General features: G+C 54.3%; 1 protein-coding gene across 1 annotated transcript; it reads left to right on the top strand.

Annotated features, from left to right (window-relative positions):
• Positions 1 to 13,715: 13,715 nt before the first annotated feature.
• Positions 13,716 to 50,251, top strand: LOC117005446. The gene is made up of 5 exons (XM_033077063.1): positions 13,716 to 13,725; positions 14,105 to 14,373; positions 40,742 to 40,916; positions 43,988 to 44,087; positions 49,505 to 50,251. Exons 1-5 carry the CDS (start codon positions 13,716 to 13,718, stop codon positions 49,782 to 49,784), a joined length of 834 nt encoding a protein of 277 aa, XP_032932954.1. The 3' UTR covers positions 49,785 to 50,251.
• The last annotated feature ends 15,939 nt before the right edge of the window (positions 50,252 to 66,190 follow it).

Below are 66,190 nucleotides of genomic sequence, written 5' to 3'. Positions count from 1 at the left end.
CTTTTAATTCCAGCTCTAACTGTGCTTCTCCCCCAGGAGTGTCAGGAATTCCCTGCCCTGTGTCCCTCCCACCTCGGGGAGATTTTGGGGACACCACCCTGCAGGAGCTCCACAAATCCAGCTGGGGGTCGGGCTCTTGTCCCAGGGAATAAATGATGGGACAAGGGGGAAAAAAAAAAACCCTCCAGTGGCACCAGTGAAGGCTGGGGTTGGATACTGGGAAAAACTTCACGGGAAGGGTTGTGACCCCATCCCTGGATGTGACACTTGGGGACAGGGACGGTGGTGGCACTGCCAGGGCTGAGGGAAGCCGGGCTGGAGGATTTTAGGGGGATTTTCCAATTCCTGGAATGGCTCTGTCCCCAAAATCCCCGTGTGGGGAGGGAGAGGAGTGAAGGCACACGAGGGATGTGTTTTCCATGGCCAGGGATGGAGGAGGAGCAGAACAAGGACACGGGGGTGGCCAGGGCAGCACGGGGTGTCACCTGGCCAGGGCAGCACGGGGTGTCACCTGGCCAGAGCAGACCCTGGGGCTGGAGGATGTGATTTTTGGGGTGCAGGGAGGGAATCCCCCCCGTCCTGCCGGGCCAGGGTCACTCCTGCCCTGGGGAGAGGTCACACCTGGAAATCGCTCCCCAGCCCCCTCATTCTCATGGAAAACGCTCCGGGGGCAGGGGATGGCTGCGGTGGGAGCAGAAAAAACAGAAACCCCTCTCTGTGCAGCACAAGCGCCTCTCTGTCCCCTCTTTCTTCCCTCCCCTTTAATAATCGTCCCCTTTTGTCCCCACTCCTTTCCCTCCGTGCCATTGTCCCCTCTCAGCCCATCCCTGGAACTACCACCTGTTTTTTCCACGTCCTTTTCCAGGGCACCTGATCTGTTTATTTTCATTGCCGGTTTGTTTTCTTTATTTTTTTTATTTTTTTTTTAATTTTTTTTAGGGTCTGTTAAGCCGATTCCTCCTTCCCGTGGCCCGGTTAATGAGTAACCACAGCGAGCTCCGGGGCAGCTGCCTCGCACAAACCGAGCCGGGCTCTTTTGGAGCTCTGCATAAGGGAACGTTTGTTCTGCAGCCTCTCAATGGATCCTTGTGCGGAGGCGAGCAGTGTGGGGAGAGCAGGGCAGCGACACTAAATCACCAAATCCCAGCCCAGCCCCGGCTGCCTTGGCCCCAGAGATGGGGCTGAGTCACCTTGGCGGCCTCACACCCTGGATTTACCTCCCCAGCCCAGCTCACCACCGAGTTTTTAACTTTAAGGCTCGTTTAAGTGGCCTGAGGATCAAACACTGAGCCCATGCAGATGCTGGTGTGGCAGGAATTGGGATTTTCTTGTCCCACTTTGGCTCATCATTTTCCCTGTGCCCTCCCTCTGCTTTGTGTTCACGCTGATTTTGGGGGTTTATCTGACATTTGCTGTAGGTTTGGGGCTGTTTCCCCCCCTGGTTGGAGCTCACAAGTGTCCCCTGTGACCTCAGCCATGGCATTCACACCTCTGTGCCCTGCGGTGTCACCGAGCAAACAGTGGCTGTGCCTCTGCCCTGCCCTTGTCCTCCCCAGGACACCCTGGGAGCAGAGAATTCCCGGTCCCAGGGTGCTGCCTCCCTCCGAACTGCAGCAGTGTCCAGCCCAAGCTCTGAGCAAACCCCGATGGAGAGGAGCCACCTCTGCTCCTGGCTGGGGCTGGGGGCTCCCCCAGAGTGCCCTGGGCAGCCCCTCCCAGTGCTGGGCACTCCTGCAGGGAAGGAATTCTCCAAAACACCCTCCTGGCACAGCTCGAGGCTGTTTCCTGTCCCTCTGTCCCTCTGTGGTCAGGATTTCAGGGGTTCACACGCCAGGACTGGCAGAGGATCCTTCCCTGGGCCAATCCCAAACTGGGACTGCTCTGTGTTCCTGGGACAATCCCAATTTGATCCTTCCCCTGTCCCTGGGACAATCCCAGTTCAGATCCTTCCCTGGGACAATCCCAAACTGGGACTGCTCTGTGTTCCTGGGACAATCATAATTTCATCCTTCCCTTGTTCCTGGGACAATCCCAGTTCAGATCCTTCCTTGGGACAATCCCAGTTTGGATCATTCCTTGGGACAATCCCAATTTGATCCTTCCCCTGTTCCTGGCACAATCCCAGTTTGATCCTTGCCTGGGACAATTCCAAGATGGAACTGCTCTGTGTTCCTGGGACAATCATAATTTGATCCTTCCCTTGTTCCTGGGACAATCCCAATTCAGATCATTCCCTGGGACAATCCCAGTTTGATCCTTCCCCCGTTCCTGGCACAATCCCAGCTGTGACTGCTCCATGTCCCTTTGTCCCAGGAGCACACGGGGTGTGGAGGGGACAGGGCTGTCCCCAAGGTGTCCCCAAGCTGTCCCCAGGGTGTCCCCAGCCCTGCTCCCTGCTCCAGCTCCCTCTGAGGAGGATTCCCAGGGTTCCCTCCAGGAGCCAGGCTGGGATCAGCACCAGGCAAGAGCTGAAAACACTGAACCACATTTTCCTCCTCTTCCACAAACCTCAGCTCTGGGACTTGGTTGTACTTTTATTTTTTTTTTTTAATGTGGGGGTTGGCAGTTTTGGGGAGGTTTGGGGCTGTTTGTGTTTTATTGTTTTGTTTTTTAAATGTGGGGATTGGCAGCAGTTTTGGGGAGGTCTGGGGCTGTTTGTGTTTTATTAATTTAATTTATTTAAATGTGGGGGTTGGTAGTTTTGGGGAGGTTTGGGGCTGTTTGTGTTTTATTATTTTATTTTTTAATGTGGGAGTTGGCAGTTTTGGGGAGGTCTGGGGCTGTTTGTGTGTTATTATTTTATTTTTTAATGTGGGAGTTGGCAGTTTTGGGGAGGTCTGGGGCTGTTTGTGTGTTATTATTTTATTTTTTAAGTTTGGGGGTTGACAGCAGTTTGGGGAGGTCTGGGGCTGTTTGTGTTTTATTATTTTATTTTTTAATGTGGGAGTTGGCAGTTTTGGGGAGGTCTGGGGCTGTTTGTGTTTTACCTGCCTCAGCTCCCTGGAGCTGCAGCTCTTTATTGGCTCCTGCAGCGCTTGGCACTCTCAGCACTGCAAAGAAAAAGCTTTTTGTTCCCATATTTCCATATATTTATATGGATTTAACTGGGCTGGGGAGGGCATTTGAAGGTCAGGGGACTTGCAGAGGTCACTGTGCTGGGAACTGGGAGCAGCATCCTGTGGGAACTCATTCCCTGGCTCTTCATTTTCCCAATCCTGCCCATCACCAAACATTTTATTTTCTTGTTTTTCTGGGAAAAAAACCAGCAGCAAAATCCAGGGTGTGGATTTATAGATGTGCCATTCCCAGGCTGGGGTGGGAGAATCAACAGGAGCTGGGGCTGTGACCCCAAACTGCTCCAGCACAGAATAAAGAGAATTCCTGGCTCCCATTCCCAGGGCAGGGCTCCTGCTGCTTCCCAGAGCTTTCCCTGATTTCCTGGAGGAATCCACATCCCACTCCTTCCTCCTTGGCCATGAGGATTTCTGTATTTTGGGAATGTTCTTCTGGAGAAGAGCCACTCCATCCTCCTGGTGGTTTCCTTGGGAGCCCCAAAACCAAACCTGGAGTGAGGAGCAAAACCTTCCTTCCTTCCCAAGAAAACAGGAAAACCCTTTTTCCAGGAAAATCCTTCCATCCAATCCCCCTTCCCTTTCCATCCAAACTCTCTTCCCTTTCCATCCAAACTCCTTTCCCTTTCCATCCAATCCCTCTTCCCTTTCCATCCAAACTCTCTTCCCTTTCCATCCAAACTCCTTTCCCTTTCCATCCAAACTCCTTTCCCTTTCCTTGGCCATTGCACTGGGGATTTCCTCCCTTAAAGCTGCCCCCCAAGCTCAGCTCCAGCACATCCAGAGGCCACATTCCCGTGTTGGATTTGATATTTGCAGGGTGGCATCGATGATCTCGGGGGTCTTTTCCAGCCTGGGATTCTCTGCTCCGATCCCTGTGGGATGAAGGGCGATTCCAGCTGTTCCCAGGGGATTTTTCACACTCGGGGAACATCTGGCTGCCCTCCTGCTCCCTGCTCCATGGGCAATCCTGCTCCTTCCTCTCCCTCCCCAACATTCCAGGGCTTTTCCCCTGCCTCAGGAATGCGGGGCAGGAGCGCAGCGCTCTCCAAGAGCCGGGAAGGGGCAGGGCTGGGGATGCTGGGGCAGGGCTGGGAATGCTGGGGAAGGGCTGGGAATGAATGCTGGGGCAGGGCTGGGAATGAATGCTGGGGCAGGGAATGAATGCTGGGGCAGGGCCGGGAATGCTGGGGCAGGGCCGGGAATGCTGGGGCAGGGCTGGGAATGCTGGGGTAGGGCTGGGAATGCTGAGGCAGGGCTGGGAATGCTGGGGTAGGACTGGGAATGCTGGGGCAGGGCTGGGAATGCTGGGGCACGGTTGGGAATGCTGGGGCAGGGCTGGGAATGTGGGGCAGGGCTGGGAATGAATGCTGGGGCAGGGCTGGGAATGCTGGGGCACGGTTGGGAATGCTGGGGTAGGGCTGGGAATGCTGGGGCAGGGCTGGGAATGAATGCTGGGGCAGGGCTGGGAATGCTGGGGCAGGGCTGGGAATGAATGCTGGGGCAGGGCTGGGAATGAATGCTGGGGCAGGGCTGGGAATGCTAGGGCAGGGCTGGGAATGCTGGGGAAGGGCTGGGAATGCTGGGGCAGGGCTGGGAATGCTGGGGCAGGGTTGGGAATGCTGGGGCAGGGCTGGGAATGCTGGGGCAGGGTTGGGAATGAATGCTGGGGCAGGGCTGGGAATGCTGGGGCAGGGTTGGGAATGAATGCTGGGGCAGGGCTGGGAATGCTGGGGCAGGGCTGGGAATGAATGCTGGGGCAGGGCTGGGAATGCTGCCCCACCTCCCATTCCAGCATCCCCCAACCCCTTCCACCATCAGGGCACAGCCAGGGCTGGGAACATCCCAGGAATCTGCAGCTTCCCATGGGAATTCCTCCTCCCCAGGGGCTGTCCTGGTCCCTCACACCCACCCGAGGGTGACACAAAAGCTGTGCCAGAGTCTTGGAGAGCTCCAGGTTTGGGTTTTTTTTGGGAGATGATGTCTGACAGCTCTGTGGGCTCACGACTCTGAAGGAAACACCGCTGAGAAAGGGAGTAAAAGTTCAGAATTCAATGACAAAAATGGGAATTTGCCTTTGGGAATCGCAGCCATCCAATCCCACAGGAGCCCTCAGCACCCCCAGCTCGGTGCTGTTGGATCTGTGACATCTCCAGGGTGCTCCAAGGCAGCCTCGAACACCCCCAGGGATCCAGGGGCAGGATAATTCCATCCCTGGGAGCCTTTTCCCAACTCTTTCCTCGCTGTGAGCCCTGTTCCGCCTCTTGCCAAACAGGTTTGAATTTCCAGACCGTGCCTATGAAAACGCAGCTCAACCCCCTCCTGCACAGCACTAAAATATGGCTTTTCCCAATTTTAATATCCCCCAAACCGTGACCTTTTCCCTCCTTCAGCAGGCAGCCAACACAAGCACAACAATGTGATTTGTGCAGCGTTTCAGCTGCGGTTTCTTCAAGAAATTCATCTGCTCTCGAAGCAATTACGGGCAGGGAAGCATTTCCACTCCGGCTTCGGGCCCTGAAAAGCTGCCAGGAGGGATTTTTTCCCTTCCCCTTCTCTCTCCCTCTTGCTCCCTCAGCTCCTCTTGTCCTGGAAAATTCTGTGTTTTCTCTTCAGCAGCGATTCTGGGGGTGTGGGATGGTGATTCCCAGCCCAGTGCAGGTGGGAAGGGGCTGGATCCGTGTCCCTGTCCCTGCTGGGGGGGGACATTTCCCACCTGGGGGGACACGGGGCACGGTGCCACCCCCTGCTCGTGCCCGCTGTGCCCTGCAGGACCTTCCCCAAAGCACGTGGGGTTCAGAGAACGAGCCTTGAATGAGCCCCGAAGTCAACAGCGCGGTGAATTGCTCCTTCATCCCTCGGATGGGTTAATGATTAAGTTAAATTAATAATTGGGAGAATAATTAAACGGAACAATAACCACAGGGAACGATTGAAGCGCTCGCTGTTCGTGCCGGGGTTTTGGGGTTACTCATTCACTTCGGGGCGCCGGGCTGGCTGCGCCAGGGATGCGGCTCCTGGAAATCCAAAAATCCCGTGGAAATCCAAAAATCCCGTGGAAATCCGCGGAATCCCGTGGAAATCCCGACTTTTCCAGTTAAACCATCGGCTCTGCCCTGCCCTGGAGGGCGGCGGGTCCCGGTGAGGAGCGGAACCGCCCCGAGCCTCGGGTGCTCCCGGAGCGCCCTCCCCTCCCGGGGACGGACGGACAGAGGGACAGAGGGACAGAGGGACAGAGGGAGGGACAGAAGGACGCAGAGAGGCGGCTCCAGGCACGGGGGAGGAGGAACTACAAATCCCGTGAAGCCGCGGAGCCCGCCCGCCCCGCGGGGCTATAAAAGGGGGAATGGCCCGGCAGGCACAGCCCGAGCATCCCCGGATCCCGCTCCGCATCCCGGGCTCGGGGACAGGCTCGGGGACAGGCACGGGGACAAGGGCTCGGGGACAGGGCATGGGGACAGGGAACGGGGACAGGGCTCGGGAACAGGCATGGGGACAGGCACGGGGACAGGGAACGGGGACAGGCACAGGGACAGGGAACAGGGACAGGGCACGGGGCTGTTCCCGCATCCCGGACTCGGGGACAGGGAACGGGGACAGGCACGGGAACAGGGCACGGAGCTCTTCCCGCATCCCGGGATCCCGGACAGGGCACGGGGCCGCTCCCGGGGCTCTGCAGGAGGATGAGGAGGATGAGGAGGATGCACCGGGGGAGCCGCAGTCCCGGGACGTTCTGGAGCTGGAGGTGCGTGCCCCGCTGGGCTCGGGGGGTGCGGGGGGCTCAGCTCGGGGTGTCCCCTGCGGCTCCGCTCGGTGCCGGCAGCGCTGGCGCTTTTTCCTTGTGCCATCCCCTCCGTGTCCCCGGTTCCGTGTCCCCTCTGTTCCATCCCCTCTGTTCCATCCCCTCTGCTCCATCCCCTCTGTTCCATCCCCTCTGTTCCATCCCCTCCGTGTTCCCCCTGCCCGGATGCTCCGGCGGAATTTCCCCGTTCTCTCCGCGGAAAAGCGCGTGGGTGCTGTTTTCCCTCGTTGTTTGCGGTTTTTTTTTATATTTTGGTGCGGTTTTTGGTTTATTCTTACGGACCCACAGGCGGTTTTTCCCTCCCCGGGGCAGGTGCGTGTGCGACCCCTGCGAGCCCCGGCCCATCCCCGGCTGCGGCTCCGCGGGATTTATTTGGGATGCACAAGAGCACTTTTGTGTGAATCCCGGAAAAAAAAAAAAAAAAAAAATATATATATATATGAATGACTCCGTTCTTTTGCTGCCTACAACAAAAAGACCACACCAGTCTGGACCTGCACAGCCAGAAATTCGCGCTGTAGGACCCGGCGTGGCCGGGGAAATCCAGCCCGGGATCCCTCCGCAGAGCCGGGGATGATCATTTGGGGAAAAAAAAAAAAGATGTTTGAGGTTACTTTGATAGGAACAAGAGGAGCTTTTATTGCCCGGACATTGTTGGGGTTGCTGCTGGCTCGGAATTTCCTCCGAAGGCTTTGGAGGCTGCGGGAGTTGCTCAGCTCTCGCTAATTGAGACATCTTTTTATAATCACGGGCGGGAAGTGGGGGCAGAGCCTGGGTGACTCAGGCTTGGGAAGAGGCTGAGTTTGGATTTGGGAAAAAGCTGAGTTTGGATTTAGGAGGAGGCTGAGTTTGGCTTTGGGAAAAGGCTGAGTTTGGATTTAGGAGGAGGCTGAGCTCGGCTTTAGGAGGAGGCTGAGCTTTGCTTTAGGAGGAGGCTGAGCTCGGCTTTGGGAACAGGCTGAGCTCTGCTTTAGGAACAGGCTGAGCTCGGCTTTGGGAAGAGGCTGAGTTTGGATTTAGGAGGAGGTTGAGCTCGGCTTTGGGAACAGGCTGAGCTCAGCTTTAGGAAGAGGCTGAGTTTGGCTTTGGGAAGAGGCTGAGTTTGGCTTTAGGAGGAGGCTGAGCTCGGCTTTAGGAGGAGGCTGAGCTTTGCTTTAGGAGGAGGCTGAGCTCGGCTTTGGGAACAGGCTGAGCTCGGCTTTGGGAACAGGCTGAGCTCGGCTTTGGGAAGAGGCTGAGTTTGGCTTTAGGATGAGGCTGAGCTCTGCTTTAGGAGGAGGCTGAACTCGGCTTTAGGAAGAAGCTAAGCTCAGCTTTAGGAGGAGGCTGATCTCGGCTTTAGGAAAAGCTGAGCCCGGCTTTGGGAACAGGCTGAGCTCTGCTTTACGAACAGGCTGATCTCGGCTTTAGGAAGAGCTGAGCCCGGCTTTAGGAAGAGCTGAGCCCGGCTTTCCCCGGCTGTGCAGGGAGATTCCAGCCGGATCCCGAGTGGAGCTCTCAGGGACGGGCCCTCCCTGCTGGCAGCCGGGTGATGATTCCAGGATGACAAATTTCTCATTTCCCCGTAGCCCGGGGGTGGGATCCTCCTGGTTCACCCCAATCCTCCCCCGGTGTGGGATTTGGGTCCCTGATGTGGTGACAATCACTCCGTGCTCTCATTTCCCAAGGTTCTGCTGCAAAATCACTGGATCTGCTCCACAAACTTTTTATTTAAAGTTTCCCAGGTGCTTTCCATGTTCAAGCATCCCAAAACAAAAATTTGGGAGATCTGGCACCCCTGGAACATCAATCCTTTGGGAAGGGGATCCCAGCTGAGCTTTGTGGGGACAAAAACCCCAAATCCCAATTCTTGTGGGGTCAGGAGGAGGAAAACTCCCCCCGTGAGTGGTGGCACCTTTGTGGTGTTTCCTGAGGCAGGAGGGGTTTTGGGGAAGGCTGAGATGTTTCTTGAGGAAGGAAGAATTTTGGGAATGCTGAGGTTTCCCTCCAGGCAGGAGGGATTTGGGGTTTTGGGGGATCAGCCCCTGCAGGGCTCTGCTCTGGTTCAGGAGCTTCTCCCACCCAAGGGATTTGGGAGCAGGAAGAGAATTCAGGGCTGTGGGGTGCAGCAGGATCCTCCTGCCTGCTGAGACAGGGAAAAATTCCCCCAAAATCCTAAAAAAATCCATAAAAATCCTTAAAAAATCCTAAAAAATCCTAAAAAAAAAAAAATCCTAAAACATTCCTTAAAAAATCTTAAAAAAATCAAATAAAAAATTCTAAAAAAATCCTTAAAAAATCCTAAAAAATCCCCAGTCCCAGTCCCATCCCTCTCTCTGGGATGGTGGCAGGACCCATTTTGGAGGCTACTCCTCTTGGCTGGAGGATCCCCCCAGATCCCTCTGGAATGGCTGGGACCTGCTGGGGAAAGGTGGGAAATGAGGAAAAATCAGGAATCTCCTGGGGAAAATGAGGGAAAATCAGGAATATCCTGGAGGAAATGAGGAATATCCTGGGGAAGGTGGATTCAGCCCGCTGTCACTGCAATATTTGAGGAACTCAAACAGGATTTTGGGGTTCAGGTCTCTCTGAGCTCAGGTCCCCCCTCCCCTCAGGGTTCCAGCTGCAGGCAGGCCCTGGGCAAAGTTGGCTCCTGAATTTTTTTAGGATTTTGTCACATCTGGAAGCCCCTGGCTCTGAGCTGGCTCTTCCCAGGCTGAACCTTTCCCTTCCCCTCCTACCTTGTTTAAAATGGATTTATTCCAGCAGCATCCCCTCTCCTGAGCTCTGGGCAGGTTTTGGACTCGAGCTCCTCCAGCTGGGAGCTCTGCTGGATAAGGGATGATCAGAGAATTTAAATTTTTTGGAGATCCAAAATTTTAGGGCACACCTTGCTCCTCCCTGGGACAGCAGGGAGATCGTGCCAGGAGCACAAACCCTGAGGGGTTTGGGGTTGTTTGTGTTATATATTCTATATTGTATATAATATATAATATATAATATATAATATATAATATATAATATATAATATATAATATATATTATATATTATATATTATATATTATATATTATATATTATATATTATATATTATATATTATATATTATATTATATATGTATTGTACATTATATTCTATATATTTCTATATATTATCTATGATATATAATATATTGTATATTATATATTTATCTATTATATATAATATATAATATATTTATTATATATTATATTTTATATATTTTATCTAATATCTAATCTATTATCTATTATCTATTATCTATTATTGGCTTTTCACAACTATTAAGATAAATGTTCTATGTATAATATTAAAATAGCTTTTCTATATCAATATAAGTTATTTTCTTCTAATAACAAAAGTTAAACATAATTTTTTTTAAATAGTATGCTAAAGCTACCTGCTTAATTAAAATAACAACCCATAAATGTGTGATGGGGCCCTACAACTAACACAATTTTCAACACTCACCAACTGCAAAAAGCCAAAACCACCACCCAAATTAAATAATAATAATAAAAGAAAATTTAAAACCACGAAACACGCATGCTCTAAAAAAGCCACCCCAAAAACTAACCGTGCCCAAAAAATTTATTATACATAAAAAATTATAAATATGCAACAAATTGATATATTGTAAAGTGTAATTAAAGAAACGTTCCCAAAGCAGCCAATTTTAACCCTTTACTTCATGTTTATCTCCCATTATCTTTTCATTAAACCTTTTAAATTTTACCCAAACATTACAACATGTTTTCCACATTTGAACCTTGAACAGAAAAGCCAAACAACAAAAGAGAGGGCGAGGAGAGCCCAGGGCTGTGCCTGACAAAGGGTGGCCTTGTTCAGCCGGGCTGATTGCAGCAGGAAAAAACGGATTTAAAGCAGGGCTGAGCTGGGGCAAACCCGCCTCTGGTGCCTCCAGCTCCCAAATTATCGTGTGAGCAAAGCCTGGGTTTGGTGCTGGGCTCTGTCCTGCTCCCAGCCTGGTTTTAGCTCCCTCATTTTTGGGTTTCCCCGTTTTTCTGAGGGCTCTGGGGGTGTTTTCCCCTCTCCTGGATGTGATTTCCCCAGAGCTGATGAGCCTGGGAAAGGAATATTTTTATATTTTTACATTTTTTTCTGCTCAATCAGCTGCTCCTTCTGCCAAGCCACAGATGTTTTTTGAGGGCTAAAAGCTAAGCCTTTAAATAAACGTGTGTGATCCCTGTGCAGCTTTTCCCGAGGAAAAAAATAAATCTGGGCTGGGTTTTGTGTCAGGAGTGACCATCCCCTGCTCCTGCAGCTGAGCCCTGCGGGGTTTGGTTCCTGCAGCGCCTCAGGGCTGCACAGAATCCTCCTGAGGGCTCTGCCGGGTAAAGCTCGGCCTAAGGCGGCTGGAGCCTTGCTGGGCTCAGCCTAAGAGGGGTTTGGAGCCGTGCAGGAGCTCCAGTGTGCCCTGGGGGGGGTCAGGTGGGGAGAGCTGCTCAGGGACCTGGCTGTCACCTTGTCCCCAAGCTGCTCTGGGACCTGACTGTCACCTTGTCCCCAAGCTGCTCTGGGACCTGGCTGTCACCTTGTCCCCAGTTTGAGAAACTGCTCTGGGACCTGGCTGTCACCTTGTCCCCAAGTGAAGCTCCTCTGGGACCTGGCTGTCACCTTGTCCCCAAGTGAGGCTGCTCTGGGACCTGGCTGTCACCTTGTCCCTATGTAAATCTGCTCTGGGACCTGGCTGTCATCTTGTCCCCAACTGGAGGAGCTGCTCTGGGACCTGGCTGTCACCTTGTCCCCAAGCGAAGCTGCTCTGGGACCTGGCTGTCACCTTGTCCCCATGTGAAGCTCCTCTAGGACCTGGCTGTCACCTTGTCCCCAGGCTGGGGTGGCACTGCTGTCACTGGAGCTGTTTCAGCTCCCCCTGAAATGCCAAAGCCTGAGGGTTTTTGATGTTGTGCTGAAGTTTGTGACACAAAAGGTGTTTTTGGGTGTTTCAGGGAGTGCCTGTGGCTGTCCCTGCCCGTCCTTGTCCCCTGGCCAGGGCTGGCACTGCCCCAGGGTGGCCCTGCAGGGACAGGAGCTGCTGCCAGCGCTGGCACCTGGGCTGCCAGTGACACCCAGAGGGAGCAGTGCCTGTCCCCGGGCTGGGAGCTCGGCAATTCCACACCCTGCAGAGCAGGGCCTGCCCTGCTGGGGCTGGGATGGGCTCCAGGAGCTTTCCTCACAGCTTCCTTCCTTCCTTAGGCTTGAATCCCAAACAAAATTAAAAAAAATATTATTTCCTAGTCTTTAAAAGTAGTGAATATGTGTGGCAGAAAGGCGATTTAAATCATGACATTGTGACATGTCAGCCTTGCAGCTTCAGTGTGTGAAACCTGCTGGAATTGATTTGGCTTCCAACAGCAAAACAAAATTGCTCAAAGATTTTTTCCCCATAATTTTATCTTTAAATAGAAAGATGAAATTTATAATTATTGGATAATCTAAAAAAATTTAGAAGTGTTTTATTTTTTAAAAAGACTGCCAGCTGGAGCGGGAAGGAGGGGACCAGGGCTCCATTTGGGGCTGGGGATGCTGTGCTGGGGTGGAGGGTCCTGCTTGGTGGCCTTGGAGGGGGGGACTGGGCCACCAGTGACACTGGGAGGGGATAGGAGCTGAACCCATGGTCTGGAGGGGTTTGGGGTGTGTGGTGGAGCTGAGCTGCTGCTCTCTGTGCAGTGCCACCCCTGCAATGCCACCCCTGCAATGTCACCCATCAATGCCATCCCTGCAATTCCACCCCTGCAATTCCACCCCTGCAGTGCCACCCCTGCAATTCCATCCCTGCAATGCCACCCCTGCAATGCCACCCCTGCAGTGCCACCCCTGCAATGCCATCCCTGCAATTCCATCCCTGCAATGCCATCCCTGCAATTCCATCCCTGCAATGCCATCCCTGCAATTCCACCCCATCAATGCCATCCCTGCAATGCCATCCCTGCAATGCCATCCCATCAATTCCATCCCTGCAATGTCACCCCTGCAATTCCATCCCTGCAATGCCATCCCATCAATTCCATCCCTGCAATGCCATCCCTGCAATGTCACCCCTGCAGTGCCATCCCTTGGGGACAGCAGGTCCTGGCAGGATCCTGGCACCTGTGGGGCTCCAACCCCTCTGTCCCTGCAGGGAAGGGGTGGCAGGACAAGGAGCGGGACATTCCTGCTGCTGTGCCCTCCAGGAGCTGCCCCCAGCCCCATCCCAGCCCCGGGGGGGAGGGAGAAGCTTCCCAGCCTGCACGGGGAATAATGCTCCCCTTTTTACGGCTTCTCCAATTGTTCCCGAAAATCCTTTTTCAAAGGAGGAAAGTTCCTTCCTTCCTTTCAGCCCGCGGTATCTTGAAGAATTCGGCCCATTGTGAGGCCAGGACAGAGACCCTTCTATGAGGGCTCTCCTGGAGCCCCCCTGCCCGCGCCCCTCCCGCCCCATCCCAACAAGCCCCCATTCTCCTCTCGAGAGGGTCCCTCTGTCTAACGCCAAGTAACTCTTAAGGGTACCATTTATCCCGGGCCACTCAGCTCACAAAGAGTGCTGGAGTGTCAAATAAACTCCCCGCAGCCTGCAAAGAGCAGAGGAAGAAAAACACAAAACCCCCTTTCTTTCCACCCCTGCGGGGAAACAAATACGGACTTTGTGCCGGAGCCCTTAACGAGCCCGAGCGGGGCTGCTGCGAGCCCGGCCAGCGGGGTGGCCACGGGAGGGGCTCCGGGGGCACCTGGCACAGGGCAAAGACTCAAACCCCCCCCCAAAAATAAAAAAAAATTGCAGTGTCCCTTGTCCTTGCTGCTGGTTTGGTTTGGGAGCTGCTCCTCGCTGGGATGTTGTGACCCCGATGGAGTTCGGTTTGGGAATTGTCGGCTCTGAGTGCTGAGCAGGGGGATGTGAGGAGTAAATCCTGCTCCTTTTTCCCTGTGTGGATTCCAGCAGGAATTCCCTGTGCCTGCAGCCAGGGACACGTCCTGAGGGTGGCCAGCAGCTGTCCCAGCAGCAGGGATGGCACTGCCTGTCCTGGCTGATGGATTTGGGATCTCTGCACCCTGGGAGGACGAGGATGGACACCAGGACCGAGGCAAATCCTGCCCCTCATCCCCACCTCTGCTTCTCCACAGGTTTTGGCATTCCTGGAGGGAATTCCATCCATGCCAGCAGCTGGAATCTCCTTGTCCCCTGCGCCAGGATTTGTCCCTGGATGTTCCCTCTGCCCTGGGACCGAGCCCTGAGCCTCGCTGGGATTTGGATTCTCCCTCCTGCCTGCAGCTGGGAATGGCACCTGCTCCTCCCAGACCTCCTGGGTGTGTGGATTTGTGGATTTACTGCTTTTGGCATCGTCCTGCTGGGACTGGCTGTGTCCCAGGGAATCTGCCGAGGGACAGCTGTGGGACAGCAGCACCCACAGCCTGAGGCCGCAATTCCTGCTTTTTCTGAGCATCCTGGCTCTGCAGGAGGGAGGATTCCATGCACTCCTGGAGGACAAATCCTGCTGCTCTGAGGTGAGTCAAAAACATTGATTTTTCCTTTTTAAAATTTTTTTTAAGCACCTTCTTGGAAAATGATATTTTTCTTGTCTTGAGGAAAAAAAAAAAGCCCAATCCAGTGAGGGAATGAGGGAGCAGAGAGGTTTGTTCTGACAGCTGGACTGGCTGCTTTTATCAATACATGAATTTTTTTAGTGCCATTCCGGCTTGAAATCCCCAACAGGAATTTTCTTCGTGGAGTTTTATCACTGAGTAATGGATAAAAGGTTAAAGGCTGCAGCTTCCCAGGAGGTTTTCCTTTCTTTGCCTCAGGAGGACCCTGGGGACACTGTGTGCCCTGTCCTGAGGGGCTCCTGGAGGTTCCCTGTGGGAGGGAGGCTGCTGGGAACCTCCTTGGGATGGAAAATCCATTTTGCTGCCAGAAAATGATGCCAGACTTTGGATTTGGAGGGGACTCGGTGTTGTCACCTGGGTGTGACATGGGACAAGTGAGGAGTGCTGGGGGATTGGGGGGGATGGGATGGGATGGGATAATGGGATGGGATAATGGGATGGGAGGGGATTTCTGGGGTGGGGAATGAGCTGCTGTGGAGCACAGATCCAGGAGGCTCTGGTGTTTGTTCCCAGAGGGGGAAAATGCCAACCTGGAGCTGTGAGTGGCTGAAACAGCTCCGGATTTGAGTCTTGAAGTGCTGCAGCAGCTGCTTGAAGAGATTTGGGGTGGTTCATTTTCCTCCCAGCCCGTTCCTGAGCCGGGTCTTGCAGCTCAGACTCTCCCCAGTCCCTTGGGGTTGGGGCTTTCCTTCAATGATTCCATGGATTGTGGTTTTTCCTTGATGATCCCATGGACTGTGGCTTTCTCTTGATCCCATGGATTGGTTTTTTTTCCCTTGATCCCATAAACTGTAGTTTTCCCTTTATGATCCCATGGATTGTTGTTTTTTCCCTTGATCCCATGGATTGTTGGTTTCCCTTAATGATCCCATGATTCATGGGTTGTGGCTTTCCCTTTATCCCATGGATTATACTTTTCCCTCTATGATCCTGTGGATTGTGCTTTCCCTCGATGATCCCATGGACTGTGGTTTTTCCTTGATGATTCCATGCATTGTTGTTTTCTCTCTATGATCCCTTAATCCCATGGACTGTGGTTTTCCCTTGATCCCGTGGATTCATGGATTGTTGTTTTCCCTTGATCCCATGGACTGTGGCTTTCCCTTGATCCCATGGATTGGTGTTTTTTCCCTTGATCTCATGAACTATAGTTTTCCCTTTATGATCCCATGGATTGCTGTTTTTTCCCTTGATCCCATGGATTGTTGGTTTCCCTTAATGATCCCATGGATTCATGGGTTGTGACTTTTCCTTAATCCCATGGATTATAGTTTTCCCTCTATGATCCCATGGATTGTGCTTTTACTCAATGATCCCATGGATTGGTTTCCCCTTGATCCCATAGATTGTGTTTTTTCCTCAATGATTCCATGGATTGTTGTTTTCCCTCAATGACCCCATGGATTGATTTTCCCTCAATGATCCCACGTATTGATTTTCCCTCGATGATCCCATGGATTATTGTTTCTCTCAATGCCCCCATGGATTGATCTTCCCTCAATGATCCCATGGGTTGATTTTCTCTCAATGATCCCATGGGTTGTTGTTTTCCCTTGATGATCCCATGGATAGATTTTCCCTCAATGACCCCATGGATTGATTTTCCCTCAATGATCCCATGGATTGATTTTCCCTCAGTGATCCCATGGATTGATTTTCCCTCAATGACCCCATGGATTGATTTTCCCTCAATGATCCCATGGATTGATTTTCCCTCGATGATCCCATGGATGTACCAAGCCCTTGACCCCATCCCTTTCCAGCAGGATCTCCCTGTGCTATCCCTGCTCTGGAGCACGGGGAGGGGCAGATCAGGGGTGAGATTTGTGCCCATGCTCTCGTTGTAATTCTGCATTTTCCAGCCAAGCTCTTTGGGCTGAGCTGGGACAGAGATTTTTTCTTTGCACTGGTGTGGAACAGCCCAGCCCTGCCTGGCTCCTCTGTGATGTGGGGCTGGGCTGATATTGGGGCCTGCTTGGGGATTTTTGCATTTTCCCCTTTGTTCCTGAGGGATTTCTGGGTCTGTGGTGCAGATGTTGGTGCTGGTGGGGGCCGAGTCCTGTCCTGGTGCTGCATTTCTTCCTAGAATGGTTTGGATTTGGAATCTTGAAGTTTATCTTGTCCTAATCCTGCTGTGATCAGGCACACTTCTGGTAGAACGGGTTCCTGTCCAAACTGGCCTTGCAGTCCTGCAGGAAGGGTGGATCCAGCTGAGAGATCCTCACCTGGAGCTGCAGGCCAGATTGGATCAGGATCTCCAGCAATCCCTTTCCAAACCCTGGCTGTGAAATCTTCCTTGTCACTTTGTCACCAATGATTCCCCAGTGCTGATCAGGGCATCCCAGGGCAGGATCTGTCCCTGAGAGATGCTCCAGGGCAGGATCTGTCCCCAGGGATGCTCCAGAGCAGGATCTGTCCCCAGGGGATGCTCCAGAGCAGGATCTGTCCCCAGGGGATGCTCCCTGACCCTGCTCAGCCCCTGCAGTTGATTCCCATGGAATCAGGGAATCATTCAGGCTGGAAAAGCCCTCCAAGGTCACGAGTGCAGCTGTCCCCACAGCGCTGCCAAGGCCACCAGCCATGTCCCCAAGGCCACCAGCCGTGTCCCCAGGGCCACCTTCCCTTTGGAAGGGCGGGATCCCTTGGATCTGTTGCCACCGGGGTCGGGAGCACATCCCAGGCAGGAGCTGCCAGATCCCAGGGGGAGTTTTGGGGGCACATCCCGGGTGGGAAATGTGGGATTGCAGTGAGATTCCTTTGGGATTTGCAGAGGGATTGTAGTGAGATTGCAGCGGGATTGCAGAGAAATTGCAGAGGGATTGCAGAGGGATTGTAGTGAGATTGCAGTTAGATTGCAGCAGGATCGCAGCAGGATTGCAGCGGTATTCCAGGGTAATTCAAGAGGAATTCCAGAGAGATTGGAGAGGGATTGCAGTGGGATTGATGCGAGATTGCAGAGCATTTCCAAAGGAATTCCAGAGGGATTACAGCGATATTCCTGAATAATTCCAGAATAATTCCAGAGGGGTTGCAGTGGGGTTGCAGAGATATTCCAGAGTATTTCCAGGGGGTTTCCAGAGGATTTCCAGCGGGTTTGCAGCGATATTCCAGAGGATTTCCAGCGGGTTTCCAGAGGATTTCCAGCGGGTTTGCAGCGGGATCGCGCTGACCCCTGGCGGCAGAGCCGCAGAGCCTGCAGTGCCCGGCGGGGCCCGCAGGGGGCGCGGGATTGGGATGGGAGATGGGAATGGGGTGTGGGATATGGGGTGTGGGATATGGTATATTGGGTATGGGGTGTGGGATATGGGAAATGGAACCTCAAAGCTCATCCAGTGCCACTCCTGCCGTGAGCAGCGACACCTTCCCCTATCCCAGGGTGCTCCAAGCCCCGTCCAACCCAGCCCTGGACGCTTCCAGGGAAGGGGCAGCCAAGAATTCCTTCCCAAGATCCCACCCAGCCCTGCCCTCTGGCAATGGGAGCCATTCCCTGTGTCCTGTCCCTCCATCCCTTGTCCAAATCCCCTCAGTAGCTCCTCAGGAGCTTCTTCAGGCTCTGGAAGGGGTTTTAAATTTAGCACTCCCGGCTTTCCCAGCCTGGCTCCAGAGCAGAGGTGTTCCAACCTCTGGGCTGGAAAAATGTTTAAAAAACCCCATGGAGCGATGAGTATCTCTGAGAGCAGCGCAGGGGACGAGGAGGGATTTTGGGGAAACCCGCCCGGGGGTTTGGCTGTGCCGGGATCGCTCCGGAGGCGGCGGCGGCTCCAGAGAAGCCGCGGGGGCTGCGGGAGCCGCGTCCTGCGGCCACTGGATGGCAGCGGAGCTCCGCGACATTCCCGTGCTGAGAGTTTGTACTGAGCGTTCCTGTGCTGAGCATTTCTGTACTGAGCATTCCTGAACTGAGCATTCCCGTGCTGAGAGTTTGTACTGAGCATTCCTGTACTGAGCGTTTCTGTACTGAGCATTTCTGTACTGAGCATTCCCATCCTGAGCATTCCCGTCCAGCATTCCCGTGCTGAGCATTCCTGTACTGAGCATTCCTGTGCTGAGCATTTCTGTGCTGAGCATTTCTGTGCTGAGAGTTTGTACTGAGCATTCCTGTGCTGAGCATTCCTGAACTGAGCATTCCCGTGCTGAGAGTTTCTGTACTGAGCATTTCTGTACTGAGCATTTCTGTACTGAGCATTCCTGAACTGAGCATTCCCGTCCAGCATTCCCGTGCTGAGAGTTTGTACTGAGCGTTTCTGTACTGAGCATTCCCGAACTAAGCATTCCCGTGCTAAGCATTCCCGAACTGAGCATTTCTGTACTGAGCATTTCTCTACTGAGCATTCCTGGACTGAGCATTCCCGTCCTGCATTCCTGCACTGAGCATTTCTGTGCTGAGCATTCCCATCCAGCATTCCCGTGCTGAGCATTTCTGTACTGAGCATTTCTGTGCTGAGCATTTCTGTGCTGAGCATTCCCAAACCGGGCATTCCCATCCTGCATTCCTGTCCCGAGCATTCCCATCTGCAACATTCCCGCTCCCGGCTCTGCAGCCACCCATGCTCCATCCCAGCTCCATCCCTGCCCCATCCAAAATCCATCCCAACTCCATCCCAGCTCCATCCCAAATCCATCCCAAATCCATCCCAAATCCATCCCTGTTCCATCCCAAATCCATCCCAGTTCCATCCCAGCTCTATCCCTGCTCCGTCCCTGCTCCATCCCATCTCCATCCCAACTCCATCCCTGCCCCATCCAAAATCCATCCCTGCTCCATCCCTGCTCCATCCCATCTCCATCCCAGCTCCATCCCTGCTCCATCCCTGCTCTATCCCAGCCCCATCCCAAATCCATCCCAGCTCCTTCCCAGCTCTGGAGTGCTGAGGGACTGAGGGATGAGGAGGGAGAGGATCTGAGGTGACAAATGTGACTTTTATGGATCCGCCTTTACCCAAAAACCTGTGGCACTTGGGAAAACTGGGACTTTATGTGGAATGCTGCTGATCCATGAGTATGAGCCGGGCTTCTCGAGGCTATCAAGGTTTTCCTTGCCCTGTTCTTGGCTTCCAGGCTTTTCCCTGCCCTTGGGAAGGAGCCTGGCCTGGCCTGGCTGCAGAGGGATTCTCCTTTCCATGAGGAAAGGGCAGGATCAGTTTGGGAATGCTCTGAAGGAATAAAGGGATGGGACTGGGGTGGAATTTGGACATCTCCCCCTTCTGTCTCCGTTAAATCTGTGGAGAGATGGAATCCTGGGGTCCTGCTGGGAATGTGGGAATTATCTGGGGAGGTTTTTGGGAATTCTCAGCATTCCCAGACCTCTGCCCCTCACGGGCTGGCTCCACGTGCTCCCTTCTCCCAAAAATAATAAAATCCTGGGCATCTCCTGCTCTGCCTCTCCCTTTCCCTTCTCTTCCCTGGGGGATAAGAGGGGTCAGGAGCTGGCTCTGGCGCAGGGATGGGTGAATTCCTACGGGATAATCCCGGGTTTTGGGAGCTCTTCCCGAGCCTCCTGCGCTGGCACCGAAACTTTCCCTGCCCGGCTCCTCCCGAGCCGCAGCCAAGGGCGAATTCCAGCGGCGATACCAGCCCGCCTGGGTTTCCATGGTGAGGCCGTTTGGGTTTGTTCCCTTCTGGGGAGGTTTTCAGCCGGGAATGGCCCAGTTTGTGCAGCCCATGTGGGGGAAGAGCTGCTGGGGTCCAGCAGAGAGCTCCGAGCATCCCTGGGAGCCCCGGGGCAGCCCCAGCTCGTTGGCACTGCCCAGGAGCCCCCTGTGCCCTGGGATGCTGCAATTTCTGCTGGGATTTGCTTTTCCTCTCCCAGCTCCTCATCCTGCTCTCACAGCCCACACCAAACCCCCAAAATTTAATTTATTGAATTTTCCAAGGTGCTGCTTCGTTCCCCCCGTGTGAGAACCGAAGGGAAATGTTGATCTGGGGATTTTGCCCCCGAGTTGCAGCTCTGAGTAAATAAAGTTCGTGTGGCCTCGTCCCCTCCCAGCCTGGTGTGTGTCGCTGGAAGCACAAATCTGCTAAAAAAAAAACTTTATTTGGGTTTCCCCAGCATTGCTCACCTGCTTTTCTAACAAAAAGGAGTTTTTGGGGGGATATTTTTGCCCAGCCAGGAGCTCTCCTGGTCCCTGGGAGCTGCTCTGCGCCCTTGGCCTCTGGAATGCTCTTTTCATTGATATTTTCTGGGAACAAAAAATGCTGGCTTTGTATCCACTGCCCCTTTCTTTGCCCACGCAGAAGGGGAGGGAGGGAAAAAAAAAAAAAAAAAAAAAGAAAAAACCCGACTCAAATATTTTCTTGTAACAAAAGGCTGCGGGTGAATCTGGATCAGCCTCTCTGCTCCGTTTCAGGCCAAGTCTCCAGGGTTTTCAGCGCAGAAATTAAAACACTGGAGCTTTCTCTTTTCTCCCGCAGAACAAACAGGAGCGGTTCCCACTTCCTCCGGCTCGGAAACAAAACCAGCCCCACGTCTCCAGGAGAAACCCTGCCAGCAGACTTTCCTCCCGATTGTTTGGGGTTTTTGCAGCTCTGATTAGTATTCGGGAGCGGGGCTGGGATTCGGGAGCAGGCTCTGACCCCTCCCCTCCCCTTCACCTTCTCCCTCCCTCCTCTCCCTCTTTGTTTCCTGCCCTCCTTCCCGTCCTGCTGGTGCCTTTTTGGCCACCAAAATGCGTGGCAGGGGGTTGGAACTGGGTGATCCTGGAGGTGCCTTCCGAGCCAAACCATTCCATGGTCCTGCGAAACTCCTGCGTTTCCTTTTCATTTTTAATTTTTTTTAAATTTTTTTGGTTTATTTTTATTTTTTAATTTAATTTTTAAATTATTATTATTATTTTTTTTTATTTATTTTTTGTGGGATCTTTGCTGCCCTTGCAGGAGCTGCCCCAAGGCTCTCAGGGTTTTCCATGTTCCTTGCCTTCCAGGCTTTTCCCTGCCCTTGGCCCGGCCTGGCTGCAGATGGATTCTCTTTTCCATTTTGGGGATTTTAGGGGGTACAGGGGAGGCATTTCTTGTCCTCTGGGAGCTGTTCCTCAGCTCTTCTCTCCAGGTTTGAGTTTTGTGGGTGCTGCTTTTGCATTCTATGGGACAATGCCCCTTTTCCTTGGGAAATTCTCCTTTTTCCTTGGGAAAATGCCCCTTTTCCTTGGAAATTTTCCTTTTTCCTTGGGAAAACGCCCCTTTTCCTTGGAAACTTGCCCTTTTCCATGGGACAATGTCCCTTTTCCATGGGAAATCCTCTTTTTTCCTTGGGAAATTCCCCTTTTCCCTGGGAAATTCTCCTTTTCCTTGGAAATTTCCCCTTTTCCATGGGAAATTTCCCCTTTTCCATGGGAAGATTCCCCTTTTCCTTGGGAAATTCCCCTTTTTCATGAAAATTCCCCTTTTCCTTGGGAAATTGCACTTTTCCCTGGGAAATTCTCCTTTTCCTTGGAAATTTGGGATATGTGTGAAGTTCCCTGTTGGTTGAGCCAATCTCATGGGACATTCCTGGCTGGAATTTGTGCTATGTGTGAGGTTCCCTGCTGGCTGAGCACATCCCATGGGACATTCCCTGCCTGTTTACCGCTGCTTTTCCAGCTCCATTTGTGGAATTCCCCTGCAGTTCCCACCTCCCCCCTCCTGCCCCTTCCCACGAGGACAGGATAATTAAACACGGGGGTAATTAAACATGGGGGTAATTGCCCATTGTCCGGGCCAGGCACGGAGCGACCCCGCTGTTTGCCCAGGAGATAAGGGATAAGGGACAGGAGATAAGGGTGAGTTTGCTGCCAGCCCAAGGACAGGGCCAGCCCTGCCCGGGCAGGACAGTCCCCAGCCCTGGGTGACACCTGTGGTGACATCTGGCGGGGCTGGCACCGCTCTTCCATGGGCACGGAGCGTGAAAGGGGAAAATGGGGAGTGAGCTGTGGGATGTGCCTGGCTGGGCTTGAAACCCACTGACAAAATCCCTCTGTTAAAATCCCACTGATAAAATCCCACTGGCAAAATCCCACTCACAAAATCCCTGTTAAAATCCCACTGGCAAAATCCCACTGGCAAAATCCCACTGATAAAATCCCTGTTAAAACCCCACTGATAAAATCCCTGTTAAAACCCCACTGATAAAATCCCACTGACAAAACCCCATGGATAAAATCCCACTGATAAAATCCCACTGACAAAATCTCTCTGTTAAAATCCCTCTGTTAAAATCCCACTGACAGAACCCCATTGATAGAATCCCTCTGTTAAAACTCCACTGATAAAATCCCTGTTAAAACCCCACTGACAGAATCCCACTGACAAAACCCCTGTTAAAACCCCACTGATAAAAATCCTTCCCTTAAAACCCCACTGATAAAACCCCACTGATAAAACCCCACTGTGCTGTGTCCTCAGGGACTTTGGGAAAAGGAAAGCTCTGGTCTGGTTCCACCTGTTGGGTTTTTCCTGGATTTTCCTGTCCCCACAGCCACATCCTTCCTTTGGGAATGGTGCTGGGGCTCTCGTTTATGAAATGTCACCCCTGGGGCCACCCCAGATCCCTGTGGCCAGCACAGCCCAGCTCCTCTTGCTCCCAGCTGATGGATGCCAGAGATAAACCAGGGGATGAACCAGGGGAATGAACCAGGGGAATGAACCAGGGGATGAACCATTCCCAAGATCCCATAACCCCAAACCCATCCTGCTGGAGTTTTTCCAAGTCTATGCCAGGGAATGAACCATTCCCAAGGTCCCACAACCCCAGGGCCCATCCTGCTGGGTTTTTTCCTGGTCTATACTAGAGGATAAACCATTCCCAAGGTCCCATAACCCCAGATTCCATCCTGCTGGGTTTGTTCCTGGTCTATACTAGATTATAAACCATTCCCAAGATCCCATAACCCCAAACCCATCCTGCTGGGTTTGTTCCTGGTCTGTACCAGGGAATGAACCATTCCCAAGGTCCCATAACCCCAGATTCCATCCTGCTGGAGTTTTTCCTGGTCTATACTAGAGGATAAACCATTCCCAAGGTCCCATAACCCCAGATTCCATACTGCTGGGTTTGTTCCTGGTCTGTACCAGGGAATGAGCCATTCCCAAGGTCCCACAACCCCAGATTCCATCCTGCTGGAGTTTTTCCTGCTCTGTGCTAGGGAATGAAGCATTCCCAAGGTCCCACAACCCCAAACCCATCCTGCTGGGGTTTTTCCTGGTCTGTACTAGGGAATGAACCATTCCCAAGGTCCCATAACCCCACAGCCCATCCTGCTGGAGTTTTTCCTGGTCTATACTAGAGCATAAACCATTCCCAAGGTCCCATAATCCCAAACCCATCCTGCTGGGTTTGTTCCTGGTCTGTACCAGGGAATGAAGCATTCCCAAGGTCCCATAACCCCAGATTCCATCCTGCTGGAGTTTTTCCTGCTCTGTGCTAGGGAATGAGCCATTCCCAAGGTCCCACAACCCCAGATTCCATCCTGCTGGGTTTGTTCCTGGTCTGTACCAGGGAATGAGCCATTCCCAAGGTCCCACAACCCCCAGCCCATCCTGCTGGGGTTTTTCCTGCTCTATGCCAGGGAATGAGCCATTCCCAAGGTCCCACAACCCCCAGCCCATCCTGCTGGGTTTGTTCCTGGTCTGTACCAGGGAATGAACCATTCCCAAGGTCCCATAACCCCAGATTCCATACTGCTGGGTTTGTTCCCAGTCTGTACCAGGGCATGAACCATTCCCAAGGTCCCACAACCCCCAGCCCATGCTGCTGGGTTTGTTCCCGGGCTGTGCCGGGTGTGGGGTGAGATGAAAGGGCCGCGCCCCACCTGGGGCACACCTGGAGCACAGCTGTCACCTCCCGGCCCTTTATGGCCCTTTGTGGTGCCGCGGGCTGATAAGGGCTCACCTGGGCTCGGGGTGGGGTGTTTGATAAGGACTCACCTGAGGGAAGGTGCAGGGAGGGGCTGGTCCCTTCCCTGTCCCCTCTCTGTCCCCTGGCTCTGCCCTGACCTCGGGAACATCACCCTAAAGCAGGAGCAGCCCTAAGCAAAGATCCAAGTTGAAATCCTCGGAGTTCTGAGCTCCAGGAGGGGGAGTTTCCTTTGCCAGAGGGATTTTTGGGATGCTCTGGGTGATGGAGCCGTGTGTCCTTGTGGGGTTTAATCCTTATGGGATGGGGTGATGGAGCTGTGTGTCCTTGTGGGGTTTAATCCTTATGGAATCCTCTGGGTGATGGAGCTGTGTGTCCTTGTGGGATTTAATCCTGTGGAATCTTCTGGATGATGGAGCTGTGTGCCAGTGTGGGATTGAATCCTTATGGGATGCTTTGGAATGATGGAACCGTGTGTCATTGTGGGATTTAACCCTTTGGGATCCTCTGGAATGATGGAGCTGTGTGTCACTGTGGGATTTAATCCTTTGGGATGGGGTGATGGAGCCGTGTGTCAGTGTGGGATTTAATCCTTTGGGATCCTCTGGGTGATGGAGCTGTGTGTCCTTGTGGGATTTAATGTTTATGGGATCCTCTGGAATGATGGAGCTGTGTGTCCCTGTGGGATTTAATCCTTTGGGATCTTCTGGGTGATGGAGCTGTGTGTCCCAGTGGGATTTAATCCTTTGGGATGGGGTGATGGAGCTGTGTGTCCTTGTGGGATTTAATCCTTGTGGGATTTAATCCTGTGGGATTTAATCCTGTGGGATGCTCTGGAATGATGGAGCTGTGTGTCCCTGTGGGATTTAATCCTTTGGGATGCTCTGGAATGATGGAGCTGTGTGTTAGTGTGGGATTTAATCCTTTGGGATGGAGTGATGGAGCTCTGTGTGTCCCTGTGGGATTTAATCCTGATTTAAGGCTTTGGCCAAGCGTTGTCAGAGGGAAGCTGAGGAGGAAGAAAACTCCCAAATTGTGATTTCTGGACGCTCTGTAATTTCAGGGACAAACTGAAATCGCTGCAGGGGGATCTGTGCCAGAGCTCTGTGTGCTGCCCTGGCCTCACCTCCCCACAATCCAGGCAATAAAAATGAAACTGCTCCCCTTGGCTGAGGGCAGGAGTGTGGGCAGGAAAATCCCAGATGGGAGCTCCGTGCAATCCATCCCAGCCCTGCTCTGCTCCTCTGCATGGCCTGGGGAGAGGAGCCAGGGCTGGGACCTCTCCTGCCTCTAGGGCCGTGGTTCTGCTTAAAAATTGACATCTTGCTGTCCTGAGTGCTCTGCAACCTCATTTCTCTTTTTTATTGAGCAACTTTGCAGCTTTTCTGTTTGTAAATGGAGTTTGATAGCCCCAAAGCCAGGAAGGAAAGAAAAAGGAACAGAGCCCAAATTTTCACATCTCAGGGTTTCTCTGCCTTGGAATAATCTGATTTTCAAAGCTTGAGGAGTGATCCAATTAGCAGGAGCTGGTGCCATCCTGCAGTGCCTGGAGAATCCATGGATGTGGCTTAGCCTGGAGATCCCTCATTAGGACCAGCTTAACTCAGAGCTGCTTCTGCTGAGCTTGGCAGTGCAGGAGCTTCCCTTTCCTCACTGGGGAGGTTTGGGGATGCTCCAGAGCTGCTGCACCTCTGCTTGGGCTCCAGCAGAGTGGCTGCAGCCTCTCCCCATCCCAAAAAATCCCTGCTGGAGCTGGGACAGCACTGAAGGGCCCAGCTCTGCTCCAGCCCAGCCCTGCCCTTTCTCCCCAGATTTTAGGGGATGTTTTCCTGCAGCAGTTCATTGTGAGAGCTGAAACGAGGGATGTGGAGCTCCAGGTGGCTTTTTAAAATGCTGCTTATTGTAGCCAAATAATGCAGCAATTTATTGTTTAAAATGCTGTTTATTGTATCCAAATAATGCAGAAATTTATTGTTTAAAATGCTGTTTATTGTATCTAAATGATACAACAATTTATTTATTATTTAAAATGCTGATTACTGTATCCAGAGGATTCAGCAGTTTATGGAGTGACAGAGCCCAGCCCAGTGTCTGTGGGTTTGTCTGGAACCACCCCAGTTCTGGTTCCAATGCATTATTTAATTTTCATTACAGAGCATCTTCAAACATGACAATCAATACTTTTACCTATAACCAATAAACCACATTCACTATTCTCCAATCACTGAAAGTCAGAGTGTTACACTTTAAGCTGAAAGTTGCTTTTCAGTTTTCTCACAGTGGAAAATTTTGAAATCTTTCTTTCTACTTGCAACATTGGCATTTTTGTTCACCTGTGAAAATCTTTTTCCTTGGTGAAAGCATTTTCTGTTTGAGGTGGATTTATCCTTTACTCAGAATTCCAGCTCACACCCTCTGACTTAGCTAGGCTGGCTCAAAACTTGAGTTCATTTTAATTCCTTCTTCACCTCCTACACCCAAAAATCTCTTTGTTACGCTCACCCCCTGTCAGACCCTGCTCCACTCCCCCTCCTTTGCAGCCCTGGATGCTGGGGGGACTTTGGGAGATTCTCCCAGAGCTGCCCTGTGCCCCGTGAGCTGGCACTGCCAGCACAAATCCCGGCTTAGCAGAGCCTGCAGCCCAGCCCTGCTAATTAGGATTGTCCTAATCGGGGAGGGTTTAATTGGGAAGCACGCTGGGGGTCTGGAGCTGCTGAAGGGCTGAGCTGCTGCAAATTCCCCCCCCAAAAAATTATTAAAAATCACTTGAGAATCCTGCTGGCTCAGGGCTGGGATGGGAGGGGTCAGAGCATCCCAGAATATTCCAGGCTGGAAGGGACATCCCACCCTGCAGGGCATCCCCAAAATCCCAGCTTTTCCCAGGATTTCCCAGGGATCATCTCTGTGTTTTCTGATCTGCATTTACTTGCAATAACTTCACACATTATCCTGCAGGCAGGAGGGAGTTTCGAGCTGCTGGGTTCTGAGATTCAGTCTGAGATTCAAAATGTCCCAGAAAAACGGATTAAAGGGGTTTTTGGGTCTTCCTTTGGGAATTGTTCTTGGCCTATTTTAAGAAGTCTTTTAATTGGTTTCTAAGGACACTAATTGGATGTTCTTTAGTTATTAATTTTATTTCTAGAGTGTTTTCTGGGATCTGGACATTGTGTCTCTGATCCCGGATCCAATCCCTGCTCTGATCCCAGCTCTGATCCCATCTCTGATCCCAGCCCTGATCCCAGCCCTGATCCCAGCTCTGATCCTAGCTCTGATCTGATCCCAGCTCTGATCCCAGCTCTGATCCCAGCCCTGATCCCAGTCCTGATCCCAGCTCTGATCCCAGCTCTGATCTGATCCCAGCTCTGATCCCAGCTCTGACCCCATCTCTGATCCCAGCCCTGCTCTGATCCCAACCCTGATCCCAGCTCTGATCTGATCCCAGCTCTGATCTGATCCTAGCTCTGCTCCCATCTCTGATCCCAAACCTGCTCCCAGCTCTGCTCCCAGCCCTGATCCCAGCCCTGATCCCAGCCCTGATCCCAGCTCCGATCCCAGCCCTGATCCCAGCCCTGATCTGATCCCAGCCCTGATCCCAGCTCTGATCTGATCCCAGCTCTGATCTGATCCCAGCTCTGATCTGATCCCAGCTCTGATCCCAGCTCTGATCTGATCCCAGCTCTGATCCCAGCTCTGCTCTGATCCCAGCCCTGATCCCAGCTCTGATCCCAGCCCTGATCTGATCCCAGCTCTGATCCCAGCTCTGATCTGATCCCAGCTCTGATCCCAGCTCTGATCTGATCAATGCTCTGTTCCCAGCTCTGATCCCAGCCCTGCTCCCAGCTCTGATCCCAGCCCTGCTCCCAGCCCTGCTCCCAGCTCTGATCTGATCCCAGCTCTGGTCCCAGCTCTGCTCCCAGCTCTGATCTGCTCCCAGCTCTGATCTGATCCCAGCCCTGATCTGATCCCAGCTCTGATCCCATCTCTGATCCCTGCTCTGATCCCAGCTCTGATCCCAGCTCTGATCTCAGCTCTGATCTGATCCCAGCCCTGATCCCATCTCTGATCCCAGCCCTGATCCCATCTCTGATCCCAGCCCTGATCCCAGCTCTGATCTGATCCCAGCTCTGATCCCAGCTCTGATCCCAGCTCTGATCTGATCCCAGCTCTGATCTGATCCCAGCCCTGATCCCAGCCCTGATCCCAGCCCTGATCCCAGCTCTGATCCCTGCTCTGATCCCAGCTCTGATCTGTTCCCTGCTCTGATCTGATCCCAGCTCTGATCCCAGCTCTGATCCCAGCTCTGATCCCAGCCCTGATCTGATCCCAGCCCTGATCCCAGCTCTGATCCCAGCTCTGATCCCAGCTCTGATCCCAGCCCTGATCTGATCCCAGCCCTGATCCCAGCCCTGATCCCAGCTCTGATCCCAGCTCTGATCTGTTCCCTGCTCTGATCTGATCCCAGCTCTGATCCCTGTGTGTCCAGCCCACACTGATGGTGCTGCCGAGCTTTGATCTGCTCCCAGTCATTAAATTCCTATCATCCAGACTGACAGCTTAATATTCCTTAATATTCCTCAGCCAGGCCGTGCTAAATTAGTTGTGTCTGTCTTGCCAAAGCTGCAGAAATCTTTCTGACAGCTCCAGGCACTCAATATGGTTTTTTTTCCCTTTTCTCCCCCCTTTTTTTTCCCTTTTTCTCAGTGTACAGTAGGAGTTGTGTTTGCTGTGCTCAGGGAATCCTTTCCTGAGCTCCCCATAGGCTGCTGCAGTCACTCTGTGCCTGTGGGGTGGAACAGCTGGGGTGTGGGATTGGGATCTGCATGGAACCAGGCTGGAGCTTCCACCAGAAATCACATCCTCGTGTTTTTGGAATGATTTCCTAAGTCTTGGTTTGGGTTGGATGTTCCTGTTTTGTAGCTGCAGGCCTTGGGCTTTTGGGGTTTTTTGGAGCAGCTGATCCCTCTCATTGGATCCCCTGTTGGATCTCAGCTGCTTTGGGGTGAGATGTGGCGCTCTGGGGCCAGAGGAGCAGGAACAGATTCCAGTGAGGATCCATTGGCAGCAAACCCATCCCAAATCTCTGCCAGGGCTGGGACAGCTCCTCCTTCCCTGGCCCCACCAAGGGGCAGCAGCTCTGGCTGGGGGGGTGCCGTGGGAGCGGGGTCAGGGTGGGACAAGGGGATGGGACAAGGGGATGGGACAAGGGGATGGGACAAGGGACATCCCAGAGAGGTCAGAGATGGGACAAGGGGATGGGACAAGGGGGATGGACAAGGGGATGGGACAAGGGGATGAACAAGGGGATGGGACAAGGGGATGGGACAAGGGGGTGGGACAAGGGGGTGGGACAAGGGGATGGGACAAGGGGATGGACAAGGGGATGGGACAAGGGGGTGGGACAAGGGGGTGGGACAAGGGGATGGGACAAGGGGATGGGACAAGGGGATGGGAAAAGGGACATCCCAGAGAGGTCAGAGATGGGACAAGGGACATGGGACAAGGGGGATCCTGGAGGAGCAGGGTCAGGGATGGGACAAGGGAGACGGGACAAGAGGATGGTACAAGGGACATGGGACAAGGGGGATGGAACAAGGGACATCCCAGAGAGGTCAGGGATGGGACAAGGGACATCCCAGTGAGGTCAGGGATGGGACAAGGGACATCCCAGAGGGGTTAGGGATGGGACAAGGAACATCCCAGAGAGGTCAGGGATGGGACAAGGGACATGCCAGAGGTCAGGGATGGGACAAGGAACATCCCAGAGAGGTCAAGGATGGGACAAGGGGAATGGGACAAGGGACATCCCAGAGGGGTCAGGGATGGGACAAGGGAGATCCCAGAGGGGTCAGGGATGGGACAAGGGACATCCCAGATTCTCCAGGCGTGGCTCAGAGCGGGGAAGTGACACCAGCTCCACCTTGACCCTTCTCAGCCAGCTCAGGGAAAGTTCTGTGCTTGCCAAGAGCTCCAGAAGGCCGGGCCAGCCCAGCTGTGCCACGGCCCCATGGAGAGGCAGGAATTCCAAATCCGCGGTTAATCCCCGGGGGGATTAGCGGAGCATGCGGCGTCTTGTCAGCGGCGGGAGCAGCGCCGGGGCTGTAATTCCTGCAGACAAGGGGGACGTTCCTGCTGGAGCCCAGCCCTGCCACGCGCTGCCCCAGTGACCCGCTGCAAGCTGGGCTGGGCTGCTGCAAATTCCAGCAAAAAAATAAATAAAAAATTGATTTAAAATATCAGCAGCAAAGCGTTCATGGCAGGAGTGGGAATCCTGCTGGGCTCCACTCGTGGCTGGGTCAGAGCATCCCAGAATATTCCAGGCTGGAAGGGACTCACAAGGTGCATCCAGATCCCAAATTGTGGAAAAAACCCCTCAGGTTCACTTTTCTGCTGGGTTTTAAAAGGTTTGGTAAAAGACAATAGGAGATAAATATTAAAGTAAAAGGTTATAGTGGCATATATATAAATATATAAAAATATATAAATGCATAAGTATATTTATATATAAATATATAAATATATAAATATATAAATATATAAATATATAAATGTATAAATGTATAAATATATAAATATATAAGTATATAAATATATAAATGTATAAATAGATAAATATATAAATGCATAAATATATAGAGATATAAATACGTGAATATATAAATACATAAATACATAAATGCAGAAATATATATAGAAATATAGAAATATAGAAATACACTCTGCCAAGAGCACCCCTGCTGTTTTGGAGACACCCCTTAAATCCATCAGCTCATCTCATATTTATAGACCTGTCACACATTTTCAAACTTTCCTACAAACTGTTTTTTCATATTCTAGGAACTCTTTTATATGGCAGCTCCTTGGGAGCATGTGTGTTTTTTGGTTGTGGTTTTAATTTTTTTTTTTTTACTTATCAGTCTAAATTTGGGCTGTGGTTTTTAATTTTCACAACTGGTAGCTGGTGTGGCAGTGTCTTCACTGGGTGTTATTTAACCATGTTACCCCTAAAAAAACTATATTTTAAAAATAATTTCAGCACCACACATGGAGCATCCACCTGAATATCTGCAAAAAGCCAATGCCATAATTTGTATTTATCATTTGTATTCATAATTTGTATTTATAATTTGTATTTATAGCACTCAGGATCCCAGCTTTTCCTGAGCTTGGACCAGAGCTTGAGGCTCCCAGGAAGGGGAATCGACACCAAACCCGCCCATCCCAGCAGCTCTTTATGACAATGCCTAATTTTGGCACAGAAAATCCCAGATTTTGGCACAGAAAATCCCTGATTGTGGCACAGAAAATCCCTGATTGTGGCACAGAAAATCCCTGATTGTGGCACAGAAAATCCCTGATTCTGGCACAGAAAATCCCAGATTGTGGCACAGAAAATCCCAGATTTTGGCACAGAAAATCCCTGATTGTGGCCCCTGACTGTGGCACAGCAAATCCCTGATTTTGGCACAGAATTCCCCATGCAGGAGCTCGGGATGCTGCTCTGGCTGCTGGAATTTTCTCTCTCCCGGGGCAGGGGTGGCTGCAGCCCCCTGGGATCCCCTGGGATCCTTCCTGACCCTTTGGCAGCCCCGAGCCGGGCTCTGAGCACACGGAGTTCATTAGTGCCTGTTAATTGTGCTGGGAGCTTGGGAATTGGACAACTCAGAGCTGCTGTTTCCAAGGGTGCAGCTGCTGCTCCAGCACTGGCAAAGGGGAATGCCAGGATTTTACCCAGGGAAAAAGCAGCACTCTGTGGGTTTGGTTCCTTTTCCCGGATTTATTTGGGATTTTACCATTTTTTGCTCCATCCTCATGTCCCCAACCAAACCCTGGGCTTGGCTCTGGGAGCAGGGATGCAAATCCTGTGGATGTGGAGCCCCAACCCCTCCCTCCACAGCGAGGATGTTTCCTTCCCATCCCTCCATTTCCAGCTGGGACAGGCAGAGCTTTCCTCTCATCACACAATTTTGGGATGGTTTGGCTTGGGAAGGACCTGAAATCCCATCCAGGGTGTGGATCCATCCCCAGGGACACTCCCACTGCCCCAGCCTGGACTGGGACAGCTCCAGGGGTGCAGGGGCAGCCCCAGCTCCTCTGGGAATTCCATCCCAGCCCCTCACCACTCCCCACAAGGAACAATTCTTCCCAAATTCCCACCCATCCCTGTGTCCTGTCATTCCCTGGGGTTGTCCCAGGGCTCTGGCACAGCCCTGGCTCTGCTGTCCCTGGTTTTTAGCAGCTCCTCTCAGGTCCTGGAAGGGTCTCTGAGTTCTCCCAGCTCCAGGTGAACATTCCCAGCTCTCCCAGAGCTGCTCCATCCATCCCTTGGAGCAGCTCCGTGGGCTTTATTTGAGTTTAATTCGAATTATTTACTGCTCCTGTCAGGTGCTCCCTGGGGTGACAGGGCTGGGAGAGGCTGGAATGGCCTGGGGACACTGAGGGGACATTGAGGGGACATTGAGGGGACACTGAGGGACACTGAGGGGACACTGAGGGACACTGGGGAACACTGGGGGGACACTGAGGGGACACTGAGGGGCACTGGGGGACACTGAGGGGACAGTGAGGGGACACTGAGGGACACTGAGGGGACATTGAGGGGACACTGAGGGTACACTGAGGGGACACTTGGGGGACACTGAGGGGACATTGAGGGGACACTGAGGGTACACTGAGGGGACACTTGGGGGACACTGAGGGGACATTGAGGGGACACTGGGGGGACACTGAGGGACATTGAGGGGACACTGAGGGACATTGAGGGGACACTGAGGGGACATTGAGGGGCACTGAGGGACACTGAGGGGACATTGAGGGGACATTGAGGGGACATTGAGGGACACTGAGGGGACACTGAGGAGACATTGAGGGGACACTGGAGGACACTGAGGGGACATTGAGGGACACTGGAGGACACTGAGGGGACACTGAGGGGCACTGAGGGACACTGAGGGGACACTGAGGGGACACTGAGGGACATTGAGGGACACTGAGGGGACACTGAGGGGACACTGAGGGGACACTGAGGGACACTGAGGGACACTGAGGGGACATTGAGGGGACACTGAGGGACACTGAGGGACACTGGGGGACACTGAGGGGACACTGAGGGGACACTGGGGGACACTGAGGGGACACTGAGGGACACTGAAGGACACTGAGGGGACACTGGGGGGACACTGAGGGACACTGGGAGGACACTGAGGGGACACTGAGGGGACTCTGAGGGGACACTGGGGGGACACTGAGGGACACTGGGAGGACACTGAGGGGACACTGAGGGACACTGAAGGACACTGAGGGGACACTGGGGGGACACTGAGGGACACTGAAGGACACTGAGGGGACACTGGGGGGACACTGAGGGACACTGGGAGGACACTGAGGGGACAGTGAGGGACACTGAGGGGACACTGAGGGACAATGAGAGACACTGAGGGGACACTGAGGGGACACTGAGGGACACTGAGGGACACTGAGGGGACACTGAGGGGACACTGAGGGACACTGAGGGACACTGAGGGACACTGAGGGGACACTGAAGGACACTGAGGGGACATTGAGGGGACACTGAGGGACACTGAGGGACACTGAGGGACACTGAGGGGACATTGAGGGGACATTGAGGGACACTGAGGGACACTGAGGGGACATTGAGGGACACTGAGGGACACTGAGGGGACACTGAGGGGACACCGAGGGACACTGAGGGACACTGAGGGGACACTGGGGGACACTGAGGGGACTCTGAGGGGACACTGGGGGACACTGAGGGGACATTGAGGGACACTGGGGGGACACTGAGGGGACACTGAGGGGACATTGAGGGACACTGAGGGACACTGGGAGGACACTGAGGGGACATTGAGGGGACACTGAGGGACACTGGGAGGACACTGAGGGGACACTGGGGGGACACTCTGGGGACACTGAGGGGACACTGGGAGGACACTGAGGGGGCACTGAGGACACTGAGGGGACACTAAGGGGACACTGAGGGGACACTGAGGGACACTGGGGGGACACTGAGGGGACACTGAGGGGACATTGAGGGACACTGAGGGGACATTGAGGGGACACTGGGGGACACTGAGGGACACTGGGGGACACTGAGGGACACTGAGGGGACACTGAGGGGACACTGAGGGACACTGAGGGGATACTGAGGGGACACTGGGGGACACTGAGGGGACACTGGGAGGACACTGAGGGACACTGAGGGGACACTGAGGGACACTGAGGGGACATTGAGGGACATTGAGGGACACTGAGGGACACTGAGGGGACACTGAGGGACACTGAGGGGACACTGAGGGGACACTGGGGGGACACTGAGGGGACACTGGGGGACACTGAGGGGACACTGAGGGACACTGAGGGGACACTGAGGGGACATTGAGGGACATTGAGGGACACTGAGGGACACTGAGGGGACACTAAGGGACACTGAGGGGACACTGAGGGACATTGAGGGGACACTGAGGGGACACTGAGGGGACACTAAGGGACACTGAGGGGACACTGAGGGGCACTGAGAGACACTGGGGGGACACTGAGGGGACATTGAGGGGACACTGTGGGACACTGAGGGACACTGAGGGGACACTGAGGGGACACTGAGGGACACTGAGGGGACACTGGGGGACACTGGGGGGACATTGAGGGACACTGAGGGGACACTGAGGGACACTGAGGGACACTGGGGGGACACTGAGGGACACTGAGGGGACATTGAGGGACACTGAGGGGACACTGAGGGGACACTTGGGGGACACTGAGGGGACACTGAGGGACACTGAGGGGACACTGAGGGGACACTGAGGGACACTGAGGGACACTGGGAGGACACTGAGGGACACTGAGGGGACAGTGAGGGGACACTGAGGGGACACTGTGGGGACACTGGGGGACACTGAGGGGACATTGAGGGACACTGGGGGGACACTGAGGGGACACTGAGGGGACATTGAGGGACACTGAGGGACACTGGGAGGACACTGAGGGGACATTGAGGGGACACTGAGGGACACTGAGGGGACATTGAGGGGACACTGAGGGACACTGGGAGGACACTGCGGGGACACTGGGGGGACACTCTGGGGACACTGAGGGGACACTGGGAGGACACTGAGGGGGCACTGAGGACACTGAGGGGACATTGAGGGACACTGAGGGACACTGGGAGGACACTGAGGGGACACTGAGGGGACACTGAGGGACACTGGGGGGACACTGAGGGGACACTGAGGGGACATTGAGGGACACTGAGGGGACATTGAGGGGACACTGGGGGACACTGAGGGACACTGGGGGACACTGAGGGACACTGAGGGGACACTGAGGGGACACTGAGGGACACTGAGGGGATACTGAGGGGACACTGGGGGACACTGAGGGGACAATGAGGGGACATTGAGGGACACTGAGGGGACACTGGGAGGACACTGAGGGACACTGAGGGGACACTGAGGGACACTGAGGGGACATTGAGGGACATTGAGGGACACTGAGGGACACTGAGGGGACACTGAGGGACACTGAGGGGACACTGAGGGGACACTGGGGGGACACTGAGGGGACACTGGGGGACACTGAGGGGACACTTGGGGGACACTGAGGGGACACTGAGGGACACTGAGGGGACACTGAGGGACATTGAGGGACATTGAGGGACACTGAGGGACACTGAGGGGACACTAAGGGACACTGAGGGGACACTGAGGGACATTGAGGGGACACTGAGGGGACACTGAGGGGACACTAAGGGACACTGAGGGGACACTGAGGGGCACTGAGAGACACTGGGGGGACACTGAGGGGACATTGAGGGGACACTGAGGGACACTGAGGGGACACTGGGGGACACTGGGGGGACATTGAGGGACACTGAGGGGACACTGAGGGACACTGAGGGACACTGGGGGGACACTGAGGGACACTGAGGGGACATTGAGGGACACTGAGGGGACACTGAGGGGACACTTGGGGGACACTGAGGGGACACTGAGGGACACTGAGGGGACACTGAGGGGACACTGAGGGGACACTGAGGGGGGGGACAGTGAGGGGACAGTGAGGGGGGGGACAGTGAGGGGACAGTGAGGGGACACTGAGGGGACACTGAGGGACACTGAGGGGCATTGAGGGACACTGAGGGGACACAGGGGGGACACTGAGGGACACTGAGGGGACATTGAGGGACACTGAGGGACATTGAGGGGACACTGAGGGACACTGAGGGACAATGAGAGACACTGGGGGGACACTGAGAGGACACTGAGGGGCACTGGGGGACACTGAGGGACACTGGGGGACACTGAGGGGACACTGAGGGACACTGAGGGACACTAAGGGGACATTGAGGGACACTGAGGGACATTGAGGGGACACTGAGGGGACAATTTTGCTGCTGGGTTTCCCCACCCGATCCCAACGGGACCGGGGGGAGTTTCTGTGCCTGCAGAGGTCCAAGCTGTGCCCCTGTGTTTGCTTTCCCGGCTGCCTCAGTGCATGAAAAGCTGTCAGCACCTCCGCTGGGGATTTATTCGGGCATTAAAAAGGGCCCGGGGCGGGCGGATGCAGACACTCGGCAGCTCCCTGGAAAATGTGCCTGCAGCACAAACCCAGCCCCTCCCACAGCTCACCCTTTCATAAGTGCATTTAATTAAAGTCATATAACTTGCTGGCTTTTTTTTTTTTATTATTATTATTAAAAAGGAGGGAGAGGAGGGGAGGGATAATAAAAAATAAAATAAATAAAATAAATAAAAAAAAGGAAAGTGTGGCCTGCTGAGCTGCAAGCAAAGTTGGGACACAAAGAGGGGGTTTAGAGGGAGGGTTTAATGGAAAAATCATCAACAACATGTTGTGTTGCTCCTTATTGCCCAGCCTTGCAGAGAATTTGAAGGGTTTCTGAATTTCCCCCCCGTCCCCATCCTGCAGAAATTTTGCAGAATTGTGAATTTTTCCAGGCCCAGTTGCCAGCCGCTGTTGCTCTTGGATGGCGCCGCTGTTACGGCTCTGCTTGTTTAACCTTTTCCTTCTTTTCCTTGGATCTGGGGGATCCTGGAGCCCCCAGGTTTGTTGTGAGCCCTGCAGTGCAGAGGAGGAGCTTTGGAGCGGTGGGTGAGGATTTGGGATCCTTTATCCCTGGGGGTGATGCTCTGAGCCATCCCTGCTGCTGTGGGGGCAGCACCAAACCCCCTGGAAAGCAAAGAGCAGGAATTGGGAATGCTGGGTGGGCAGGATTTGTTCTGCCTCACCTGGGTCACTGTGGGGACAGGGAAGTGTCCCTGCACTCCTGAGATTTTTTCTGAATTTTTCAGGTAGCAAACTCAATCTCCCTGCCAGGAACCCAACATTCCCCTGCAGGAAATGTTAAAATCCACATGAGTTCCCTGAGGTGGGGAGGGAAAGGACCAGGGTGTGATGATCCATCCCTGCTCTGTCCCTGCAGCAGGACAGGGGACAGTGACACCTGGGGGGGATTTCTGCCTTGTGACAGAGTTTTCCCACATTTCCAGCACTGCCCAGGAATTCCAGAGTGGCTGAAGGGTGGCAGATCCTGCTGGGATCAGGGCACAGCAGGGACAGGAGGTGGCTTTGCCTTGGTGACACCCCTGGACCCGGGGATGGCTGTTCCAGCACGGACCCATCCCTGTTTTCCTGCTGCCAGCTCCTGGGGAATTCCCAGGCAGGAACGGGGCTGTCCCTGGCAGCAAACAGGACCTGGGGCTGTCACCTGCCAGGTGTGAGCAGGCAGGGAGAGGCACCCAGCAGGGCACCCTGCGCTCCCAGTGCCCATTTCCTGCAATTCCTGGGGGGATCCAGGCTCTTCCCAGCAGCTGCAGCATCCTCCAGACCCCCCGTGCTCCAGCCCCGAGGATTTGGGCCAGGAGGGGCTCCTGGGTGTTGCAGAGCAGATGTTCCTGCACCACAAACTGTCCCCTCCAGAGCAGATGTTCCTGCTCCACAAACTGTCCCCTCCAGAGCAGATGTTCCAGCACCACAAACTGTCCCCTCCAAAGCAGATGTTCCTGCACCACAAACTGTCCCCTCCGTCCTCCCAAACTTCCTGCTCCCGAGACTCCAAATGGGAAAAGCAGCTTGGGGTTGTTGTTATCCAGAATCCAAAATTTCCCTGGCTCCCAGCACAGTTTGGGAGGGAGTGTTGTTCTTTGGTTGATCCCACAGGGATGTGGGATAACCAAAATTCCTGCCTGGATCAGAAATAAAGGGAAGAACTGGCCGGACAGAAAGTGCAGCAGGAGCAGGGAGTTGCTGTAGCAGCTAAATAATTAATTGATTGGTTAATTATTATTATTGCTGCCATGCAGGGGATGAGGTGAAGCTTTGGGAGAGCTCAGCCTTTGGGAATTGGGGAAGAACAAATCCAAAATTCCAGCAGCATTTCCCTGGGGTGAGAGTGAGGGGTGAGTGATGCCTCCACAGCCCTGCTGGGTTTAGGGGAATCCTCTGGGTTTGGTCATTTCCCCAGTTTTATCCTTGTGCAGCTGAAAATCTGGGAATTCAGCGGCAGGGGAGGAAGGAATAAAAGTCTGGGGTGAATATTTGGGAAGGAGACAAGCCGTGGGTCTGCTGATGATTTCTGCAGCGCTAATTAACGGGGGCAATAAAAACCTGAAGGGTTTTGCCATCCCTGGGCTGTTCCCAGGTTCTCCATCCTGGCAGATGGGACCCCCAGGCTGTGCTGCTCTCAGGACATCCCAGCACATCAGTGTCACCTTGTCACCACTGCAGGGGACACAATTCCTTCATCTGTGCAGCTCAATCCCAGAGAGGAAGGAAAAACCCACAGGAGGTTTTGGGTCCATGAGCAGGGAACTCAGGGCACCCCTGCTGGGGTGACAGAGCTGTTTGGGCTGGGACTGAAGGGACAGTGTCCCCTTTGTGCCTGGGCTGGCCTGGAGCAGGGAATGGCCCCATCCAGGGAGAATCCCCTCGCCCAGCTCGTGCCTTGGATGGAGCTCAGCCCCTGTGGCTGCCCCTGCCCTGCTGTGGGGCACACTGGGCTCTGTGTGCCCTGGGTGGGGTTTGGTGGCCGCAGGGAACTGGAGCCTCCCTGTTCTGGGCTCCTTTGAAGGGTTTGTGGCTGCCCACAGGGAGCTGGCCATCCTCTGGCTGCTTCTTTGGGACCACCAGGGACGGGGCTGTGGCCACCTTGTGATAGCAAAAGAGATCTCAAAGGCAAATATTGAGAAATGTTTGGGTGGAGGGAGCTGGGCTGGGATTTTGGAGCGCTGGGAGCCCCCGGCTGCAGGCAGGGAGAAATGCTTGATGTTCTCCTGGGGGTGGCACATGAAAGGTGGGCTCAGGTCATTAATTCATTAATTTGGGGGCTGGAGCTCCTGGCTGGCTCTGGGAGACCACCAGAGCTCTGTGGGGTGTTTGGACAGAGCAGCTCGGATTCATCCTCCTCCTCCTCCCTGAATTCCACCCTGCAGAGTGCAGGGAAAAAATAAATCCACTTCAAACGGCCCCGTTTGGTGGTGCCTGCAGCACTATTTATACTTTTATTGCTCCCCTGGGTTTTATGGAAGAGCCTTTTTCATGGAAACATCGGTGTGGGGTGGGATTAACACAGCCAGCATCCTCAGAGAGATTTTAGAGCTGGGGGGTGGGCAGATCCAGGGGATCCCAGATCCAGGGGGATTCCAAATCCAGGGGATCCCTGATCCAGGTGATCCCAAATCCAGGTGATCCCAGATCCAGGGAATCCCAAATCGAGGGAATTCCAAACCCAGGGAATTCCAAATCCAGGGGGATCCCAAATCCAGGTGATCCTAAATCCAGTGGATCCCAAATCCAGGGAATCCCAAATCCTGGGGATCCCAAAAATGGGAAATCCCAAATCCAGGTGATCCCAAATCCAGGGGATTCCAGATCCAGGGAATCCCTGATCCAGGTGATTGCAAATCCAGGGAATCCCAAATCCAGGAGATCCCAAATCCAGGGGATTCCAGATCCAGGGAACCCCAAATCCAAGGGGATCCCTGATCCAGATTATCCCAAATCCAGGTGATCCCAAATCCAGGTGATCCCTGATCCAGGTGATCCCTGATCCAGGTGATCCCTGATCCAGGTGATCCCAGCTCCATTCAGAGCTAATTCAGTTCTGTGCTGGAGGTTCTAAGTTTGGTTTGGACAGTTTTTCCCTCCTGGAAGTCCCACAGCATCCCAGGAAAATCCATTTCTCAGGGTGAAATAAGTGGAATATCCCGACCAGACCCAATTCCCTCCCAGCAGGATTTTGCCGGCAGTTTTAGGGTTTGAGGGCAGATTTTGGGGTTGCTCCAGCTCCCTGCTGGCACCCTCTGCTCTCCCATTCCCCATGGGGAACGATCCCAATCTCTCCAGTTCCCTCTGGAAGCTGGAGCTGTTCCATGGTGCCAAACAGCCTGGGGATGTTTTCCTTCCTCTTCCCAACAGGAGCATCCCGGGATCTCTGCAGTGCTGGGCTCTGCCCTGGTGACAGATTCCAACCTTTGTCACCACAACGACCTCGAACAAAGCCAGGGGACTCCCAGACCTCCTCCTCCGGGTTTTCCCTGCTTTCCCAAGAGGAAAGGCCATGGATTGGTGACTTTTGGAGACAAACCACCAGGTTCTTCACGCTCAGAGCCACTTTTGGTGTTTTCGTGTTCATTTTCCGCATCCCTCAGCCCCCTTGGAATCTCCACTGCCCCCATTCCATAAAAACCCACCCAGAGCCTCTGGGGTGGGAATTCCTTCACTCCCAGCTCCATCCATCCATCCCCAGGGGTGGGCAGAGCCCCAGCCTGGCCCTGCTGCTCGGGACTCACAGGGAGCAGGCTCAGCTCCAGGGTGTTTGTCTTGGAGATTAAATCTGGAGAGCCTCGGTCTCCAAGTCCATGCCGGGAAAAGAGGGGCAGGAGGGAGGGCAGGGAGCCCAGCCCTGAGGGAGAACACACCTGTTAACCCTCTGCAGGCTGGAAACCACACGGAGGGACAGGGAGAGAGGAGAGGGGGGAATGGGGATGGAGATCCCTTGGGGAAGGTTGGAATTGTGGCGCCTGCTGAGGAAGTTTGGGCAGGAATCCTTCCCCTGCTCCTCGTGCGCAAGGGATGCTCCTGTGGGATGCTCCAGCCAGGAGAATTCATCCTGGGAATGCTGGAATGGAATCCTGGAGTGGTTTGGGTTGGGAAGGAGCTTAAAGCTGATCCAGGGACACCTCCCACCATCCCAGGCTGCTCCAGCCCGGCCTTGGGCACTTCCAGGATCCAGGGGCTTCTCTGGGAATTCCATTCCAGAGCTTTCCACCTTTCCAGAGAAGCTTTTCCTACTAACCAGCCTGACCCTGCTCTGTCAGTTTGAGCCATCCTCAGCCCTGTGCAGGCTGTGTGTGAGCCCCCAATCCTGAATTTCCCCTCCTTGGGGCTGTTCCTGCTGCTCTGTGCCTGTTCCAAGGGCTGGATCCCCCTGAGCATCCCAGCCCTGGCTCTGCTGCCTCCCCCAGAGCTCTGAGGGACAGGGGACACCTCCCCCAGACCTCAGACCATCCTCCTCCTCCTCCTCCCGAGCCTGGAGCTGGGCTTTGCCTTTAAATCCCCTTTAATGCCGAGCCTGGGGCAGGTCCCGGTGCTCTGCTGTTCCCAAACACTTCACCCCGAGCACGGAGCGTTCCCTGAGTGTTCCTGCAGCCCAGGGCTGGCTCTGCAGGGATGTTTGTCCAAGGGGATCCGAGCCTCCCAGGCCAGGTAGGCTGTGTTTATCCTGGGCTGGGAGCTGGGGCTCAGCCAGAGCCCAGATAGAAGATTTCAAACAGCCCAAACCCACGGCAAACAGCTCCCAGCAGCTCTACCCGGGCTGAACTGGGGGAACTGGGCCAGGGGGAGCTGGGGGAGCTGGGGGAGCACCCCCTGCCCTGCCAGGGTGGGTTTGATGTCCCCACCCTCAGTGGGATGATTTCCTGCAGTGCTTCAGGCTGGGATGGCTGGAGCTGCTCCATGGTCGATTTTCCATCCTTATTTTTGTTGTGTTGAACCTGGGCTTGAGATTTCTGTCCCAGATATCCCAGTTTGGGATTGGGGACAATCTGTGGGAGCCCACAAACCACAGAGGCTCCTTCCAGAGCCCTTCCCCAGCATCCCAGTGCTGGGACTGGCACAGCTGGGCTGCACTGGGTGAACTGGGCTGCACATGGATCTGCACCCTGAATTTTCACCCATCCTCTCTGTCCATCCCAGGGGTCTCCAGCTCCTCTGAGCACCCCCTGGATGTGGATCCTGAGTCTCCTGCAGCTCCTGAGCCCAGCCTGGGAGGGAAAACCTGGCTCTGGGCTGGGCTGAGCCCTCTGGTTTAATCCCAGAGGAACAATTTAATCCAGGGAGATGCAGATCTCATCCACTGGGAGTTCTCCCTGCAGGGCTGAGCCCTGGATCCTGCCCAGGGGAGAGGAGGAGGAGGGAGGGAGGAAGGCTGGGCACTGCTGGGCTCCTTCCTGCCCTGAGGACGGGTGGAGCTGTTCAGCTTTTGGGATTCCCATCCCAAATCCCAAATCCAAATCCCAAATCCCATCGAAGTTTTATGGCTTCAACCATAAACCAGCATGGGCAGGAGGAAGGAGGGAGCAGGGAAGAGGGTGCAGCTTGGAAAAATCAAGTTTAGTGCCTGCAGTCCTTTGGTTATCCCATGAAAATACCTCCCCTGGGATCTTGCTTTGCCTTTGCTGTGGGGGTTTTGTTGTCTCAGGGAGCTGGAAGGTTTTGGGAAGGGGGACAGCAGGGCTGGGGATGGAGGGTGCAGCTTTCCCAACTTTCCTCCTCCTCAGATCCCAGGGATGCTGCTGGGAATGAGCTCTGGCCATGGCAGGAGCCCTGAAATCCCTGCAGAAAAACCCCAGCTCGGGCAGGGAGAGCCCATTCAAAGGGAATGGGCCAATCCATAAATCAGGGCAGCTGGAAAATGAAATTAAACCAGCAGGTTGGGAGAGGAGTTTTGCTTTTTCCAGTTTTTTTTTCTTTCCCCTCAATTAAAGAAAACAAAACTCACAGTGTTGGGTGCTGAGCTCAGGGTGCAGGGAAATGAGCTCTGTAAGTTATGGGATATGTGCAGGTGTTGAAAAGGGATCAGCTGTTCCCCATGTTTTATCCATGTTTATCTTATCAATTTTTAATCCATCTTTTATCCATGTTTTACCTGTATTTTATCTGTGTTTTATCCCTGTTTTATCCATATTTTATCTGTGTTTTATCCATGTTTTATCCATATCTTACCAATTTTTAATCCATCTTTTATCCATGTTTTACCTGTATTTTATCTGTGTTTTATCCCTGTTTTATCTGGTTTTATCTGTTTTACCCATGTTCTACCTGTGTTTTATCCATAATTTATCAATCTTTTATCAGTGTTTTATCAATGTTTTATCCACGTTTTATCCACATCTTATCAATTTTTAATCCATCTTTTATCCATGTTTTATCTGTATTGTACCTGTGTTTTATCCATGTTTTATCAATCTTTTATCAGTGTTTTATCTATGTTTTATCAATTTTTGCCCATGTTTTCCCCATATTTTATCCATGTTTTATCCCTTTTTTATCAGTTCTATCCACATTTTACCCATGCTTCATCCATGTTTCATTCCAGTTTTCTATTCCACCTAAAGAGAAGCAATTCCAAATGAATAATTTTTAAAATTCCCTTTATTTCAGCGTTTCCATGGCTCAAACCCTGCTCGATGCTCCTGACGGGATTTTGGTGCCGCCCTCCAATTCCAGTCACCAAAAAGGGACAAAAAACCCCAAATTCCAGGTGAGCCCTGAATTTTCCCACCCTTCCCCATCCCCTGGGCCCTTCTCAGGGAATTCTGCTGAGGTGAGAATTCCCAGAGTTTTGCTGTTCTCCTTTTCCACTGCTTGTTGTCTTTTTGTAGGGATGGGAATTCCCAGATTGAATTGGGATGGGCACAGCTGGATTGGGAATTGGGATGGAGATGCCCAGGCACAGCTGGATTGGGAATTCTTTAGGAATTGGGATGGAGATGCCCAGGCACAGCTGGATTGGGAATTCTTTAGGAATTGGGATGGAGGTGCCTGGCACAGCTGGATTGGGAATTGGGATGGAGGTGCCCTGGCTTTGGGAATTCTTTGGGAATTGGGATGGAGGTGCCCTGGCTTTGGGAATTCTTTAGGAATTGGGATGGAGATGCCTGGCACAGCTGGATTGGGAATTCTCTGAGGATTGGGATGGAGGTGCCTGGCACAGCTGGATTAGGAATTCTCTGTGGTTTGGGATGGAGATGCCCTGGCTTTGGGAATTCTCTGAGGATTGGGATTGAGGTGCCCTGACTTTGGGAATTCTTTGGGAATTGGGATGGAGGTGCCCTGGGAGCTCAAAGGTTGCGTTTTTTGCATCCCCAATCCCAAATCTCCAAAATTCCTCCTGTAAGGAGCATCCCAGGGCTCGTGGGGAGGGACAGCACCTGAAAAAGGATTCCTGCTCTGGGGAAGCACAGCTGGAGTGCCCTGGGAATGTCACTGTCCAGGGAGTGTCACTGCTAAGGGAATGTCACTGCCCTGGGAATGTCACTGCTAGGGAATGTCACTGCCTGGGCAATGTCACTGTTCAGGGAATGTCACTGCTAGGGAATTTCACTGCTCAGGGAATGTCACTGTTCAAGGAATGTCACTGCCTGGGCAATGTCACTGCTAAGGGAATGTCACTCCTCAGGAAATGTCACTGCCCTGGGAATGTCACTGCCCTGGGAATGTCACTGCCTGGGCAATGTCACTGCCCTGGGAATGTCACTGTCCAGGGAATGTCACTGCTAGGGAATTTCACTGCTAGGGAATGTCGCTGCTAGGGAATATCACTGCCCTGGGAATGTCACTGCTCAGGGAATGTCACTGCTCAGGGAATGTCACTGTCCAGGGAATGTCACTGCCCTGGGAATGTCACTGCTCAGGGAATGTCACTGCTCAGGGAATGTCACTGCTAAGGGAATGTCACTGCTCAGGCAATGTCACTGCCCTGGGAATGTCACTGCTCAGGGAATGTCACTGCCCTGGGAATGTCACTGCTCAGGCAATGTCACTGCCCTGGGAATGTCACTGCTCAGGGAATGTCACTGTTCAGGGAATGTCACTGCTGGGGAATGTCACTGCCCTGGGAATGTCACTGCTCAGGGAATGTCACTGCTCAGGGAATGTCACTGCCCAGGGAATGTCACTGCTCAGGGAATGTCACTGCTAGGCAATGTCACTGTTCAGGGAATGTCACTGCTAGGCAATGTCACTGCTCAGGGAATGTCACTGCTAAGGGAATGTCACTGTCCAGGGAATGTCACTGCCCTGGGAGTGTCACTGCCTGGGCAATGTCACTCCTCAGGAAATGTCACTGCAGGCTCAGGCCCATCCCTCAGCCTGGCAGGGTTTGTCACCGTGGGGACACTTCAATAAACGCCCCAGAACTGCCAGCAGAGCCTTCCTAGATCAGGGTGGGCTGATGTCACCCCGTGCTCATCACCCTGCTGCAAAAATGAAGGAGGATGGGACTTTCCTCATTCCTCCCCTCCCTGTCAGGGGTGACACACGCCCTGCAGGAGCCAGGGTGGCTTTTCCTGCGGGGAAGGAGCAGGAATTGCTCGAAAGAGCAGGAGGCAGAACAGGTTGGAGTGTGTGAGTGAGAAAGTGCTCATGGCTGTGGCTGGGGGGGTGAGAATTTCTATTTTTAGGCTTCCACCTGTGCTCAGGTTTGGGGGGTTGGTCAGGGCTGGAATTTGAGGAGGGAGCTGCAGGTGATGCTCTGGGAGAGGAGATGCCCTGCTCCGAGTGCATCCCTGTGGGAATGAGCCTCTGTGACATCCCTGGCTGTCCCCTGGGGCACATCACAGCCCCCTTTCCACACCTCTGGTGCTGCTCTGGTGTCCTGGGGCTGTCCCTGCACACCCTCCTGCCTCAGCTCCCCGAGGTTTTTGTGCTGTCACATCTCAGGGGAGCTCTGCAGCACCCTGAGCTGTTTTGGGGTTAGAGGCAGGGTTGGGGGGGGGTCTCCCAGTCTGACCCCTGCACTGAGCATCCCCCCTGCCCCAGGGGCTGGGGCCGGTGTCTGTGACTCAGAGTGACTCAGGGAGCTGCCCCAGCCTGTCTGGGTCACGGTTATTCATTAACACCTTCCCAGAAGGGGAACAAAGCTCCCGCCCATGACACCTCTGCCCAGGCAGGCTTTGGGGATGATCGCTTGGGACAGGCTCTGGGAACAGAGCTGGGGCAGCTGAGCCTGGCTTAAGGGGCTGCCCTGAGCCTGGCTCATCCCTGCAGGCTGCTTTGGATCCTCCTGGAGCCTGGCTCATCCCTGCAGGCTGCTTTGGATCCTCCTGGAGCCTGGTTTATCCCTGCAGGCTGCTTTGGATCCTCCTGGAGCCAGGCAGCTGCTCCAGCCCCGGCTCAGCACTGAGGAACCCCCAGCCCTGCCCCATCCCTGGGAGTGTCCAAGGCCAGGCTCGGTGGGATGTGCCAGGGGATGAATTTTAAGGTCCCTTCCCCCCCAAACCATTCCATAACTCTGTAGTGCAGCACATCCCACAGGGCTGGTGATGGAGGAGGCAGCGTGGGGAGAATTTCATCCCCAAGGATCCCAAATTCCCAGCCCAGGTCATCTCCTGGGCAGGCTGGGGATGGGAACTGGGGATGGGATCTGGGGATGGGAATTGGGGATGTGAGCTGGGGATGGGAGCTGGGATGGGAATTGGGGATGGGAGCTGGGGATGGGAGCTGGGGATGGGAACTGGGAATGGGAGCTGGGGATGGGATCTGGCCCAGCCTGGGGGGATCAGCAGGGGGAAGGAGCTGGAAGGATCCCCTGGTGAGATGGGACATGTGTGACACACAGAGAGAGATGGACACAGGGAGATAGAGATGGAATAGGGAAAGAGGAATGGAGCCAGACATGCCAGGACTTCCCTTCCCCTTTTCCAGGTTTTTGGGGCCTGGGTGTGGGTGCAGGGCCAGGGCACGAGGTGCTGGGGCAGCTCTGCTGGGACCAGTTCCTGCCATGGGGCCGTGGCTCTCCGGCTGCATTTTTGTAACTGGAAGAATTCCGGCAATAAAAGCGGAATTGGGGCATGTCTGAGCAGGGCCAGGGTCTGAGGGAGCAGCAGGGAGCTGCCAGAATCCCGTTCCTGCTCTCGGATCCCTTTCCTGTTTGGCTTTGCTGCCCACACAGTTCGTGCTCTCGCTGGCTGGGGATGCTCCCACCCTCCACGGCCAAAATTCCCTTTTGTTGCTGCGCTGTGCTCTGCTCCTGCACAGCACTGGGCTGGGGAGGCAGATCCCCAGCCCAAAACGCAGCTCCTGGCTCCTGTGCACACTCAGCACCCCCTCGGTGGCTCGGGGTGGATGCTCTGCTCCTGTGGGTGCTGCTGTTCCACCCCTGCTCTCGGGGGGCTCGTGGAGAGGACAAAGCCCAGGGCTGGTGGCCAGGACACGCTGGTGGCTCACAGTGTGTGGCCTGGCTGGGGCACAGGGAAGCAGCTGATCCCTCCTGGGGAGTGTGGGAGGGAATGGGAAAAAAAACAGACTGCACCTGAAATGTTGTGGCTGTGAGGGTTCGGAGCTGGGGGATTTTTAACTCAGTGGGGTCTGCGTGGTTCTTCCTTGGGGGAAAGCAAAGAGCTCAAAACTGGGGGACTCCCATGGTACTGACCTGAATTCACACATTCAGGATGTGCTGATGTCCCCAGGATGGGCAGGGGACATTTCTCCCGGTGCCTCCATCCCCTCAGGGCTGTGCTGATGTCTGCAGGACCGACAGGGGACATCGGACAGGGGACATCGGACAGGGGACATCGCTCCTGCTCCCTCCATCCCCTCAGGGCTGTGCTGATGTCCCCAGGGTGGACAGGGGACATCGATCCCGGTGCCTCCATCCCCTCAGGGCTGTGCTGATGTCCCCAGGATGTTCAGGGGACATCGATCCCGGTGCCTCCATCCCCGCAAGGTTGTGCTGGTGTCCCCAGGACGGGCAGGGGACATCGGACAGGGGACATCGGACAGGGCACATCGCTCCTGCTCCCTCCATCCCCTCCGTGTCCCTCCCTGTCCCCTCCTGCCCCATCCGCGGCATCCCGCACTCCCGGGGCGGAGGCGGCAGGAAGCGCCTTTGATCCGCGCTGTTCACCCTCCTTCCGGGCCGGGCCCGGCCCGAGATAACAGATCAGAGCAGCCCGGGGCTGCGCTATCGCGATCGCTATCGCTATCGCCGCTGCGCCTCTGATCGCTGCGCCCGCGGCTCCTTCAAAGGCGGCTCCGGCCGGGCACACCCGCGGGGCTCAGAGCCTCAGACGGGGCTCACAGCCTCAGACGGGGCTCAGAGCCTCAGCCCGGGGCTCACAGCCTCAGACGGGGCTCAGAGCCTCAGCCCGGGGCTCAGAGCCTCAGCCCGGGGCTCAGAGCCTCAGCCCGGGGCTCAGAGCCTCAGCCCGGGGCTCGCAGCACAGGTTCCAAAACCTGGGAATTTGATGTTGGTGCTCTGCAAACCCCAGTGATGCTCGTGAGTGCCTCCGAGGTGTCAGCACCATCCCTGCCTGTCCCAGATCCCGCTGTTCTGTGCTTCCCAAAACCTGGGAATTTGGGGTTGATGCTTTGCAAACCCCAGTGATGCTCGTGAGGTACCTGTGGGATGTCACCACCAATGTTTGAGCTCCCTGCCTGTCCCAGATCCTGCTGTTCTGTGCTTCCCAAAACCTGGGAATTTGATGTTGGTACCTGCAAACCCCAGAGATGCTCGTGAGTGCCTCTGGTCCTTCTCAGGGGACACTGGGTGTCTCTGGGATGCCACCACCGATGTCTGAGCTCCCTGCTTATCCCAGATCCCACTGTGCTGTGATCCCCAGAGCCCGGGAATTTGGGGTCAGTGCCCTGCAGAGCTCCAGAGTGCCCAAGAGAGAGGCAGGAGATGCTCGGGGCAGACAGGAGATGCTCAGAGCAGGCAGGAAATGCTCGGGGCAGGCAGGAGATGCTTGGGGCAGGCAGGAGGATTTGCAGCTGCTCTCCCTGTGGTTGCCAGCAGCGTCTGGGGGTGCACAGGAGAGGTTTGGAGGAAAGGTTCCATCTCCTGTGGCTGCTGCTCCATCTCCAGCTTCCCACATCACTCCAAACATTTGGACTTGGTGCTGAGGAAGGATCAGCCCCTGCTCCACCCCTTCCATTAACGCTGGTTTTTCTTTGCAGGGTCCTGCTGAAGGCTCGGGGTGAGGGACAGAGGGGACAACTGGGACAGCCAGGACAGGACAGCCAGGACAGGACAGCCAGGACAGCCAGGACAGGACAGCCAGCACAGCCAGGAGCAGCTCCCGAGGAGAGGACAGACCCTGAGTCTCAGGGATGGAACACCAGGGCTGGGAGAGCTCCTTCCCTCGTCTCCAAAGCCAGAACCTGCCTGGGCTCCACTCCTGCAGGAGCTGAGCTCCTCCCACACGGAGCTGACAGAACTTCATTAACAATTTTCTAATTGCTGGGCTTTGGGAATTATCCTTTTGGATCCTGGCCATGGATGGATGGATGGATGGAGAAGAGCTCTTGGGTCAAACAGAGCTCAGTGATTTTTTCTGGCAAGGACCAAGCGCTTGTCTGGATTCCAGTGGATTTTTTTTGATCTTTATTTTTACCCTTTTTCTCTTTTTTATTTTTTTTTGGTGCTTTTTGGGGGTTTGGGCGTTTCCTGAGGATGCTGGAGCTGCAGTGGATCCTCTGTTGGGAGCTGGAGCCTTTGAAGAGCAGGAGCTGAGGTTTCAAAGTGTCTGCAGAGGCTCATCCTGCGCTGGGAGGGCTCAGGAGGCTCCTCCTGCCACACCTGGAACATCCCAGTGCATCCCAGTCCAGGTGGGACTGGGGAGCAGAGCAGGAATGTCACAGTGAGGGCAATGTCACCCTCAGAGACAATTAAATTGCATTTAATAAACCCCACTGGCTCCCTGAGTGCTGGGTGTTGTTTTCCACATTTCCAGGGGATTTTGGGGGTGCTTGGATTGTCCAGGACACCTTGAGGAATTCCCATCCTAACAAAGCCAGCCCAAGAGTTTAACACCTTTATTTTGCAGGGAATTGTCCTTTCCCTCTTCCCTTTCCAGCCTTTAACCAGCACCATCCCTCCTGCTCCAAAAACCACGGAAATGCAAATTATTTCCCTAAAATGCTGCTGGTAATTGTCCCTGTAAGCACTGGAAGGTGCCACGTGGAAACAGAACATAAAAGGGATATTTATGTAGTGGAAATATCCATTTATGACAATTATTTTTTAGGATTTAGAACATTATTTAAGGAAAAAAAAAAAAAAAAAAGGTGGGAGGGTTTTCATATAAACCCCAGGAAACCCACCTGGGCCCAGGTGGAGAAATCCACGGGATTTATGAGTTTGCTTTCCCAAATGCAAATATTACAAATATTAACCCTTGCTGGCCAGGCCCAGGGGCAGCAACTGTGCTGTCCTGCAGCCTGGGGGTGTTTTTGGGGTGTTTTTGGGGTGTCCTGCAGCCTGGGATTCTTTTAGGAATGGGAATTACCCAAAGCCAAACTCATTTTCCCTCTAAGGGAAATTCTCTGCTCTGGGATTTCTTGGAGCAGGATGAGCCAGCCCAGCCCTGCTCCTGCTCCCTGCTGATGTTTTCCATTTTTTTGGACTCGAAAACCTTCCCTGAGCATGGTCTGACATCCTCCCCCCTCTCCAAATTAAGTGCCAGCCCTGCCTCAGCCTAATTAAAACCAGCAAAGAGGACTGGGCCAGGCTGTAAAATTCTAGGACAGTTTTATGTGGAGCAATTAAAAGGAAGGTAAAAAAAAAATTGTTAAGAAATTAAACACTAATTACTTTTTTTTTTTCCCTTTTTTTTTTTTTTTTCTGGCAGTGGGGCTGTGAGGGGGATGCAGAACCTGGGATGGTCGGGTCTGTGCTGCCATAAATCTGCTGGATCAAATATTCCCCTGCTTTTGAGCCCTGTAATTCATCTGCTGCCAATTAACCTAAATCACGTTGTTTCAATTAAAACCCGGGGCCTGGTGGCACAGGCTGGGTGTTGCAGCGAGGTGGAAATATCTGTTTTAAAAGGTGTGATCCCATTTTAGTGCTTTCCATATAAAATGGGATGTAAATGCCTGGGCCCTGGGGAGCTGTGAGGGGATCCCTGGCCTGGGGAGTGAGCAGGGAATCCCACCTGCAGTGCTGCAGGAAACTCCTTGGGGCAGAACTTTATCCCTGATTCTGTCAAAAAAGCTCCTGTGGGGCAGATTTTTATCCCTGATTCTGTCAAAAAAGCTCCTGTGGGGCAGAATTTTTGCCCTGGTTGTCAGAAAAGCTCATTTGGGCTGGAATTTTTGCCCTGGTTCTGTCAGAAAAGCTTTTTTGGGCTGGAATTTTTGCCCTGATTCTGTCAGAAAGCTCTTTTGGGGCAGAATTTTTTCCCTGATTTTGTCAAAAAAGCTCCTGTGGGCAGAATTTTTGCCCTGTTTGTCAGAAAAGCTCATTTGGGCTGGAATTTCTGGCCTGATTCTGTCAGAAAAGCTCATTTGGAGCAGAATTTTTGCCCTGGTTCTGTCAAAAAAGCTTTTTTGGGCTGGAATTTTTGCCCTGATTCTGTCAGAAAAGCTCCTTTGGGGCAGAATTTTTTCCCTGATTTTGTCAAAAAAGCTCCTGTGGGGCAGAATTTTTGCCCTGGTTCTGTCAAAAAAGCTTTTTTGGGCTGGAATTTTTGCCCTGATTCTGTCAGAAAGCTCTTTTGGGGCACAATTTTATCCCTGATTTTGTCAAAAAAGCTCCTTGGGGCAGAATTTTGCCCTGATTCTGTCAGGAAAGCTCCTTGGGGCAGAACTTTTGCCCTGATTTTGTCAGAAAAGGTCTTTTAGGCTGGAATTTTTGCCCTGATTCTGTCAAAAAAGCTCTTTTGGGCTGGAATTTTTGTTCTGATTCTGTCAAAAAAGTTCCTTTGGGACAGAATTTCTGCCCAGATTTTGTCAGGAAAGCTCCTTGGGGCAGAATTTTTGCCCTGATTCTGTCAGCAAAGCTCTCTTAGGCTGGAATTTTTACCCTGATTCTGTCAAAAAAGCTCATTTGTGGCAGAATTTTTGCCCTGATTCTGTCAGGAAAGCTCCTGTGGGGCAGAATTTTTGCTCTAATTCTGTCTGAAAAGCTCCTTGGGGCAGAATTTTATCTCTGATTTTGTCAGGAAAGCTCCTTTGGGCTGGAATTTTTGTTCTGATTCTGTCAAAAAAGCTCATTTGTGGCAGAATTTTTGCCCTGATTGTCAGAAAAACTCCTGTGGGGCAGAATTTTTACCCTGATTTGGTCAGGAAAGCTCTTTTAGGCTGGAATTTTTGTCCCTTTGGGCAGAATTTTTGCCCTGATTCCGTTTTTGGGATGGACATTTCCAGCTGGGAGTTTGGGATGGGAAGGGTTCCTTGCACAACACCTGGAATAATTGGCTTGGATGGGGAAGGAAGCTGCTGCTTCCTCTCTCTGTGTCTGGTCTTGCTCCTCGTGCTTGGAAAGGGAAAACAGGAGGTGAAATGTTGGGAAAGAGGGGAGGAAGGGCAGGGCTGGAGATCCTGCAACCCCCCTGCCTTAAAAAAAACCAAAAAAAGTGAATAAAACCTTCCCAGGCTGGAAAAGGAGCACGAGGAGCTGCTGCTGGCCCCAGCAGCAGGAAATATTGAAATATTGGAAATAAATATTGGAAATATTCCCTGCCTGCATTGCTCAGAGTTTGGTCCCTGCAGCATCCAGGTCATGTCGGGAATGGGGGGCTCAGAAATTCTGGGGATGCAGACCCAGAAATCCCCATGGATCATTCCATGATGGAAATGGAATTACCAGCTGGAATTATTCACCTTCCTGGGCTCAGACACTCCTGCTCTCCCCACACCTTCCAAAACCTCTGAAGACCCCACAGTGCCATTTTTTAATTATTTTTATTTTATTTTTTATTCCCCCCCAAAAATCGCCCAGGGCTCCTGGTTCCTCCAACAAGCCCCTGCAGGTTTTGCTGCTGGCTCATTAATATCCATGAGGTTAATTGCAGTAATTGGGAGGCTGCTGTGGGTGTGGGAGCTGCAGGAATGTTCTCCTGGAGAGGGGAGGATGCTCCTGTGGTTTTCCTGGTTGTGGTTTTGTGTTCAAAGAGCGCCAAGAAACCCAAAAGTGTCTCCGTGGTTCGGGCTAAAAACACTTCTGAGCGGGATAAAAATGTTAATTAGCGCCTGCTAATTAACCAGGGGGGTGATCCCGGTTTTTTGGGGTTTAACCCCCACCTCAGTGGTCACCCCAAAGGAGCCCCAGGGGTGTCCAGGGCTGGCATCACCCCCTGTGCCCCCCAGCCTGGCACTGCCAGTCCTGGGCCCAGCGGGGAGGATTAATTCCAGGAGGAGAATTAAACCTTTCCTGATTTCCCTCCTCCCAGTGCCGAGAACAGCCCTGCCCCTCGCAAGGGAGGCAGAATTCCTGTCGGGAAAGGGCCGGGAGCGAGGGGAGGGGGGCAGTAAATCTGATTTAATCACAGGGAGCCTTGGGGGGTTAATCTGAGCTGGCACATGATGGGCTTAGGACAGTGCCAGGAACGGGCATTCCACAGCCTGGGCTGGGACAGGGAGAAGGATGGGGCTGGAGAGGGGAAAGGACAGGGTTGGGGATGGGGAAGGACAGGGCTGGGACAGGGGGAAGGACAGGGCTGAGGTGGGAGAAGGGGAAGGACAGGGCTGGGGGCTCCTCAGCTCTGCACGGGGGTTTGGGGAGGGCTCTGCTTCCCTCCAGGATCTGGGCAAAGGGAGGGGTGGGTTGAGATGGCCATACCTGAAAGGAGAATTGGGATTCCCATCCCTAAAGTGAGGATTGGGTTGGAATTCCCGTCCTTAATGAGAGGAGTGGGTTGGGATTCCTATCCCTAAAGTGAAGGTTGAGTTGGAATTCCTGTCCCTGAAGTGAAGGTTGGGTTGGAATTCCCATCCTTAAAGAGAGGATTGGTTTGGAATTCCTGTCTCTAAAGTGAAGGTTGGGTTGGAATTCCCGTCCCTAAAGAGAGAACTGGGTTGGAATTCCTATCCCTGAAGTGAAGGTTGGGTTGGAATTCCTGTCCTTAAAGAGAGGAGTGGGTTGGGATTCCTGTCTCTAAAGTGAAGGTTGGATTGGAATTCCCATCCCTGAAGTGAAGGTTGGGTTGAGATTCCCATCCCTAAAGAGAGGATTGGGTTGGGATTCCTGTCTCTAAAGTGAGGATTGGGTTGGAATTCCTGTCCCTGGAGTGTTCCAGGCCGGATGGGTTTGGAGCAGCCCGGGTGACAGCAGTGTCCCAGTGTCCCTGCCTGTGGCAGTTTAAGGTCACCCAACCCAGAGCATTCCATGATCCCGTTTGGATCCCGATGGAGAAACCTCCTCCCTCCCCTCCTGAGGAATCTCCACCTCCTGCTCTCCAGTTCTGCCCCTTTTCCCTGAGCTTCCCACTCTCTGTGCTTCCCATTTGGGACAGGCTGCAGTGGGAAACTGGGAGAGATTTCTGGAGGTTTCCTGGAGGTTTCCCTGGCACGGCTGCAGGAGCACTGGGGATGTGCAAATCCGAGCAGGAGCTCCAAACCACAATGTTTTAAAGACAAAAACCCCAAATAACCCAGGAATCCATTCTGAGGCTCTTTTTGTTTAACTTCTGGGGTTTAAGCTAAAATTGGAGCTGCTTTTGCTGGGCAGCAAGAGGAAAAACCAGAAACTGGGAGTTGTGCTGTGAAACTCGGAGCAGAGAAGAGACCTGGGCAGGATTTGGGGGGAAGAAAAGGGAGGAACAGCTCAGGTGGGATGGGACTGGCCAGGATGGGGATTTTTTGGTGGATTATGTGGGTCAGAAACCTTCAGGTCTTGTCCTCTAGGAAGAATTTCTTGGGGTGAGACTCCCAAGGCTGACTCGGAGCAATTTATGGGAAATAAGGAAAAGCCCCACTGGCAAATCCATCGATGATCCATCCCCAGCAGCATCCCAGTGGGACCTGGGAACAGCCAGCCCTGCTGAGGAGCAGCCAGGCTTTGTTCCTGCTCTCCTTGGGATGATATCTTGGTTGGTTTAATTAAAACCACCGAGCCTATTGTGGCAATGACAAGGAACTGATGAGATAAAATCTGGGAAAAGGTTTATCCTGCCCTGGAACCCAACCCTGCTCTCCTCCTGTGATGCCCCAGGGGCTGTGTTTGCTCCCTGCTCCCAAAAGGAATCTTCCCCTGCTTTATCAGGGAGCATTTGGAGGAATGAGTTGTGGATCCATCGCCATCCTGCTGCTCTCTTCCCAGTGCTGATCCTGGGATTTCCTGGCAGATTCTCAGGGGCTGTGCCCCAGGAAGGTGCCCTTGGCTAACTGGGAATTGGACTCCCCTCCTCCCTGCACCTGCTGCTTTTTGAGGATTCATTCCAGCAGATTTTTGGGATGAATTAGAGCATTTGCAGTTCTGCCACTGGAAGTTGGGACTGGGATTTGAGGCAGCCTGCAGGGACCCTTGGGCAGTGAATTGCTGGTTGCAGGATTGCTGCCTGCTTCACTCCAGAGGCTCTGCAGCAGGAAATGGTCTGGGGCTGGGTGGGACACCTGAAAAATGGGTAGCAGCAGGAGAAATTCCTCAAAAGAGCCTTTTCCTGCTGGAAGCTCTCACCTGAGTTGCTCTGTGGTTTTTTAAGGGTTTCCTTCTCCTCCTTCCTCCCACGGTGATCCCTCTGTCAACAGATGGGAACGTGGCCAGCCAGGACCTGGGGCCGTTGTGCTGCCAGGACCTTGCTCCTGTTTGGAGGGAATGTCCTTCTCTCCAACATCCTGGGATGCTTTTGGGGAAAACCTGCTGCTTCCTGCTCCCTGAAGTGTGAAAAGTGAAACTCCAGGCAGTGGGAATGGGAGAAAAAAAAATCCAAAAATGCAGAGCACAAATCCCTGGGGTGTCCCTGCATCCCCGGGGCTGGAGCAGGACAAGGAGCTGGAAATGACTGGGAGGAGGAGGAGGAGGAGGAGGAGGGTGGGAGTTTTTGGGGAGTGGGAAGAAGGATTCATCCACATCCTGGAGCACAGAGAGGGGAGGGGAGGGAGCCCCGGAGGGATTTGCCCATGGATGGATGAGGCTGAGGAGGGACCAGCCCCATTCCCAGCCCCTGGCTCCTGTTTGCCCTCGGGCAAGGTGCCCACGGCTCCTCTGCCGCATCCTGGAGGGTTCTGTGTGGATTCCAGGCTGCCAGGATGTCTGGGGGTGGGACAGGAGCCTCCCCCAGCTCCTAATGCCTCGTTAAACACGGGCTGTTTGTCCTGCCTGGCCCGCGGTGCTCCCAGCCAAAATCAGCATTTTTCTCTTTTTGGAAGAGCTCTTCTCCCTGCCCGTGTCAAACACGAATCTGAGCCTGGCTGTGAGCAGGGCTGGCTCTGGGAACCCTCACCTGGGCAGAGAAATCCCGAGGGAACATTCCTGGGAGTCAGGAAATCCAGCCCTCGCTGCTGCTGCTGGGGTGGGTGCAGGAGCAAACTCAGATTCTCTGAAAATCCTCCTGCTCCACGTGTTCTAAAATGTTCAGAATAGGCACAGAAAACCCAATTAATTTCCTTTTTAAAGGTGATTTTGGAGTGGTTTTGATTTACCATTAAATATCAGCCCTTTGGTGTGTGCTCTAATAATCACGATGATTTTTTCAGCAGCTACAGAAATGTCATTTTCTATTTTTAAACCAAAGCCTAAACTTGGGGCTCAGTTCATTCCCATGGCTGAGGATTTTGGGAGAGCTGCTGGTTTTCAACAGCCTCCAATTAATCCTGGGAACTGGCAGGCCTGGGATGAATATTTGCAGCCTCTGTGCTCCCTCCAGGCCTGTCCAAGGACGTGATTTGGGAATTTGGGAATCCCCCAGCACTGATTTGAGTGGGTAAATCCGAGCTGGGCCCTTCCCCACCTTTCCCTCCCTGCCTCTCCTGCCCTTCCTGATTGGATTTATGGAGATGGAGAAGTTTGGATAAGCTGCCATCCCAAAGTGATGGGATCTGAGAGGAGCCCTGGAGCTGGAGGGGATTTGGTGGGCTGGGTTTTGTTGTATTTTTGTGGATATTCACCTGGAGATGTGCTGGCAGCTCCAGAATCCCAAACCCACCCCAAAACTGAGGGATTTTTGGGGACCCTGGCACACACAGGGCTCAGGAATGTGCCCTGACTCTTCCTCCCCCCATCAGAGAGGTGCAGAACTCTGAGATGCCATTGGGATTATTTCTTTTTCTTCCCTCAAACCCTCTGAAGGAAACCCCCAGAGGGTGTCTGGGGCTGTCATTCCATACCCAAGCCCTGACTCAAAATGTGGGATGGAGTCCTGGAGCACAGCCCTGGCTTTCCTGCCCTGCCTGGGAGCCAACACCTGAGCCTGAGATCATTATCTGCGGGTATTTTTAGAAATTCCTGATCGATGCCGGGAGGAGGTGACTCATGGGTGGGAAAGTCTCTTCCCCGAGTGGTTTGGAAAACAGAGCTGAGATCAGGGAGAGCAGCAGAGGGATGAGATGTGCCAGGGAGTGCTGGGGCTGCAGCCTGTCCCCTTGGAGCCGTTTTTGGGACAGGCTGGATTCTCACAGAGCCTGCGGAGGCTCGGAGGATTTACCCAAAGTCACAATTCCAGTCCTGACCCAGTGATCCTGGCAGATCCAGGAGACGGGAGAGCTTGGAGGGGCTGGGCAGGCTCAGCTGAGCCCTTCCTGCAGGGTCACAGCCCTTGTGGGGCCACCAGAATTCCCCATTTGGCATGGATTGTCCTCGTCCTTGTCCTTGTCCCCAAAGCCCCTGTGACCCCAGCACAGCCCTGAGTGGCCACAAAAAACTTTTTCCCTTCAGGAGACCCTCAGGTGAGGCGGGCACAGCCGAAACTTTGGAATTCTGTGCATTATCCTTGGCCCTTCCCTTGCCATCCCAGCACGGGCAGGGAAATAAAATAATAAAAAATCGGGGTTGATGCCTCGGTGAAAGATCTGCGGCTGCTTGTGCCGAGCGGGGAATGCCCGCAGGTGATTTATCCTGACATTTATGGGGATCACGAGGCTTTCCTCATTCACAAATCCGGGCCGGGGGGTGCTGGGCTGCCCCGGGTGAGCTCCGGAGCTGCTGGAACGCTCTCCCAGCGATCCTAATCGCTTCCGGCCGTGCCCCGCTGCGCCCGGGGGCTTTCTCGGCAGCGATGTGGGACAGCAGAGCAAACCTGTCGGGCAGGACTGGAGCTGACAAATCCTCTCCCTGCCCCCGGTCTGTGAACGGCAGGAGAGGGAGGAGCTGCTGCTGTTGGCAGAGCGGAGCTGCGGCTCCTCCAGGCTTTGTGTGCGCGAGAAATTGTGTTTGGAGAGGGGCTGGTGCTGATGGAGAGCTGGATGGAGCAAAGGGAGGGTCTGGCTCCAGCCTGGGAGCTGCTCTGGCCCTGCTGAGCTGCTCTTTGCTCCTCTTGGCACAGAACCAGGGGGGTTTGTTGGGTTATCCCAAAATCCACAGTGGCATTCTGGTCTTTTATGGTGTGTCAGCAATGTTATCATCCTCAGTGTCCCTCCAATCCAAGCCTAAATCTCATCCTCAGTGTCCCTCCAATCCAAGCCTAAATCTCATCCTCAGTGCCCTCTAATCCAATCCCAAATCTCATCCCCAGTGCCCCTCTAATCCAATCCCAAATCTCATCCTCAGTGCCCTGTAATCCAATCCCAAATCTCATCCTCAGTGCCCCTCTGACCCAATCCCAAATCTCATCCCCTCTAATCCAAGCCCAAATCTCTTCCCAAACCAGAACAGAACTCTGTGATCAGCAGGTGGGATGTGCTGCAGAAGGCCTGGAGGTCCCCATCCCACTCCCTGGAGGTCCCCATCCCATTCCCTGGAGGTCCCCATCCCATTCCCTGGAGGTCCCCATCCCATTCCCTGGAGAGGCCTCCTGGTGTTTCCCAGGGCTCTGGGATGCTGAACTGCAGGGACAGGGACGTGTGACAGCTCACAGGAGGATACTGGAGCAGTACTGGGAGCAGGACAGGGCCTGGCCCGTTTTGCAAAGTCCCATTTCTAAAGGGATTTTCCTCTCTGCTGCCAGAAATAAATGCCACATTTGGGACAGGTTTGGTGTCTGCTGCTTCTCAATCCGTGGAATTGCAGAGCTGGGGGAATGGAGCGATGCTCTCCTGGATGAGGAGCTGAGGGAGCAGCTCAGGCTCGGCCAGGTGGACAAAACCCAGCAGCCAAACCCCCTCCCTAAAGCAGGCCAGGCTGGGTGTTGGATAAACAGGGGCTGGCGAGGAGAAACCTGCCCGGCTGATAAAATTCCTGGGGGCGATGCTGGGCTCGGCTCCGGGGCTCTGAGCACCGTGCCCGCCTGGAGTGCCAGCGGGAAATGGCTCCAGGTGCCACCTCTGTGTCCCCCGGGCTGTCACCACCCGTCCCCTGTGCCCGGCCAGGTTTTCCTGCTCTCCCCTGGGAGCGGCCGAGCCGCAGTTTTGGCAATAGCGCGGGGCGGGGAGTGACGTGCGGGGTGTTTGAGCAGGTGAGCCGGGCAAGGACAGCGGGGACAGCGCTGCTGGCACCGTGGTCAGGGCCACCCGGGGTCCCGAGCCTGCAGCACGGCTCTTCCAGGGCAGCTGGAAAGGCTTTTAGGAGCCGGGGTTTAATCTAAAGCCCGACTGAAGCCGGCGTTCCGTGGCTGGCGGGGCTGAGGGGGGTGAGTCACCCTTTGAGTCACCCCGTGTCCCTTGCCAGGCAGGGGACCGGAGAGGGGACACTGCAGTGACCCAGCCGCGTGATGCAGAGCCCTGCTGGCCCTGCTGGGCTCCTTCCCAGCGCTCCCAGCGCTGTCTCTGCTCCTTGTCCCCGTTCTCTCCTGTCCGAGCTGCAGGGCCTCGTGTCCCTCTGGTGCCACCACCGCGCCTTTCCCCGCTCCGTGTTTGTCCCTGACCTCGCTGACGGCATCACCTCGTGCCAGGGCCCGGCCTGCCACGCTCCCAGCTCTGCCCGAGCCCGGGGTAAAACCTCAGGGAACGGGAAAAACAAAAATGAACCGGCCAAAAATCTGCAGTGCTGTGTGTGTGTGTGTGCAGGGTCCCGGTGATGGGGTGGCTTTGTCCCCCCGCCTGTCCCCAGTGTCGCTGCCGGGGTCCTGGGGGTCGCTCCCGCCAGGCGGGGCCGGGGGCGTGGCCATGACATCACCACGGCGCGCTGCCATTGGCTGCCTGGCCGGTGACGTCAGCGCATCCCGGCGGGATGCGGCGTTGCCGTGGGAACGGGATGCGCGCTCCGCGTGGGACCGGGACCGGGAACCGCTCCTGAGCCGCGGGATACGGCACCCCGAGGGTGTTCGGTGGAATTTGGGATGTGCTGGCACCGGGGGCGAGCGACTCCTCTGGAGCTGCCACCTCCAGCGGGCTCAGCTCCTTCAGTTCCTTCAATTCCTTCAGCTCCTTCAACTCCTCCAGCTCCTTCAGCTCCTTCAGCTCCTTCTGCTCCTTCTGCTCTTTCAGCTCCTCCAACTCCTTCAGCTCCTCCAACTCCTTCAGCTCCTCCAGCTCCTTCAGCTCCTTCAGCTCCTCCAACTCCTTCAGCTCCTTCTGCTCCTTCATCTCCTTCATCTCCTCCAGCTCCTCCAGCTCTTTCAGTTCCTTCAGCTCCTTCTGCTTCTTCTGCTCTTTCAGCTCCTCCAACTCCTTCAGCTCCTTCTGCTCCTCCAGCTCCTTCAGCTCCTTCTGCTCCTCCAGCTCCTTCATCTCCTTCTGCTCTTTCAGCTCCTTCAGCTCCTTCTGCTCCTTCTGCTCTTTCAGCTCCTCCAACTCCTTCAGCTCCTCCAACTCCTTCATCTCCTTCAGCTCCTCCATCTCCTTCATCTCCTTCAATTCCTTCATCTCCTTCATCTCCTCCCGCTCCTTCATCTCCTCCAGCTCCTTCACCTTTCCCCAGCCGCCAAACAACACTCGTTACACCCGCTTGAAGGAGAACGCTGAAAAGAAATTTTCAAACGTTACAAAAGAAACAATTTAGTATAAAAACCCCGCATTTCAAGGGTGAGGCGCTGGAAACGCCCGTGGGAGATGAAAGCAGCTGGTTCTGGGAGCAGGGGCTGCGGCGCTGCCTCCTCCAGCCCACGGCCCCGAGCCCTCCCGCCTGCCGCCGGTCACACACGATTCCCAAGGACGAAACAAAGCCCTTTACCCCAGCCTTCAACTCTGACCTTGCTGTGGCAGGATTAAAATCTGCAGGAGATGGACAGCGCGCTGGCAAAGAGTTAATTCCCCCTCGTTCCCTCCCTCGCTCGCTCCCTCCCCCTCCCCTCTGTTTTTTGCTCCTTTTCTTTCCGACTGGCCTGGTTTGCTGCGGAGAAATTGGGAAAACAAGCGGCCAATGGAGTTGGGGGTGCCCGAGGGGGCCTGGAGGGGCTGCAGGAGGCACAGCCGGGTTTTTATCTCCTCCCTCCCACGTTTGGGGCTCCCCAGCCGGGTGTCGGGGCTCACTGCGTGGTTTTGGAGCTGCCTGGAGCCTGCGGGAGCTCCCTTAACCCTCATTTTCTCCGGAGAGAGAGGCTTTTCCTGATACCATCCCTTCTGTTTTCCCTATGAAACCTTATCACGTTTTTATTCAAATCCGGGTTTAGGAACGGTTTGGGTGAAGAGCTGAGTTGTGCACAAAGTTAGGTTTGCGTTGTCTTTTTTTTTTAATTTTTAAGATTGTTTTTAATGAAAAAACACCCTCACTTCCCAAAACTCCAATCAACTTTAAAGTAACTTTGTAACACCCGCTGCTCCTTTCTGGAACTTCGTGCAGCTTCCTTGTCTGATTTCCCCGGAGTGGGAATCTCGATAAAATGCAAATTTCCTGCTGAGCTCAGAGCTCTGCTCTGCGCTGCTGCTCCCGAGAAAAAGGGACGGAGGGAGGGGGAAGGTGGGATCGGGGGTGCTCTGAACACCTGAACACCTCTGCACAGGGAGCTGTCTCCTCACCGTGGGCACAGTCACAAATTTAATGGAGCTTTCAGAGCTGAAATAAGTGCGAACCTGCTTTGATCTCCTCAGCCCCTGCCTGTGCCACGAGCAGGGGATAAATAGGGCTGAAAATGGATTTTTTTTTTGCTGCTGGGGTGGCCCCTGGCGCTCAGCTTTGTCCCCTCCCCAGCCCTGGCTGGCGGCGGTGCCCTCTTTGCCCCTCGGGCACTGGCATTTCTCACGGGTTATATAACCCAGTGTGACTGGCGGGGCCAGCCAGGAGCTGGAACAAACCCTTCCTTCCCCCAAAGGCTCCCCCGAGCTTCCTGAGACAGCCGGACACCGTGCCAGCCCTCTGCCAGGGACAGGGGTGGGGAGGGGTGCCCGGGGGTGGGGAAGGGTACTCGGGGGATGGAGAGGGTGTCCGGGGGGTGGGGAGGGTGCCTGAAGGATGGGGATGGTGCCCGGGGGGTGGAGAGGGTGCCCGGGGGATGGGGAGGGTACCCGGGGGATGGGGAGAGTGCCTGAGGGATGGGGAGGGTACCCGGGGGTGGGGAGAGTGCCCGGGGATGGGGAAGGGTGCTCGGGGGATGGAGAGGGTGTCCGAGGGATGGAGAGGGTGTCCAGGGGGGTGGGGAGAGTGCCTGAGGGATGGGGAGGGTACCCAGGGGATGGGGAGAGTGCCTGAGGGATGGGGAGGGGTGCCCGGGGGATGGGGAGGGTGTCCGGGGGCTGTTTGCAGCCCGGGGGCTGTGCAGGGGTACCCAGGGGCTGTTTGAGCTCTGGGGGCTGTGCAGGGGTACCCAGGGGCTGTGCAGGGGTACCCAGGGGCTGTGCAGGGGTACCCAGGGGATGTGCAGGGGTACCCAGGGACTGTTTGCAGCCCGGGGGATGGGAGCAGATTCGGGATGTCCGGGAGCAGCCCCGGAGCCGCTCAGACTCGGGGGATGCTCTGAAGTTGGGGCCAGCTGGACTGCGGCGCCGAGCTCGCTTTGAATCGCTGGGCTCGGGGCTTTGGGAGCGGGGGCTGTGCCAGCCCAGCCCTCCAGAGCTCCTGACCCGTTTCAGGCCGGGCTCGGGACCATTGTTTGCCTCTCACAGGTTGCCAGGAGCCCCTGGGGCCACGGCGCCGGCGTTTGACCTCTCCCGGTGGGCAGTGCCGGGCGTGGAGGAGCCTCAGCCGCGGCACCAGGAGCGTCCGTGTCCTCCTGAGCTCCCAGAGCTGCTGGAACCAGCCTGGCATTCCATCGGGGACTGTTCCCCTCCCTCCTGTGCCAACCCCTGCCCCTGGGGGTGCAGCACCCGCGGGAACCCCTCCCTGGGGTGGCACTGCAGGATGCTCAGGGACACTGGGACCCAGGGGTGGCACTGGAGGATGCTCAGGGACACTGGGACCCGGGGGTGGCACTGGAGGATGCTCAGGGACACTGGGACCCGAGGGTGGCACTGCAGGATGCTCAGGGACACTGGGACCCGGGGGTGGCACTGGAGGATGCTCAGGGACACTGGGAGCTGGGGTGGCACTGGAGGATGCTCAGGGACACTGGGACCCGAGGGTGGCACTGCAGGATGCTCAGGGACACTGGGACCCGAGGGTGACACTGCAGGATGCTCAGGGACACTGGGAGCTGGGGTGGCACTGGAGGATGCTCAGGGACACTGGGATGGCTCCAGCATCCCCAGCTCGGGCTCTGCCTTGGTTCCCCTGCTCATCCCGCCCGGGGCGCTGCGGGGGATGCTGCTGCGGGAACGGGGAGAGATTTGGGGAGAGATTTGGGGAGAGATTTATGGGTTGGCTGGCCGGGCACGGGTGCAAGGGACCCCAGGGACAGGGAGGGCACAGCCCCCGGGAGCTGGGCAGGGAGGTGGCACCAGGGAGGAGGGGGAGAAGATGCAGGGCAGGGCTGGGGCAGGCTTTGGTGGGAGATGGAAATCCTGGATTTTGGGCACTCAGCATCACAAACTTTTGGGAATGTCCTCAGGGGAGATGGGCAGAGCCAGCTCCAGGGGAGGGATGGGCAGAGCATCTTCACATAAATCCAAATCATCAGGAGCAGAACTGGGCTGCAGGCTGGAGTAATTGTGGTGCAAATCAGCTCTGCCTGCCCCGAGCCTCCGACTCCTTTAGAATCCCCTCACTAAACCCTGAGCCATCCTCTGCAGCCTGGGCAGCACCAACCTCCTGCTTTGAGCCTGGCATTACCAAGCAACCATGTCCTAAAATTCACAGCCCAATGGAGAGAACTTTGTTTACCAGGAAGAAAACCCTTGAAAAGGGGAATCTTTGGCGGAAGCATGACGGGATTAACGCCGGGGTTTCTTTAGGCACCGCTGTTGTTTTTCAGGGCCTGACCTCAGCGCTCCGATTCGCTTTTGCCAAGCCACTCTTTCCCTGCCTAATTTAGAGCAGGGCTTTGTGCTGGGCTGGGAAGGGGGAGCGGCAGGGCCAGGTTTGGCAGCGCAGGCGGGAGCTGGGATGATCTCCTTTGGAGCAGAGGAGTCGGTCATTAGATGCTGTGCTGCCGCAAATCCCGCTGTAATTAATTTTCTCCTGAATTAATTAGAGGAATTGTGACGGCAGGCTGGGCCGGGAAGGTGTGGGGGAAGTTTTTTCCAGGGTGATCTATGGGTTGTTGGCAGAGCAGGAATTAAATCTCCTTCCTCTGCCTTCCCAGGCTGCTGGAGCTGCTCTCAGCCACCACGGGGGTGGGCACAGCGTGTCCCCGGGGAAACTGTCCCCAAATCCCAAATCCCAAATCCCAAATCCCAAATGCTGCTTCAGGGCATTTCCCCTTTGTTTTGGGAGTTTTGTGCATGTGTGCATTGAGGTGGAGGATGTGGGACACACAACCCTGAGGCTGATCTGGCCCCTCCAGGGCTCCTGAGGAAGGAAATTCAGCCTCAATTCCGGGCTCCAGAAGAAAAGAGGATTTAAGGGATGTTGGTTTTTACCTCTCTGGCACCTCTGTGATCTGCTGGGCAGGTGGGACAAAACATTCCCGGGGAGGATAAGGGGAATTCCTGCAGTTTTTGGCAGTGCTGGCCCCTGGCTGTGCAGCATCCTCAGGAGCTCACCTGCCCCAGGTGGGCTCTGCCAGCCCCGACCCCGCTTCCTGCTCCTTCCTGGGGGTGGGAAGGGCAGCACGGGAGTGTGGAGCCTTTCCAGATGGAATTACTGGAATTATCAGCCTCAATGGAGAGCAGAGGGAGCAGGGAAAAGCCACGGGGAAAGCAGATTCCATCCCTCACAGGGAAAGGCTGGGGGATCCAGCATGCAGGGATGACATTTCCTGCAGAATCCTCAATCCCCGTGCTGTGTTTGTCCAGCTGATCCCAGGGATGAGCGCTGAGCCCCCTGCCTTGGGGTCAGGGTCCCCCCTCTGGCCCCTCAATTAACCCCAATTAGTGCTGGTGCCCTCTGGGGGCAGAGCTGGGGGGAGCTGGGGCACAGCCCTGCCCGGCTGCTGGTGGCACCAGGAGCTCCTCGAGGCTCCTCCTGTGGGGTCACAGCCCAGGGGTTTGAGCCAAAAATGGGTCTGGCACTGCCAAACCTGAAGTGAGGTGGGGTCTGTGCCTGTCACCCTGGGGACAGACACCACAGGAGCTGAGGAATTAGGAGAAATTTGGGATCTGCAAATCCTTCCACCCATTTGGGATCTGGATGCATTTGTGGTGCTGGGAATGGAAATCTCACTGCCCCAGGTTCTCACCTGCCCGTTCTCCCAGCCCAGTCTCACCTTCCCAATCCACTCTCAAGTGTCTCTTCCCCTTAAATTTCCTCAGAAGTTTTACGAGCAGGGATTTGGTACATCCTTCCTGCCAGATTCCCGGGGCAGGAATGTTTCCAGCTTTAATCCCACCTGGGACAAGCTGTGGCACATCCTCTGGCTGTGCCTTCATCCTGCCCAGCACCCAAACCCTGGGATCACAGCTCTGGGTGCACTCAGGGCT

Source organism: Catharus ustulatus, chromosome 20 (genome assembly GCF_009819885.2).
Source record: "Catharus ustulatus isolate bCatUst1 chromosome 20, bCatUst1.pri.v2, whole genome shotgun sequence".
Classification (NCBI taxonomy): domain Eukaryota; kingdom Metazoa; phylum Chordata; class Aves; order Passeriformes; family Turdidae; genus Catharus; species Catharus ustulatus.
Note: the sequence above shows the minus strand (reverse complement) of the source record. Positions and strands in the feature narration are given on the sequence as shown.

Bases quoted from the DNA above. Each gene is read 5' to 3' on its own strand.
- LOC117005446 (XM_033077063.1), top strand. The intron at 40,917-43,987 runs GTTCTTCACGCT...CCTTTATTTCAG, and splicing joins TTTTGGAGACAAACCACCAG to CGTTTCCATGGCTCAAACCC. The intron at 44,088-49,504 runs GTGAGCCCTGAA...TTTTCTTTGCAG, and splicing joins CAAAAAACCCCAAATTCCAG to GGTCCTGCTGAAGGCTCGGG.